Source organism: Coregonus clupeaformis, unplaced genomic scaffold, assembly GCF_020615455.1.
Source record: "Coregonus clupeaformis isolate EN_2021a unplaced genomic scaffold, ASM2061545v1 scaf0063, whole genome shotgun sequence".
NCBI classification, from domain to species: Eukaryota; Metazoa; Chordata; class Actinopteri; order Salmoniformes; family Salmonidae; genus Coregonus; species Coregonus clupeaformis.
This window is the reverse complement of record NW_025533518.1, coordinates 308072-379617: the sequence shown is the minus strand read 5'-3', so window position 1 is coordinate 379617 and position 71546 is coordinate 308072. Positions and strand designations below refer to the sequence as shown.

Sequence of the window (71546 nt, the reverse complement as noted above, 5' to 3'; positions counted from 1 at the left end):
ATCATCTGACATCAATGCTAATGTAATCGAAAACCTAATCAAACACTTCATGAGAGCCCATGAGCTCATGTTGTGCAACATTTCTATAGGCTATGCAATTGCGTGAGAAAACAGAGTGATGGCCTCTATTAAAAAGAGGAGGATCCCATCAGCTTTCTATAGACTAGGCCTACTATATTTATTTATCAACTTTCCTAATATTAAGCACATTGTTTCTCTTTACAACAGGAGTATAGCCTACCTGGCTGGCATGAAAATAAACCATGTGAAAAGCATCCTCCATTCTCTATTTAAGTGTTCTGCAGGGATACGCCATCCCATCTGGTTTGCGCTTAGTGGGACTATCATTTGTTTTTCAACAGGACAATGACCCAACACACCTCGAGGCTGTGTAAGGGCTATTTGACCCAAGAAGGAGAGTGATGGAGTGCTGCATCAGATGACCTGGCCTCCACAATCCCCCGACCTCAACCTAATTGAGATGGTTTGGGATGAGTCGGACCGCAGAGTGAAGGAAAAGCAGCCAACAAGTGCTCAGCATATGTGGGAACTCCTTCAAGACTGTTGGAAAAGCATTCCAGGTGAAGCTGGTTGAGAGAATGCCAAGAGTGTGCAAAGCTGTCATCAAGGCAAAGGGTGGCTGCTTTGAAGAATCTCAAATATAAAATATATTTTGATTTGTTTAACACTTTTTTGGCTACTACATGATTCCATATGTGTTATTTCATAGTTTTGATGTCTTCACTATTATTCTACAATGTAGAAAATAGTAAAAATAAAGAAAAACCCTTGAATGAGTAGGTGTTCTAAAACTTTTGACTGGTACTGTATATGTGTAGGTCTTTGTTTTTCTGTGTGTTCATGTATATGTGTTTCTGTGTGTTTCCAAACCTTTCCCTTGGTAATAAAATAATACATAAGGTGTGAAAGAAATTGTGTTGGGAGAGAGTTGAGTTATTGACTAGACTGGTGGGGGTCGGGGAGAGAGTTGAGTTATTGACTAGACTGGTGGGGGTCGGGGAGAGAGTTGAGTTATTGACTAGACTGGTGGGGGTCGGGGAGAGAGTTGAGTTATTGACTAGACTGGTGGGGGGTCGGGGAGAGAGTTGAGGTATTGACTAGTTATTGACTAGACTGGTGGGGGTCGGGGAGAGAGTTTAGTTATTGACTAGACTGGTGGGGGTCGGGGAGAGAGTTGAGGTATTGACTAGACTGGTGGGGGTCGGGGAGAGAGTTGAGGTATTGACTAGACTGGTGGGGGGTCGGGGAGATAGTTGAGGTATTGACTAGACTGGTGGGGGTCGGGGAGAGAGTTGAGGTATTGACTAGACTGGTGGGGGTCGGGGAGAGAGTTGAGGTATTGACTAGACTGGTGGGGGTCGGGGAGAGAGTTGAGTTATTGACTAGACTGGTGGGGGTCGGGGAGAGAGTTGAGTTATTGACTAGACTGGTGGGGGTCGGGGAGAGAGTTGAGTTATTGACTAGACTGGTGGGGGTCGGGGAGAGAGTTGAGTTATTGACTAGACTGGTGGGGGTCGGGGAGAGAGTTGAGTTATTGACTAGACTGGTGGGGGTCGGGGGAGAGAGTTGAGTTATTGACTAGACTGGTGGGGGTCGGGGGAGAGAGTTGAGTTATTGACTAGACTGGTGGGGGTCGGGGAGAGAGTTGAGTTATTGACTAGACTGGTGGGGGGTTGGGGAGAGAGTTGAGGTATTGACTAGACTGGTGGGGGTCGGGGGAGAGAGTTGAGTTATTGACTAGACTGGTGGGGGTCGGGGAGAGAGTTGAGGTATTGACTAGACTGGTGGGGGTCGGGGAGAGAGTTGAGTTATTGACTAGACTGGTGGGGGTCGGGGAGAGAGTTGAGTTATTGACTAGACTGGTGGGGGTTCGGGGAGAGAGTTGAGGTATTGACTAGACTGGTGGGGGTCGGGGAGAGAGTTGAGGTATTGACTAGACTGGTGGGGGTTGGGGAGAGAGTTGAGGTATTGACTAGACTGGTGGGGGTCGGGGAGAGAGTTGAGATATTGACTAGACTGGTGGGGGTCGGGGAGAGAGTTGAGATATTGACTAGACTGGTGGGGGTCGGGGAGAGAGTTGAGTTATTGACTAGACTGGTGGGGGGTCGGGAGATAGTTGAGTTATTGACTAGACTGGTGGGGGTCGGGGGAGAGAGTTGAGGTATTGACTAGTTATTGACTAGACTGGTGGGGGTCGGGAGAGAGTTGAGATATTGACTAGACTGGTGGGGGTCGGGGAGAGAGTTGAGTTATTGACTAGACTGGTGGGGGGTCGGGGGAGAGAGTTGAGGTATTGACTAGTTATTGACTAGACTGGTGGGGGTCGGGGAGAGAGTTTAGTTATTGACTAGACTGGTGGGGGTCGGGGAGAGAGTTGAGTTATTGACTAGACTGGTGGGGGTCGGGGAGATAGTTGAGTTATTGACTAGACTGGTGGGGGTCAGGGAGAGAGTTGAGGTATTGACTAGACTGGTGGGGGTCGGGGAGAGAGTTGAGGTATTGACTAGACTGGTGGGGGTCGGGGAGAGAGTTGAGGTATTGACTAGACTGGTGGGGGTTGGGGAGAGAGTTGAGGTATTGACTAGACTGGTGGGGGTCGGGGGAGAGAGTTGAGATATTGACTAGACTGGTGGGGGTCGGGGAGAGAGTTGAGTTATTGACTAGACTGGTGGGGGTCGGGGAGAGAGTTGAGTTATTGACTAGACTGGTGGGGGTCGGGGAGAGAGTTGAGTTATTGACTAGACTGGTGGGGGTCGGGGAGATAGTTGAGGTATTGACTAGACTGGTGGGGGTCGGGGAGAGAGTTGAGGTATTGACTAGACTGGTGGGGGTCAGGGAGAGAGTTGAGGTATTGACTAGACTGGTGGGGGTCGGGGAGAGAGTTGAGGTATTGACTAGACTGGTGGGGGTCGGGGAGAGAGTTGAGTTATTGACTAGACTGGTGGGGGTCGGGTGTGCAGGTGGCTCAGGCTGGCTGAAATTTGATAGAGGATGTCTTAATAAAGACATAAAAACAAAAAAATATTTGTACATTTTTTAAATAGTTGTTCATATGTTAGGCTATTGGTTAAAGGTGCAACACAATATTGATTATTAATTACCTTTGATCTAGTTCAGTCTTATCAATCACTTAAACATATTTAATAATGAGCTCTTCCTAGCTGGATGATTGTGGCCATTTTTGCTTACTTTTTGTTGTTCTAAATAGAGACGGCTACAAGATCCACGGGTCATATTGGATTGGATTGAAATGCAGGAAATGTGCTTTAGATACCAAATAAATTATGGGGGAGGACCCCAAAACCCCTGCCTGGTTATGTCCCCCCCCCCCCCTACTTCTAAAACCAAAGTTGCCCTTATTACTGTCTGTAGAGTCAATCACATACACAAACACAATCACATTATTACACATCAATGTGATTTCAATCCTTGCTGGGTACTAACTCATTCTTTCGTTTTTTGACATCAAATTCAAATCCTGTCCTGCCCTCAGTGGAACAGTTGGGCTCTTCTCCAACACCATCCATCCATCCATGATGAGCCTGTCCTGCTCTGAAGCCTGTGAACACCTCGTACCCTCCCAACACTGTGTGTAGCCCGCTCTTGTTTGGATAAATACCATAGTAGTGTGTTACCTACCTGTCTGGAGTGTGATCGGGGATCCGGCTGTCTGAAGAAGGAGTCTGGTAGTTTCCTCATCCTCATTGGCAGAGAGGAGGGAGGCAGGGCGGAGGTTTTAGGGTTCATCACGGAGTTAAACAGCGCCTCCAGATCCGTCTGGGAGTCCCCGCGGACGTGCACGATCTGCTGCCCCACCGGGGGCGCGCACTGACCCTGACGCCCGTCCATGTTGCCTTCCAGAGATGATGCGTCCAATTAAAACAACTGAACAGTTTATTATGAATGATAACGAATGATTCCAAAACGAGAAATGGTCCAGGGTCAAATGGAAGACGACCCCCTAAACTGACTACAAAGATCGGATATACTTTGGAGTTTAATTAATTTGTTTTTATAGATTTGAATTAGGAAAGTTCTTATAGTGTTTTGTGTAGTTCGTTATTTGATAAACTGGCAAAACTTTGTTATCCTGCACCATCAAATGAAATAGTTATGTTAGTTTCCTGAATTTCCAAACTCCTCGGCGCTGAAAACACGCATCCAGCCAGCCAGACGGCCCGTCCCACAAAACTCAGACAGACTTTTTTCCCCTACAGAAACTTCGTCTGATGATCGCTTTTCTTCAACCGCTGGACTCGAAAACCGTTCCAGCTACTCCCAAATGTCATTTCTGCATACTGTCCGACATTCAGTCCTCTACATAGTTTCATTTGCTGAAAAATAAGTGTTTACGTGGTAATAAATCTCAGTTTTCCAAAGTTCTTCCAAACTGTCGATAGGACAGGCTGCAGCCTCGGAGTCTCATGTGACCAGTGAGGGGCGGGGTTAAAGGGGGTTATTTTTTACAGTCTATGGTTAAAGGCTCCCACCAGAGGGCAATGCCTCCCCAATTTCTTCTTCTTCTTCTTCTTCTTCTTCTTCTTCTTCTTCTTCTTCTTCTTCTTCTTCTTCTTCTTCTTCTTCTTCTTCTTCTTCTTCTTCTTCTGCTTCTTCTTCTTCTTCTTCTTCTTCATCGACTGGAGTGTAAATCGTTACACTGTGATACAAAAGGGAAAAGGAAAACAATTCCCCTGCCAACTAACCCTTTACTTATAAACAAAAACAAAAAACACCACCCCATTCCACCACTTTGACCCTTTCTGATCCTACACCACCAAGCCAACAGCCTGGGAGGACGGACACTACCGTTCAACTCTGCAGTAAAATCTCGTAAACCCAAGTACTTCTCTGCAGCTGCCACCACAAAACTATTTTCTGTGATTTATGTTCCATTTCTGTGGTACAGCTGATAACCACGGCAACGAATGCAAAAGGTCTACTATTCACTGGCAGCCTCTCAGGATCCCTCACCTTTGACCCTCACCTTTGACCCTTCTTCCTCTCCTTTCTTCACTGCCTCAGCATGCGAAACCTGCACTACTCTGACTCTAGCCACCTCAACCTGCCTCTCTCGCACCGGACACTTCCGATCCCCAGCAACATGGGCATCCCTACAGTTAACACATTCCGCTTCTTTTGCCGAAACTACACATTCCTTTGTCTCATGCCCTCCTGCACACTTCTCACGTCTTGGAATGTCCCTCCTACACACTGCTGCAGCATCACCATAAGCCTGGCACCTGAAACATCGCAGTGGGTTTGGAACAAAAGCTCTTAAGCGAAAACATTAGCCTCGTTATTGTTATTTTATTGTGTTACTTTTTATTTTATTTTTTACTTTAGTTTATTTAGTAAATATTTTCTTAACTCTATTTCTTGAACTGCATTGTTGGTTAAGGGCTTGTAAGTATCCTCCATTTCAGATCATGAAACATGGGACCAATACCCCACATGTTGCGCTTCTATTTTTGTTCAGTATAACTTTTAAAAGTGAGATTTTCACTGGGCAGTTACTTTAAAAGACCCCAAATAGAAACAGCAAAGTAGAAGAAAAAATACCTGTTGTATTCGGCGCATGTGACAAATAACATTTTATTTTATTTAATTGTATTACTTTGTCAGTTAAAGACAAAACTCAAATGGACAGACAGTGACTCTTCTGCTCGCCACCGGGCCTGCGTGGTGAAACAGATAAAAGCGTAAATGGCATATTATTATATTATCACAAACACCGAGAATCTTCAACTTTAGTTGATCCACCTCCACCCTTACCGCCACACCAGTAATCACTCCTTTCAATGGCACACTGTTCCTGGGAGCAAAGCAAGTAACAGGTCTTCTCCTCAGTCGCATAGCGCCCACTCCCTCTGGGCAGAAGAAACGCAAAAAATAATCACTAGTTCACTTCGGGTTACTTTCATTGATCGGACGGTACCCAACTCCTTCTTCACCGAACCTGAAACCACATATGGGTCAGCCAACTCCTTCTTCACTGAACCTGAAACCACATATGGGTCAGCCAAAAGGCAGGGGTCCACTTTGTCTCCAATAATGTCACTCCTACTGGACCAGAATAATTTTTATCTTGACCATCGGTGTGAGGCTCGAGCTCCGAGATTATTCACCACACCTGCCACCTCAGGGACTTCATCAGAGATCTTCACCACACCTGCCACCTCAGGGACTTCATCAGAGATCTTCACCACACCTGCCACCTCAGGGACTTCATCAGAGATCTTCACCACACCTGCCACCTCAGGGACTTCATCAGAGATCTTCACCAAACCTGCCACCTCAGGGACTTCATCAGAGATCTTCACCACACCTGCCACCTCAGGGACTTCATCAGAGATCTTCACAACACCTGCCACCTCAGGGACTTCATCAGAGATCTTCACCACACCTGCCACCTCAGGGACTTCATCAGAGATCCTCACAACACCTGCCACCTCAGGGACTTCATCAGAGATCTTCACCACACCTGCCACCTCAGGGACTTCATCAGAGATCTTCACCACACCTGCCACCTCAGGGACTTCATCCTCATTCTCGCCCCAATTTACCTCCAGAGCTATTGGATTATAGCTTATTCTGTTTGTGCTTGACGCCCCGTCTCCGTCTTTACTGCTAGCTTCATCGGAACACGTAACCTACTTCCAACCATCTCTTCATCGACCCCAAAGCTGGAATTAAGCTTTCATCATAAGAACTTTCCTAACCCTAACCCTAACCCTTTCATCAGAACCACGTTTCCATCCAACCTTTTTATGGAAGTAAAACATGTCCCGACGTGATGGAAACAGCAGGGTCAGCCAGGGAAGACATGTTCAGCCAGGGAAGACATGTTCAGCCAGGGAAGACATGTTCAGCCAGGGAAGACATGTTCAGCCAGGGAAGGCATGTTCAGCCAGGGAAGACATGTTCAGCCAGGGAAGACATGTTCAGCCAGGGAAGACATGTTCAGCCAGGGAAGACATGTTCAGCCAGGGAAGACATGTTCAGCCAGGGAAGACATGTTCAGCCAGGGAAGACATGTTCAGCCAGGGAAGACATGTTGGGGAGGCCCGATGGAAACAAAACAAAATACTCAGCAGGGTCAGCCAGGGAAGACATGTTGGGGTCTTTCTGTGTCTGTAAAATTAATTATGCGAGAAATTAACTTTTATGCGCAAATATTTATATAATATTGATCATATTGAAGTAACCTTGGAGTCACGAGATGACATGGTGTGTGATCCTCCCACTATGACTCGGGAAACCATGCAGTTTATTAGGCCACAGATGAAATAAGTTATGATGAACTTCACAGGGTGGTGAAAGTGCACGGTGAGGAGCTTGATGCTCCTTTCCAATAAATATCGAGGTCTTATTCTGATGACATGATCATCAATGTTTGGCTGGCGTTTGACAAATAAAAATAATCTGGCTCTTTTGACTGCTATTAGCCAATACAAACACATTGAATAACAGATAGTCCTTACTGCTATTAGCCAATAGAAACACATGGAACAACATATTCACTACATTAAACAACAGATAGTCCCCCACAAAAAAATCTAAAGGAAGTTTGTTCTGAAGTGTATGTCCTATATCTGAGAAGTTTAAGCAAGATCAGGAATTATTTTATTTTGTTATATGTATTTAACCCCTTATTTAAGGCACTAAACTATCTCCATATATACTTCCATAGATTTTTTTTTTACTGTTACTCGGGACCTTCAGACCAGTCTTGTGAGCCCAAACGAGTCTTGTGAGCCCAAACCGTTAGGATGCTACAGACAGAAGAGGCTGTACTGTACCGCCATCATATTCGTGAGAGTCTCATCTTTCAATAGCGTGGTCAAAATGCTATGTAGGCCAAACCGTACCGACGCTACAGACGTTTTTGTGAGAAGACCGATTTTCGGGATGTCTCATGGTCTGACAAACACCGCTCTAGCTATGCCACCTTTCACCACAGACGCGGAAGGGCGACATCGGAGAATGCGATGGATTGTAATCCAGGAAAAAAAAACATATCTCTAGTTTAAACAGACTGATTTTTATGGGGATTTTTGCATTATGTTAATTCGATTTCGGCAACGGAAATTGTAGGCACTTGATGTGCTATGTAAAACTTAATCCACAGTTATTAACACCTTCCTAATATTGAGCTGCACCCCTTTTGCCCTCAGAACAGCCTCTATTTGTCGGGGCATGGGTTTACCAGTGTGTTGCTTTTGACAATAAGGCACTGAACTACCATGTAAACTGAACAAAAATATAAACGCAACATGCAACAATTTCGAAGATTTTACTGAGTTACAGTTCATATAAGGAAATCAGACAATTGAAATAAATAAATTAGGCCTTAATCTATAGATTTCACGACTGCCTCATGCTGCGTGACACATCTCCTTCGCATAGACTTGATGAGGCTGTTGATTGTGGCCTGTGATTGGCGAGAACTGAAACATGCTGTCGTACACGTCGATCCAGAGCATCCCAAACATGCCCAATGGGTGACACGTCTGGTGAGAATGCAGGCCATGGAAGAACTGGGACATCTTCAGCTTCCAGGAATTGTGTCCACTCCAGCGACTCTTGGCATTGCGCATGGTGATCTTTTGCTTGTGTGTGGCTGCTCGGCCATTGGAACCCATTTCATGAAGCTCCGACGAACAGTTATTGTGCTGGCGTTGCTTCCAGAGCCAGTTTGGAACTCGGTAGTGAGCATTGCAACCGAGGACAGACAATTTTACGAGTTACGGGCTTCAGCACTCGGTAGTCTCGTTCTAAAAAAAGTATTTAGTCAGCCACTAATTGTGCAAGTTCTCCCACTTAAAAAGATGAGAGAGGCCTGTAATTTTCATCATAGGTACACGTCAACTATGACAGACAAATTGAGAGAGAGAAAATCCAGAAAATCACATTGTAGGATTTTTTATGAATTTATTTGCAAATTATGGTGGAAAATAAGTATTTGGTCACCTACAAACAAGCAAGATTTCTGGCTCTCACAGACCTGTAACTTCTTCTTTAAGAGGCTCCTCTGTCCTCCACTCATTACCTGTATTAATGGCACCTGTTTGAACTTGTTATCAGTATAAAAGACACCTGTCCACAACCTCAAACAGTCATACTCCAAACTCCACTATGGCCAAGACCAAAGAGCTGTCAAAGGACACCAGAAACAAAATTGTAGACCTGCACCAGGCTGGGAAGTCTGAATCTGCAATAGGTAAGCAGCTTGGTTTGAAGAAATCAACTGTGGGAGCAATTATTAGGAAATGGAAGACATACAAGACCACTGATAATCTCCCTCGATCTGGGGCTCCACGCAAGATCTCACCCTGTGGGGTCAAAATGATCACAAGAACGGTGAGCAAAAATCCCAGAACCACACGGGGGGACCTAGTGAATGACCTGCAGAGAGCTGGGACCAAAGTAACAAAGCCTACCATCAGTAACACACTACGCCGCCAGGGACTCAAATCCTGCAGTGCCAGACGTGTCCCCCTGCTTAAGCCAGTACATGTCCAGGCCCGTCTGAAGTTTGCTAGAGTGCATTTGGATGATCCAGAAGAGGATTGGGAGAATGTCACATGGTCAGATGAAACCAAAATATAACTTTTTGGTAAAAACTCAACTCGTCGTGTTTGGAGGACAAAGAATGCTGAGTTGCATCCAAAGAACACCATACCTACTGTGAAGCATGGGGGTGGAAACATCATGCTTTGGGGCTGTTTTTCTGCAAAGGGACCAGGACGACTGATCCGTGTAAAGGAAAGAATGAATGGGGCCATGTATCGTGAGATTTTTAGTGAAAACCTCCTTCCATCAGCAAGGGCATTGAAGATGAAACGTGGCTGGGTCTTTCAGCATGACAATAATCCCAAACACACCGCCCGGGCAACGAAGGAGTGGCTTCGTAAGAAGCATTTCAAGGTCCTGGAGTGGCGAGCCAGTCTCCAGATCTCAACCCCATAGAAAATCTTTGGAGGGAGTTGAAAGTCCGTGTTGCCCAGCGACAGCCCCAAAACATCACTGCTCTAGAGGAGATCTGCATGGAGGAATGGGCCAAAATACCAGCAACAGTGTGTGAAAACCTTGTGAAGACTTACAGAAATAGTTTGACCTGTGTCATTGCCAACAAAGGGTATATAACAAAGTATTGAGAAACTTTTGTTATTGACCAAATACTTATTTTCCACCATAATTTGCAAATAAATTCATTAAAAATCCTACAATGTGATTTTCTGGATTTTTTGTTCTCATTTTGTCTGTCATAGTTGACGTGTACCTATGATGAAAATTACAGGCCTCTCTCATCTTTTTAAGTAGGAGAACTTGCACAATTGGTGGCTGACTAAATACTTTTTTCCCCCACTGTATAGTGTTTCTCTATTAGAATCCACTAATATGAAGGGGTGTCCACATACTGCTGTAAATATAGTGTATCTCTATTAGAATCCACTAATATGAAGGGGTGTCCACATACTGCTGTATATATAGTGTACCTCTATTAGAATCCACTAATATGAAGGGGTGTCCACATACTGCTGTATATATAGTGTATCTCTATTAGAATCCACTAATATGAAGGGGTGTCCACATACTGCTGTAAATATAGTGTATCTCTATTAGAATCCACTAATATGAAGGGGTGTCCACATACTGCTGTATATATAGTGTATCTCTATTAGAATCCACTAATATGAAGGGGTGTCCACATACTGCTGTATATATATAGTGTATCTCTATTAGAATCCACTAATATGAAGGGGTGTCCACATACTGCTGTATATATAGTGTATCTCTATTAGAATCCACTAATATGAAGGGGTGTCCACATACTGCTGTATATATAGTGTATCTCTATTAGAATCCACTAATATGAAGGGGTGTCCACATACTGCTGTATATATAGTGTATCTCTATTAGAATCCACTAATATGAAGGGGTGTCCACATACTGCTGTATATATAGTGTATCTCTATTAGAATCCACTAATATGAAGGGGTGTCCACATACTGCTGTATATATCGTGTAGCTAGCTTGGCTACAACTGATAAGTAAAGTTGGCTAGCTAGGGTTAGGGTTAGCTAGGGTTAGGGTTAGCTAGGGTTAGGGCTAGCTAGGGTTAGGGTTAGCTAGGGTTAGGGCTAGCTAGGGTTAGGGCTAGCTAGGGTTAGGGTTAGCTAGGGTTAGGGCTAGCTAGGGTTAGGGCTAGCTAGGGTTAGGGTTAGCTAGGGTTAGGGCTAGCTAGGGTTAGGGTTAGCTAGGGTTAGGGTTAGCTAGGGTTAGGGCTAGCTAGGGTTAGGGTTAGCTAGGGTTAGGGTTAGCTAGGGTTAGGGTTACCTAGGGTTAGGGCTAGCTAGGGTTAGGGTTAGCTAGGGTTAGGGTTAGCTAGGGTTAGGGCTAGCTAGGGTTAGGGTTAGCTAGGGTTAGGGCTAGCTAGGGTTAGGGCTAGCTAGGGTTAGGGTTAGCTAGGCAGGGTTAGGGGTTAGGGTTAGCTAGGGTTAGGGCTAGCTAGGGTTAGGGCTAGCTAGGGTTAGGGTTAGCTAGGGTTAGGGTTAGCTAGGGTTAGGGCTAGCTAGGGTTAGGGTTAGGGTTAGGGTTAGCTAGGGTTAGGGTTAGCTAGGGTTAGGGTTAGGGCTAGCTAGGGTTAGGGTTAGCTAGGGTTAGGGCTAGCTAGGGTTAGGGCTAGCTAGGGTTAGGGTTAGCTAGGGTTAGGGCTAGCTAGGGTTAGGGCTAGCTAGGGTTAGGGCTAGCTAGGGTTAGGGTTAGCTAGGGTTAGGGTTAGCTAGGGTTAGGGCTAGCTAGGGTTAGGGTTAGCTAGGGTTAGGGTTAGCTAGGGTTAGGGCTAGCTAGGGTTAGGGTTAGCTAGGGTTAGGGTTAGCTAGGGTTAGGGTTACCTAGGGTTAGGGCTAGCTAGGGTTAGGGTTAGCTAGGGTTAGGGTTAGCTAGGGTTAGGGCTAGCTAGGGTTAGGGTTAGCTAGGGTTAGGGCTAGCTAGGTTAGGCTAGCTAGGGTTAGGCTAGGGTTAGGGTTAGGCTAGGGTTAGGCTAGGGTTAGGGCTAGCTAGGGTTAGGGCTAGCTAGGGTTAGGGTTAGCTAGGGTTAGGGCTAGCTAGGGTTAGGGTTAGGGTTAGGGTTAGCTAGGGTTAGGGTTAGCTAGGGTTAGGGTTAGGGCTAGCTAGGGTTAGGGTTAGCTAGGGTTAGGGCTAGCTAGGGTTAGGGCTAGCTAGGGTTAGGGTTAGCTAGGGTTAGGGCTAGCTAGGGTTAGGGCTAGCTAGGGTTAGGGCTAGCTAGGGTTAGGGTTAGCTAGGGTTAGGGCTAGCTAGGGTTAGGGTTAGCTAGGGTTAGGGCTAGCTAGGGTTAGGGCTAGCTAGGGTTAGGGTTAGGGTTAGGGTTAGCTAGGGTTAGGGTTAGGGTTAGCTAGGGTTAGGGCTAGCTAGGGTTAGGGCTAGCTAGGGTTAGGGTTAGCTAGGGTTAGGGTTAGCTAGGGTTAGGGCTAGCTAGGGTTAGGGTTAGGGTTAGGGTTAGCTAGGGTTAGGGTTAGCTAGGGTTAGGGTTAGGGCTAGCTAGGGTTAGGGTTAGCTAGGGTTAGGGCTAGCTAGGGTTAGGGCTAGCTAGGGTTAGGGTTAGCTAGGGTTAGGGCTAGCTAGGGTTAGGGCTAGCTAGGGTTAGGGCTAGCTAGGGTTAGGGCTAGCTAGGGTTAGGGTTAGCTAGGGTTAGGGCTAGCTAGGGTTAGGGCTAGCTAGGGTTAGGGCTAGCTAGGGTTAGGGTTAGCTAGGGTTAGGGTTAGCTAGGGTTAGGGCTAGCTAGGGTTAGGGCTAGCTAGGGTTAGGGTTAGCTAGCTGCGTTTTACAGCCAGACTCTCAGTGTTACACTTAGCTAGCTAGATAATGATCTAAACTGCAATTATCATAAACCATTATTATCTAGCTAGCTACAGTAGCTAAATATCTGTCAGATGTAAAGCAAGGAGGACCTTGGCATGTGTCAGAAGCAATGGATGTTGGCTAGCTCACATTAGCTAGATCAACTATTAATCAATAGAGTGGATAGTTAATTAATAAGTTTGTCATTGAGCTAGCTAGCTAGCTAGCTACCTAGGCTAATTCTCAACATCATCCATCTTTGAAGCAGTTTGGTTGCAAAATTAGGTCTCAACAATTACAGGCATCCAAGCTAGCAGCTAGCTAACTCCAGTCAAATAAGGGGGAGCATGTTGTCATGATGGAATAAGTCACCCACTGTATGTGAAGCTAGCCACAATACGGATTAGCCACAATAGTGGAATTTCCTTTTTGCCTTAGCAATTGTTGGTGAGATGAGACGTAGTGCCATAATATAAATAATATCTTAGCTAGTTATAAATTCACATGTATGCAATATAATTTGTCGTAGCTGTTATCTCTGCAGGTTTGTCATCTGATTTTTTGGAGCCTGGTGGAGATAGATGCCACCATTCTACAAGGCAGGACATTTCTCTGACCCAGGAACATGGAGCACTCCGTATCAGTAAATCATTATATTATTGTTTTGCTTTACATTGCATGATACTAGCCAGGAGGCCCTGGGCCAGTGGGAGGTATACTAGCCAGGAGGCCCTGGGCCAGTGGGAGGTATACTAGCCAGGAGGCCCTGGGCCAGTGGGAGGTATACTAGCCAGGAGGCCCTGGGCCAGTGGGAGGTATACTAGCCAGGAGGCCCTGGGCCAGTGGGAGGTATACTAGCCAGGAGGCCCTGGGCCAGTGGGAGGTATACTAGCCAGGAGGCCCTGGGCCAGTGGGAGGTATACTAGCCAGGAGGCCCTGGGCCAGTGGGAGGTATACTAGCCAGGAGGCCCTGGGCCAGTGGGAGGTATACTAGCCAGGAGGCCCTGGGCCAGTGGGAGGTATACTAGCCAGGAGGCCCTGGGCCAGTGGGAGGTATACTAGCCAGGAGGCCCTGGGCCAGTGGGAGGTATACTAGCCAGGAAGCCCTGGGCCAGTGGGAGGTATACTAGCCAGGAGGCCCTGGGCCAGTGGGAGGTATACTAGCCAGGAGGCCCTGGGCCAGTGGGAGGTCAGGTCTCTCTCTCTTTCTAGCACTCACTACCTCTATCCGTCTCTCTCCAGGTGCTACAGAGACATCTGACCAACTAGCTGCGATCTCTCCAAAACACAGAGATGTAAGCTCCACTCATAACAGTATACTCTGTAAACCTCCTCCACTGTGGCAGTCAAATCAAATCAAATCAAATCAAATTTTATTGGTCACATGCGCCGAATACAACAGGTGCAGACATTACAGTGAAATGCTTACTTACAGCCCTTAACCAACAGTGCATTTATTTTTAACAAAAAAAGTAAGAATAAAACAACAACAAAAAAGTGTTGAGAAAAAAAGAGCAGAAGTAAAAATAAAGTGACAGTAGGGAGGCTATATATACAGTAAAATAAAGTGACAGTAGGGAGGCTATATATACAGTAAAATAAAGTGACAGTAGGGAGGCTATATATACAGGGGGGTACCGTTGCAGAGTCAATGTGCGGGGGCACCGGCTAGTTGAGGTAGTTGAGGTAATATGTACATGTGGGTAGAGTTAAAGTGACTATGCATAAATACTTAACAGAGTAGCAGCAGCGTAAAAAGGATGGGGTGGGGGGGCAGTGCAAATAGTCCGGGTAGCCATGATTAGCTGTTCAGGAGTCTTATGGCTTGGGGGTAGAAGCTGTTGAGAAGTCTTTTGGACCTAGACTTGGCACTCCGGTACCGCTTGCCGTGCGGTAGCAGAGAGAACAGTCTATGACTAGGGTGGCTGGAGTCTTTGACAATTTTGAGGGCCTTCCTTTGACACCGCCTGGTATAGAGGTCCTGGATGGCAGGGAGCTTGGCCCCAGTGATGTACTGGGCCGTACGCACTACCCTCTGTAGTGCCTTGCGGTCAGAGGCCAAGCAGTTGCCATACCAGGCGGTGATGCAACCAGTCAGGATGCTCTCGATGGTGCAGCTGTAGAATTTTTTGAGGATCTGAGGACCCATGCCAAATCTTTTTAGTCTCCTGAGGGGGAATAGGCTTTGTCGTGCCCTCTTCACGACTGTCTTGGTGTGTTTGGACCATGATAGTTCGTTGGTGATGTGGACACCAAGGAACTTGAAGCTCTCAACCTGTTCCACTACAGCCCCGTCGATGAGAATGGGGGCGTGCTCAGTCCTCTTTTTTTTCCTGTAGTCCACAATCATCTCCTTTGTCTTGGTCACGTTGAGGGAGAGGTTGTTGTCCTGGCACCACACGGCCAGATCTCTGACCTCCTCCCTATAGGCTGTCTCATCGTTGTCGGTGATCAGGCCTACCACTGTTGTGTCGTCGGCAAACTTAATGATGGTGTTGGAGTCGTGCCTGGCCATGCAGTCATGGGTGAACAGAGAGTACAGGAGGGGGACTGAGCACGCACCCCCTGAGGGGCCCCCGTGTTGAGGATCAGTGTGGCAGATGTGTTGTTACCTACCCTTACCACCTGGGGGCGGCCCGTCAGGAAGTCCAGGATCCAGTTGCAGAGGGAGGTGTTTAGTCCCAGGATCCTTAGCTTAGTGATGAGCTTAGAGGGCACTATGGTGTTGAATGCTGAGCTGTAGTCAATGAATAGCATTCTCACGTAGGTGTTCCTCTTGTCCAGGTGGGAAAGGGCAGTGTGGAGTGCGATAGAGATTGCATCATCTGTGGATCTGTTGGGGCGGTATGCAAATTGGAGTGGGTCTAGGGTTTCTGGGATTATGCTGTTGATGTGAGCCATGACCAGTCTTTCAAAGCACTTCATGGCTACAGACGTCAGTGCTACGGGTCGGTAGTCATTTAGGCAGGTTATCTTAGAGTTCTTGGGCACGGGGACTATGGTGGTCTGCTTGAAACATGTTGGTATTACAGACTCAGTCAGGGACATGTTGAAAATGTCAGTGAAGACACTTGCCAGTTGGTCAGCACATGCTCGGAGTACACGTCCTGGTAATCCGTCTGGCCCTGCGGCCTTGTGAATGTTGACCTGCTTAAAAGTCTTACTCACATCGGCTACGGAGAGCGTGATCACATAGTCGTCCGGAACAGCTGGTGCTCTCATGCATGCTTCAGTGTTGCTTGCCTCGAAGCGAGCATAGAAGTGGTTTAGCTCGTCTGGTAGGCTTGTGTCACTGGGCAGCTCGCGGCTGTGCTTCCCTTTGTAGTCTGTAATAGTTTTCAAGCCCTGCCACATCCGACGAGCGCCAGAGCCAGTGTAGTATGATTCAATCTTAGACCTGTATTGACTCTTTGCCTGTTTGATGGTTCGTCGGAGGTCATAGCGGGATTTCTTATAAGCGTCCGGGTTAGAGTCCCGTTCCTTGAAAGCGGCAGCTCTACCCTTTAGCTCAGTGCGGATGTTTCCTGTAATCCATGGCTTCTGGTTGGGGTATGTACGTACGGTCACTGTGGGGGACGACATCATCGATGCACTTATTGATGAAGCCAGTGACTGATGTGGTGTACTCCTCAATGCTGTCTGAAGAATCCCGGAACATGTTCCAGTCTGTGCTAGCAAAACAGTCCTGTAGCTTAGCATCTGCGTCATCTGACCACTTTTTTATTAGCCGAATCACTGGTGCTTCCTGCTTCAGTTTTTGCTTATAAGCAGGAATCAGGAGGATAGAGTTATGGTCAGATTTGCCAAATGGAGGGCGAGGGAGAGCTTTGTATGCGTCTCTGTGTGTGGAGTAAAGGTGGTCTAGAGTTTTTTCCCCTCTGGTTGCACATTTAACATGCTGGTAGAAATGAGGTAGAACGGATTTAAGTTTCCCTGCATTAAAGTCCCCGGCTACTAGGAGCGCTGCATCTGGATGAGCGTTTTCCTGTTGATTAATGGCCTTGTACAACTCATTCAGTGCAATCTTAATGCCAGCATTGGTTTGTGGTGGTAAATAGACAGCTATGAAAAATATAGATGAAAACTCTCTTGGTAAGTCTGCTTGTGTGATGCTAGCATATTATCAAGGGCTGGATTGGAGTTACTGTACTCCCTCCAACTCATGCTCTCTCCTCCCTGTAAAAGTCTCCCAGACGTATCAAAACGTGTCCATCCTCCTGTTCCCAGGTGAGTCTGCTGGGCTATGGAACTCTAGAGAAGCACATCAAAACACCTTCCATCCTGTTGTCAGCAGGCCGTTACCTGAGGAAGGATGCAACTATCAAGGCTTTCAAAGGCAACATTTTGGGGATGACCAACTGCAATAAAGTTTTGTATAAACAATTCATTTTCATTTTTTTTATTGTTAGATTACAAAACAATAACTTCTTCATAGCACGTTGGTCTTCAAACGGACTTCTGTGGTAGCAGACATCCAGACAACACTTACAGCTGATGATTCTAAAGTCTCATGCCCAGGTGAATACATATTTAATAATGTATATCAGAAACATCACACAGGTGTGTCAACTAACATATATACATGTATCCCAGATTGAAGAATGGGACAAGTAGACAAAGTGAATATAAGTCAGTGATTGCATCCGTAGCGGTTGGTGTGAATTTGAGTGGTTACATACAATACATGTTGACAGAATGGCTGTGAGACAGAGAGAGTGTTGCTGTACTCCCAGGTAAGGCCCTGGGCCAGTAGGAGGTCAGGTCTCTCTACCTCTATCCGACAGAATGGCTGTGAGACAGAGAGAGTGTTGCTGTACTCCCAGGTAAGGCCCTGGGCCAGTAGGAGGTCAGGTCTCTCTACCTCTCTCTGACAGAATGGCTGTGAGACAGAGAGAGTGTTGCTGTACTCCCAGGTAAGGCCCTGGGCCAGTGGAAGGTCAGGTCTCTCTACCTCTATCCGACAGAATGGCTGTGAGACAGAGAGAGTGTTGCTGTACTCCCAGGTAAGGCCCTTGCTTCTGGAAGGTCCCAGTATTCAGACAGGCAGCTTGAAGAAGATGATGTCACCATCCAAGTCCATGTAACAGCATGCAGTGACCTGATAGGGAGATGACAATAAAGACATGATGTATCTTTCACCACCAAAGACGTTAGCATTTACTGCACATGTTGATCAACAATTCAACCCTTTTGTCAGTGTCATTGATATATGGTAATTCACATACAATATTCAGTTCATAAGCATTGACTAATACCTCTAGGACAGCGGTAGGTAACCCTGGTCCTGGAGTGCCACAGCCACTTCATGTTTTGGATTCAACCGACCTGGAAGACCAGGTATGTTGAATTTAGGCAATCACTGAACTGATCAATTAGCTCAGTTGGTCAGGGCTCAGTTGGTCAGAGCTCAGTTGGTCAGGGCTCAGTTGGTCAGGGCTCAGTTGGTCAGGGCTCAGTTGGTCAGGGCTCAGTTGGACAGGGCTCAGTTGGTCAGAGCTCAGTTGGTCAGGGCTCAGTTGGTCAGGGCTCAGTTGGTCAGGGCTCAGTTGGTCAGGGCTCAGTTGGTCAGGGCTCAGTTGGTCAGAGCTCAGTTGGTCAGGGCTCAGTTGGACAGGGCTCAGTTTGACAGGGCTCAGTTGGTCAGGGCTCAGTTGGTCAGGGCTCAGTTGGACAGGGCTCAGTTTGACAGGGCTCAGTTTGTCAGGGCTCAGTTGGTCAGGGCTTCGATCAGTACATAAAAACTTAATAGAACATTCAATTGAAAGGAAGCGGTGCTGTACTGAACGACCAGTTGAAAAACGGGGAAGGGTTGGGTTGTGTGTTCAAAATGCACCGCTGCCTTTTAAATATGTCACTTCATGCTTCAAGCCACACCCTGGCACGCCCACTGAATGGAGCAAACGTATCTCAAAGTCTGTTCAAGAACATACAAGGACGTTTTGGGAAAACGTTCAGTAAAAACCGTTCCGCAACGTAGCAAACGTTCAAGCGAACTGAATGCACCCCTGGTTATGGGCCTTGTTGGAAAAGAGCGCAGAGCGGCATTTTTAAAAGGACGGAGCGTCGCCCTATGTCCCGCTCCAATTTCGCTCGCTCACACCACGAGTCTGAAGCATGCTCAAGCCTGACCCAGAATCCATCTGTTTAATTTAATTTGTGTCGTCCATGAATTTGTATTTTATAGAGCGAGAGGAGCAGCAGCAGCAACAAGAGAAAAGGGTTGAGGAATTCAAAAGTTTCTTCACGCAAAGGCCCAACCATAACAAGGGAGAGAAAAAGAGAGCTGGATGTAGCATTTTAAAAAATGATTTACATGGACTATGAACCGCTGAGTAAAGGAGAACGCGAAGGGATGCAACACTTCGCCAGCGCAGCTCAACCGCAGATTTTTTTCCTTTTTTGGAGCGAGCGGGGGGCGATTTGAGTGGAGCGCGATGCAAACTGCGTTGAGCGCTGAGCGATAATGAGCGGACTGGCCTGATGTGGCTTTGAGCCGGGGGAGCGGAGGGGTGAACAGCTCCGTGAGCGCTGAGCGATAATGAGCGGACTGGCCTGATGTGGCTTTGAGCCGGGGGAGCGGAGGGGTGAACAGCTCCGTGAGCGAGGAGCTGAGATTCTGCGACACTCCAGCAACAGGGTTGCCTACCCCTGCTCTAGGGTCCTGTGGTGAAACGACTGCTGTGCTAGGTATTGGGCAACAGCTTTCTTCCATGGCCCATATTCACAAAGCTTCCCAGAGGGGATAGTGATCTAGGATAACATCCCCCTTGTAGGGACAGTGATCTGGGATAACATCCCCCTTGTAGGGATAGTGATCTAGGATAACATCCCCCTTGTAGGGATAGTGATCTAGGATAACATCCCCCTTGTAGGGATAGTGATCTAGGATAACATCCCCCTTGTAGGGATAGTGATCTAGGATAACATCCCCCTTGTAGGGATAGTGATCTAGGATAACATCCCCCTTGTAGGGATAGTGATCTAGGATAACATCCCCCTTGTAGGGATAGTGATCTGGGATAACATCCCCCTTGTAGGGATAGTGATCTAGGATAACATCCCCCTTGTAGGGATAGTGATCTAGGATAACATCCCCCTTGTAGGGATAGTGATCTAGGATAACATCCCCCTTGTAGGGATAGTGATCTAGGATAACATCCCCCTTGTAGGGATAGTGATCTAGGATAACATCCCCCTTGTAGGGATAGTGATCTAGGATAACATCCCCCTTGTAGGGATAGTGATCTAGGATAACATCCCCCTTGTAGGGATAGTGATCTAGGATAACATCCCCCCTTGTAGGGATAGTGATCTAGGATAACATCCCCCTTGTAGGGATAGTGATCTAGGATAACATCCCCCTTGTAGGGATAGTGATCTAGGATAACATCCCCCTTGTAGGGATAGTGATCTAGGATAACATCCCCCTTGTAGGGATAGTGATCTAGGATAACATCCCCCTTGTAGGGATAGTGATCTAGGATAACATCCCCCTTGTAGGGATAGTGATCTAGGATAACATCCCCCTTGTAGGGATAGTGATCTAGGATAACATCCCCCTTGTAGGGATAGTGATCTAGGATAACATCCCCCTTGTAGGGATAGTGATCTAGGATAACATCCCCCTTGTAGGGATAGTGATCTAGGATAACATCCCCCTTGTAGGGATAGTGATCTAGGATAACATCCCCCTTGTAGGGATAGTGATCTAGGATAACATCCCCCTTGTAGGGATAGTGATCTAGGATAACATCCCCCTTGTAGGGATAGTGATCTAGGATAACATCCCCCTTGTAGGGATAGTGATCTAGGATAACATCCCCCTTGTAGGGATAGTGATCTAGGATAACATCCCCCTTGTAGGGATAGTGATCTAGGATAACATCCCCCTTGTAGGGATAGTGATCTAGGATAACATCCCCCTTGTAGGGATAGTGATCTAGGATAACATCCCCCTTGTAGGGATAGTGATCTAGGATAACATCCCCCTTGTAGGGATAGTGATCTAGGATAACATCCCCCTTGTAGGGATAGTGATCTAGGATAACATCCCCCTTGTAGGGATAGTGATCTAGGATAACATCCCCCTTGTAGGGATAGTGATCTAGGATAACATCCCCCTTGTAGGGATAGTGATCTAGGATAACATCCCCCTTGTCAATGTACTTGGCCTCAGTGTGACGCAAAACTGATCCTAGATCAGTCCTCCTACTCTGAGAGTCTTTGTGAATATAGGCCCTGCCCTGTCAGCATGCTGGCCTGTAAGTCATCCACCTGAAATTAATAAGAATGAGCTTAGTCAGTAATTTAGCTAACTAGCTAATGAAACACTGATGTGTATATTTGTATATTTGTTCACTGTATGTGCAGGGCCGGATTAAGACATCTTAGGCACTGGGGCATTGTTTCTTTAGGCCCCCCCCTTTTTTGGATACAATGCAGCACAGTAAAGCAGAACATTTATATGTTTGTGTTTCATAATCATCACAGTTAAAACCGGAGAGCAACATCTTTTGGATACCAAAAAATGTCTGCAGCATTGAAGGTCCCCAAGAACACAGTGGCCTCCATCATTCTTTAATGGAAGAAGTTTGGAACCACCAAGACTCTTCCTAGAGCGGGCCTCCCAGCCAAACTGAGCCATCGGAGGAGAAGGGCTTTGGTCAGGGAGGTGACCAAGAACCCGATGGTTAGCCCAAATAAATGCTTCACAGAGTTCAAGTAGGTGGCTTAGTGGGTAAAAGCGTTGTGCCAGTTAACCGAAAAGTCGCTGGTTCTAATCCCCGAGCCGACTAGGTAGAAAAAATCTGTCGATGTGCCCTTAAGCAAGGCACTTAACCCTAATTGCTCATGTAAGTCGCTCTGGATAAGAACGTCTGCTAAATGACAAAAAAATAAAAAAATAAAAATTACAGACACATCTCAACATCAACTGTTCAGAGGAGACTGTGTGAATCAGGCCTTCATGGTCGAATTGCTGCAAAGAAACCACTACTAAAGGACACCAATAAAGAAGAAGAGACTTGCTTGGGCCAAGAAACACGAGCAATGGACATTAGACTGGTGGAAATTTGTCCTTTGGTCTGGAGTCAAAATTTGAGATTTTTGGTTCCAACTCCGTGTCTTTGTGAGACGCGGCGTGGGTGAACGGATGATCTCCGCATGTGTAGTTCCCACCGTGAATCATGGAGGAGGAGGTGTTATGGTGTGGGGGTGCTTTGCTGGTGACACTGTCGGTTATTTATTTAGAATTCAAGGCACACTTAACCAGCATGGCTACCACAGCATTCTGCAGCGATACGCCATCCCATCTGGTTTGGGCTTAGTGGGACTATCATTTGTTTTTCAACAGGACAATGACCCAAAACACACCTCCAGGCTGTGTAAGGGCTATTTTACCAAGAAGGAGAGTGATGGAGTGCTGCATCAGATGACCTGGCCTCCACAATCCCCCGACCTCAACCAAATTGAGATGTTTTGGGATTAGTCGGACCGCAGTGAAGGAAAAGCAGCCAACAAATGCTCAGCATATGTGGGAACTCCTTCAAGACTTTTGGGAAAGCATTCCAGGTGAAGCTGGTTGAGAGAATGCCAAGAGTGTGCAAAGCTGTCATCAAGGCAAAGGGTGGCTATTTGAAGAATCTCAAATATTAAATATATTTTGATTTGTTTAACACTTTTTTGGTTATTTCTATTCATTTTTTGCCTCTTGGGCCCCCCACGGGCCTGGGCCCAGGGGCTTCATTAATCCTGCCCTGCCTATGTGTCCCTTGTAGCAGCTAGCTGACTAAGTTTTCAATGAATGCCTCGTCCACACGGAAAATCAGGAGATTCTCGTTTTTATGTGTAGCCACAATTTGTTCGCATTCAAAATAAAAGTCCTGCATTGAAACTGATGCAAACAGATACAAATAGTTGGTTTTATGCCATATTTGGACCAGATAATGCTTAACAGGTTTAGAATGTTGTTATATAAATTCAATAATGAGTTAATTTGGTCCTCCATAATAAAGATAACTGTCTACATGTACTGTCCTTGTATGGTCAGGTGAAGGGCAGATCAGTGGAGTTGATTTATTCCTAATTATAAGGAGAAATCTCTGTTTAGGATACGGATGTTACTGGTGTAACACAATACATATTACTGGTGCATTGCTGTAAAAAATATGTATAGTATTGTTGTACGACCATAATACAAACAAATGGCTAATTTATTAGTGTAATACAATACATATTACTGGTATATCAATACAATCCAAAGTGACATCCTAACTAGCTGGTCAGTGGAGAGCAGAGACATAGATATATAAATACTATTATAGACATTATATACAAATAAAATCATTGAGAGAAATAACCTTTTCCAAACAATATTTATTGATAAACACAAAAAGGACAAAGACCATCATTAGTGTGTGGAGTTGTAGTACATCTGGAGTGTTGTATTTATAGTTGTATTACATCTGGAGTGTTGTATTTATAGTTGTAGTACATCTGGAGTGTTGTATTTATAGTTGTATTACATCTGGAGTGTTGTATTTATAGTTGTAGTACATCTGGAGTGTTGTATTTATAGTTGTATTACATCTGGGGTGTTGTATTTATAGTTGTAGTAGATCTGGAGTGTTGTATTTATAGTTGTATTACATCTGGAGTGTTGTATTTATAGTTGTAGTACATCTGGAGTGTTGTATTTATAGTTGTATTACATCTGGGGTGTTGTATTTATAGTTGTAGTAGATCTGGAGTGTTGTATTTATAGTTGTATTACATCTGGAGTGTTGTATTTATAGTTGTAGTACATCTGGAGTGTTGTATTTATAGTTGTAGTACATCTGGAGTGTTGTATTTATAGTTGTAGTACATCTGGAGTGTTGTATTTATAGTTGTAGTACATCTGGAGTGTTAGATTTATAGTTGTATTACATCTGGAGTGTTGTATTTATAGTTGTAGTACATCTGGAGTGTTGTATTTATAGTTGTAGTACATCTGGAGTGTTGTATTTATAGTTGTATTACATCTGGAGTGTTGTATTTATAGTTGTAGTACATCTGGAGTGTTGTATTTATAGTTGTATTACATCTGGGGTGTTGTATTTATAGTTGTAGTAGATCTGGAGTGTTGTATTTATAGTTGTATTACATCTGGAGTGTTGTATTTATAGTTGTAGTACATCTGGAGTGTTGTATTTATAGTTGTAGTACATCTGGAGTGTTGTATTTATAGTTGTAGTACATCTGGAGTGTTGTATTTATAGTTGTAGTACATCTGGAGTGTTGTATTTATAGTTGTAGTACATCTGGAGTGTTGTATTTATAGTTGTAGTACATCTGGAGTGTTGTATTTATAGTTGTATTACATCTGGAGTGTTGTATTTATAGTTGTATTACATCTGGAGTGTTGTATTTATAGTTGTAGTACATCTGGAGTGTTGTATTTATAGTTGTATTACATCTGGGGTGTTGTATTTATAGTTGTAGTAGATCTGGAGTGTTGTATTTATAGTTGTATTACATCTGGAGTGTTGTATTTATAGTTGTAGTACATCTGGAGTGTTGTATTTATAGTTGTAGTACATCTGGAGTGTTGTATGTATAGTTGTAGTACATCTGGAGTGTTGTATTTATAGTTGTAGTACATCTGGAGTGTTGTATTTATAGTTGTATTACATCTGGAGTGTTGTATTTATAGTTGTAGTATATCTGGAGTGTTGTATTTATAGTTGTAGTACATCTGGAGTGTTGTAGTTATAGTTGTAGTACATCTGGAGTGTTGTATTTATAGTTGTAGTACATCTGGAGTGTTGTATTTATAGTTGTATTACATCTGGAGTGTTGTATTTATAGTTGTAGTACATCTGGAGTGTTGTATTTATAGTTGTAGTACATCTGGAGTGTTGTATTTATAGTTGTATTACATCTGGAGTGTTGTATTTATAGTTGTAGTACATCTGGAGTGTTGTATTTATAGTTGTATTACATCTGGGGTGTTGTATTTATAGTTGTAGTAGATCTGGAGTGTTGTATTTATAGTTGTATTACATCTGGAGTGTTGTATTTATAGTTGTAGTACATCTGGAGTGTTGTATTTATAGTTGTAGTACATCTGGAGTGTTGTATTTATAGTTGTAGTACATCTGGAGTGTTGTATTTATAGTTGTAGTACATCTGGAGTGTTGTATTTATAGTTGTAGTACATCTGGAGTGTTGTATTTATAGTTGTAGTACATCTGGAGTGTTGTATTTATAGTTGTATTACATCTGGAGTGTTGTATTTATAGTTGCAGTACATCTGGAGTGTTGTATTTATAGTTGTATTACATCTGAAGTGTTGTATTTATAGTTGTATTACATCTGGAGTGTTGTATTTATAGTTGTAGTACATCTGGAGTGTTGTATTTATAGTTGTAGTACATCTGGAGTGTTGTATTTATAGTTGTGGTACATCTGGAGTGTTGTATTTATAGTTGTAGTACATCTGGAGTGTTGTATTTATAGTTGTAGTACATCTGGAGTGTTGCATTTATAGTTGTATTACATCTGGGGTGTTGTATTTATAGTTGTAGTACATCTGGAGTGTTGTATTTATAGTTGTAGTACATCTGGAGTGTTGTATTTATAGTTGTAGTACATCTGGAGTGTTGTATTTATAGTTGTAGTACATCTGGAGTGTTGTATTTATAGTTGTAGTACATCTGGAGTGTTGTATTTATAGTTGTAGTACATCTGGAGTGTTGTATTTATAGTTGTAGTACATCTGGAGTGTTGTATTTATAGTTGTAGTAAATAATAATAATAATAATAATAATATGCCATTTAGCAGACGCTTTTATCCAAAGCGACTTACAGTCATGCGTGCATAATATTTTTTTTTTTGTGTATGGGTGGTCCCGGGGATCGAACCCACTACCTTGGCGTTACAAGCGCCGTGATCTACCAGCTGAGCTACAGAGGACCACCCATACACAAAGTGTTGTATTTATAGTTGTAGTACATCTGGAGTGTTGTATTTATAGTTGTAGTACATCTGGAGTGTTGTATTTATAGTTGTATTACATCTGGAGTGTTGTATTTATAGTTGTAGTACATCTGGAGTGTTGTATTTATAGTTGTAGTACATCTGGAGTGTTGTATTTATAGTTGTATTACATCTGGAGTGTTGTATTTATAGTTGTAGTACATCTGGAGTGTTGGAACTAGTTCTATAGTAGTAGACAGAACAGTTCTATAGTGGTAGACAGAACAGTTCTATAGGAGTAGACAGAACAGTTCTATAGTAGTAGACAGAACAGTTCTATAGGAGTAGACAGAACAGTTCTATAGTAGTAGACAGAACAGTTCTATAGGAGTAGACAGAACAGTTCTATAGTTGTAGACATAACAGTTCTATAGGAGTAGACAGAACAGTTCTATAGGAGTAGACAGAACAGTTCTATAGTGGTAGACAGAACAGTTCTATAGTTGTAGACAGAACCGTTCTATAGTAGTAGACAGAACAGTTCTATAGTGGTACACAGAACAGTTCTATAGTAGTAGACAGAACAGTTATATAGGAGTAGACAGAACAGTTCTATAGGAGTAGACAGAACAGTTCAACTGTTTTCAACTCTTAATGATCGGCTATGAAAAGCCAACTGAGAGACCTGAGCCCTAGGACCATACGTCGGGACTACCGGCCGTGGTGACTCCTTGCTGTCCCCAGTCCGCCTGGCCTTGCTGCTATTCCAGTTTCAACTGTTCTGCCTGCGGTTATGGAACCCCTACCTGTCCCAGACCTGCTGTTTTCAACTCTTAATGATCGGCTATGAAAAGCCAACTGAGATTTATTCCTGATTATTATTTGACCATGCTTGTCACTTATGAACATTTTTGAACATCTTGGCATGGTTCTGTTATAATCTCCACCCGGCACAGCCAGAAGAGGACTGGCCACCCCTCATAGCCTGGTTCCTCTCTAGGTTTCTTCCTAGGTTTTGGCCTTTCTAGGGAGTTTTTCCTAGCCACCGTGCTTCTACACCTGCATTACTAGCTGTTTGGGGTTTTAGGCTGGGTTTCTGTACAGCACTTCGAGATATTAGCTGATGTAAGAAGGGCTATATAAAATAAAATTGATTGATATAGTAGTAGACAGAACATTTCTATAGTAGTAGACAGAACAGTTCTATAGGAGTAGACAGAACAGTTCTATAGGAGTAGACAGAACAGTTCTATAGTGGTAGACAGAACAGTTCTATAGTGGTAGACAGAACAGTTCTATAGTAGTAGACAGAACAGTTCTATAGTAGTAGACAGAACAGTTCTATAGTGGTAGACAGAACAGTTCTATAGTAGTAGACAGAACAGTTCTATAGTAGTAGACAGAACAGTTCTATAGTAGTAGACAGAACAGTTCTATAGTTGTAGACAGAACAGTTCTATAGTCGTAGACATAACAGTTCTATAGTAGTAGACAGAACAGTTCTATAGTGGTAGACAGAACAGTTCTATAGTTGTAGACAGAACAGTTATATAGTAGTAGACAGAACAGTTCTATAGTAGTAGACAGAACAGTTCTATAGTGGTAGACAGAACAGTTCTATAGGAGTAGACAGAACAGTTCTATAGGAGTAGACAGAACAGTTCTATAGTGGTAGACAGAACAGTTCTATAGGAGTAGACAGAACAGTTCTATAGTAGTAGACAGAACAGTTCTATAGTCGTAGACAGAACAGTTCTATAGTAGTAGACAGATCAGTTCTATAGGAGTAGACAGAACAGTTCTATAGTGGTAGACAGATCAGTTCTATAGTGGTAGACAGATCAGTTCTATAGTGGTAGACAGAACAGTTCTATAGTGGTAGACAGAACAGTTCTATAGTTGTAGACAGAACAGTTCTATAGTAGTAGACAGAACAGTTCTATAGTAGTAGACAGAACAGTTCTATAGTAGTAGACATAACAGTTCTATAGGAGTAGACAGAACAGTTCTATAGTAGTAGACAGAACAGTTCTATAGTTGTAGACAGAACAGTTCTATAGTAGTAGACAGAACAGTTCTATAGTCGTAGACAGAACAGTTCTATAGTAGTAGACAGATCAGTTCTATAGTGGTAGACAGAACAGTTCTATAGTAGTAGACAGAACAGTTCTATAGTAGTAGACAGAACAGTTCTATAGGAGTAGACAGAACAGTTCTATAGTAGTAGACAGAACAGTTCTATAGGAGTAGACAGAACAGTTCTATAGTAGTAGACAGAACAGTTCTATAGTGGTAGACAGAACAGTTCTATAGTAGTAGACAGAACAGTTCTATAGTAGTAGACAGAACAGTTCTATAGTGGTAGACAGAACAGTTCTATAGTAGTAGACAGAACAGTTCTATAGGAGTAGACAGAACAGTTCTATAGGAGTAGACAGAACAGTTCTATAGTGGTAGACAGAACAGTTCTATAGGAGTAGACAGAACAGTTCTATAGGAGTAGACAGAACAGTTCTATAGTGGTAGACAGAACAGTTCTATAGGAGTAGACAGAACAGTTCTATAGTAGTAGACAGAACAGTTCTATAGGAGTAGACAGAACAGTCAGTCCTAGCAGGCCAGCTACTGAGGCAATAGACCAACTCAGTTTCTCCTTTTTCACCCTGAAGTAGGAACTCATTCACTCCCCCTACCGGATTGTCCAAAACATTGGATTGGTGCGTCTGTGTGTTACAGTGTGAAGAAGCCTACTCCATAACAGTGGATTGGTGTGTCTGTGTGTGTAACAGTGTGAAGGAGCCTACTCCATAACAGTGGATTGGTGTGTCTGTGTGTGTAACAGTGTGAAGAAGCCTACTCCATAACAGTGGATTGGTGTGTCTGTGTGTAACAGTGTGAAGGAGCCTACTCCATAACAGTGGATTGGTGTGTCTGTGTGTGTAACAGTGTGAAGGAGCCTACTCCATAACAGTGGATTGGTGTGTCTGTGTGTGTTACAGTGTGAAGGAGCCTACTCCATAACAGTGGATTGGTGTGTCTGTGTGTGTTACAGTGTGAAGGAGCCTACTCCATAACAGTGGATTGGTGTGTCTGTGTGTTACAGTGTGAAGGAGCCTACTCCATAACAGTGGATTGGTGTGTCTGTGTGTTACAGTGTGAAGAAGCCTACTCCATAACAGTGGATTGGTGTGTCTGTGTGTAACAGTGTGAAGGAGCCTACTCCATAACAGTGGATTGGTGTGTCTGTGTGTAACAGTGTGAAGGAGCCTACTCCATAACAGTGGATTGGTGTGTCTGTGTGTGTAACAGTGTGAAGGAGCCTACTCCATAACAGTGGATTGGTGTGTCTGTGTGTGTTACAGTGTGAAGGAGCCTACTCCATAACAGTGGATTGGTGTGTCTGTGTGTGTTACAGTGTGAAGGAGCCTACTCCATAACAGTGGATTGGTGTGTCTGTGTGTTACAGTGTGAAGGAGCCTACTCCATAACAGTGGATTGGTGTGTCTGTGTGTGTAACAGTGTGAAGGAGCCTACTCCATAACAGTGGATTGGTGTGTCTGTGTGTGTAACAGTGTGAAGAAGCCTACTCCATAACAGTGGATTGGTGTGTCTGTGTGTTACAGTGTGAAGGAGCCTACTCCATAACAGTGGATTGGTGTGTCTGTGTGTTACAGTGTGAAGGAGCCTACTCCATAACAGTGGATTGGTGTGTCTGTGTGTGTTACAGTGTGAAGGAGCCTACTCCATAACAGTGGATTGGTGTGTCTGTGTGTTACAGTGTGAAGGAGCCTACTCCATAACAGTGGATTGGTGTGTCTGTGTGTTACAGTGTGAAGAAGCCTACTCCATAACAGTGGATTGGTGTGTCTGTGTGTAACAGTGTGAAGGAGCCTACTCCATAACAGTGGATTGGTGTGTCTGTGTGTAACAGTGTGAAGGAGCCTACTCCATAACAGTGGATTGGTGTGTCTGTGTGTGTAACAGTGTGAAGGAGCCTACTCCATAACAGTGGATTGGTGTGTCTGTGTGTGTTACAGTGTGAAGGAGCCTACTCCATAACAGTGGATTGGTGTGTCTGTGTGTGTTACAGTGTGAAGGAGCCTACTCCATAACAGTGGATTGGTGTGTCTGTGTGTTACAGTGTGAAGGAGCCTACTCCATAACAGTGGATTGGTGTGTCTGTGTGTGTAACAGTGTGAAGGAGCCTACTCCATAACAGTGGATTGGTGTGTCTGTGTGTAACAGTGTGAAGGAGCCTACTCCATAACAGTGGATTGGTGTGTCTGTGTGTGTAACAGTGTGAAGGAGCCTACTCCATAACAGTGGATTGGTGTGTCTGTGTGTTACAGTGTGAAGGAGCCTACTCCATAACAGTGGATTGGTGTGTCTGTGTGTAACAGTGTGAAGGAGCCTACTCCATAACAGTGGATTGGTGTGTCTGTGTGTTACAGTGTGAAGGAGCCTACTCCATAACAGTGGATTGGTGTGTCTGTGTGTAACAGTGTGAAGGAGCCTACTCCATAACAGTGGATTGGTGTGTCTGTGTGTAACAGTGTGAAGGAGCCTACTCCATAACAGTGGATTGGTGTGTCTGTGTGTAACAGTGTGAAGGAGCCTACTCCATAACAGTGGATTGGTGTGTCTGTGTGTTACAGTGTGAAGGAGCCTACTCCATAACAGTGGATTGGTGTGTCTGTGTGTAACAGTGTGAAGGAGCCTACTCCATAACAGTGGATTGGTGTGTCTGTGTGTAACAGTGTGAAGGAGCCTACTCCAAAACAGTGGATTGGTGTGTCTGTGTGTAACAGTGTGAAGGAGCCTACTCCATAACAGTGGATTGGTGTGTCTGTGTGTAACAGTGTGAAGGAGCCTACTCCATAACAGTGGATTGGTGTGTCTGTGTGTTACAGTGTGAAGAAGCCTACTCCATAACAGTGGATTGGTGTGTCTGTGTGTAACAGTGTGAAGGAGCCTACTCCATAACAGTGGATTGGTGTGTCTGTGTGTAACAGTGTGAAGGAGCCTACTCCATAACAGTGGATTGGTGTGTCTGTGTGTTACAGTGTGAAGGAGCCTACTCCATAACAGTGGATTGGTGTGTCTGTGTGTTACAGTGTGAAGGAGCCTACTCCATAACAGTGGATTGGTGTGTCTGTGTGTAACAGTGTGAAGGAGCCTACTCCATAACAGTGGATTGGTGTGTCTGTGTGTAACAGTGTGAAGGAGCCTACTCCATAACAGTGGATTGGTGTGTCTGTGTGTAACAGTGTGAAGGAGCCTACTCCATAACAGTGGATTGGTGTGTCTGTGTGTAACAGTGTGAAGGAGCCTACTCCATAACAGTGGATTGGTGTGTCTGTGTGTAACAGTGTGAAGGAGCCTACTCCATAACAGTGGATTGGTGTGTCTGTGTGTAACAGTGTGAAGGAGCCTACTCCATAACAGTGGATTGGTGTGTCTGTGTGTAACAGTGTGAAGGAGCCTACTCCATAACAGTGGATTGGTGCGTCTGTGTGTGTAACAGTGTGAAGGAGCCTACTCCATAACAGTGGATTGGTGTGTCTGTGTGTAACAGTGTGAAGGAGCCTACTCCATAACAGTGGATTGGTGTGTCTGTGTGTAACAGTGTGAAGGAGCCTACTCCATAACAGTGGATTGGTGTGTCTGTGTGTTACAGTGTGAAGGAGCCTACTCCATAACAGTGGATTGGTGTGTCTGTGTGTTACAGTGTGAAGGAGCCTACTCCATAACAGTGGATTGGTGTGTCTGTGTGTAACAGTGTGAAGGAGCCTACTCCATAACAGTGGATTGGTGTGTCTGTGTGTAACAGTGTGAAGGAGCCTACTCCATAACAGTGGATTGGTGTGTCTGTGTGTGTAACAGTGTGAAGGAGCCTACTCCATAACAGTGGATTGGTGTGTCTGTGTGTAACAGTGTGAAGGAGCCTACTCCATAACAGTGGATTGGTGTGTCTGTGTGTGTAACAGTGTGAAGGAGCCTACTCCATAACAGTGGATTGGTGTGTCTGTGTGTAACAGTGTGAAGGAGCCTACTCCATAACAGTGGATTGGTGTGTCTGTGTGTAACAGTGTGAAGGAGCCTACTCCATAACAGTGGATTGGTGTGTCTGTGTGTAACAGTGTGAAGAAGCCTACTCCATAACAGTGGATTGGTGTGTCTGTGTGTGTAACAGTGTGAAGGAGCCTACTCCATAACAGTGGATTGGTGTGTCTGTGTGTAACAGTGTGAAGGAGCCTACTCCATAACAGTGGATTGGTGTGTCTGTGTGTAACAGTGTGAAGGAGCCTACTCCATAACAGTGGATTGGTGTGTCTGTGTGTGTTACAGTGTGAAGGAGCCTACTCCATAACAGTGGATTGGTGTGTCTGTGTGTTACAGTGTGAAGGAGCCTACTCCATAACAGTGGATTGGTGTGTCTGTGTGTGTAACAGTGTGAAGGAGCCTACTCCATAACAGTGGATTGGTGTGTCTGTGTGTGTAACAGTGTGAAGGAGCCTACTCCATAACAGTGGATTGGTGTGTCTGTGTGTTACAGTGTGAAGGAGCCTACTCCAAAACAGTGGTTTGGTGTGTCTGTGTGTAACAGTGTGAAGGAGCCTACTCCATAACAGTGGATTGGTGTGTCTGTGTGTTACAGTGTGAAGGAGCCTACTCCATAACAGTGGATTGGTGTGTCTGTGTGTAACAGTGTGAAGGAGCCTACTCCATAACAGTGGATTGGTGTGTCTGTGTGTGTAACAGTGTGAAGGAGCCTACTCCATAACAGTGGATTGGTGTGTCTGTGTGTAACAGTGTGAAGGAGCCTACTCCATAACAGTGGATTGGTGTGTCTGTGTGTAACAGTGTGAAGGAGCCTACTCCATAACAGTGGATTGGTGTGTCTGTGTGTAACAGTGTGAAGGAGCCTACTCCATAACAGTGGATTGGTGTGTCTGTGTGTAACAGTGTGAAGGAGCCTACTCCATAACAGTGGATTGGTGTGTCTGTGTGTAACAGTGTGAAGGAGCCTACTCCATAACAGTGGATTGGTGTGTCTGTGTGTGTTACAGTGTGAAGGAGCCTACTCCATAACAGTGGATTGGTGTGTCTGTGTGTGTAACAGTGTGAAGGAGCCTACTCCATAACAGTGGATTGGTGTGTCTGTGTGTGTAACAGTGTGAAGGAGCCTACTCCATAACAGTGGATTGGTGTGTCTGTGTGTTATAGTGTGAAGGAGCCTACTCCATAACAGTGGATTGGTGTGTCTGTGTGTGTTACAGTGTGAAGAAGCCTACTCCATAACAGTGGATTGGTGTGTCTGTGTGTGTAACAGTGTGAAGGAGCCTACTCCATAACAGTGGATTGGTGTGTCTGTGTGTTACAGTGTGAAGGAGCCTACTCCATAACAGTGGATTGGTGTGTCTGTGTGTAACAGTGTGAAGGAGCCTACTCCATAACAGTGGATTGGTGTGTCTGTGTGTTACAGTGTGAAGGAGCCTACTCCATAACAGTGGATTGGTGTGTCTGTGTGTAACAGTGTGAAGGAGCCTACTCCATAACAGTGGATTGGTGTGTCTGTGTGTGTTACAGTGTGAAGAAGCCTACTCCATAACAGTGGATTGGTGTGTCTGTGTGTTACAGTGTGAAGGAGCCTACTCCATAACAGTGGATTGGTGTGTCTGTGTGTTACAGTGTGAAGGAGCCTACTCCATAACAGTGGATTGGTGTGTCTGTGTGTGTAACAGTGTGAAGGAGCCTACTCCATAACAGTGGATTGGTGTGTCTGTGTGTAACAGTGTGAAGGAGCCTACTCCATAACAGTGGATTGGTGTGTCTGTGTGTGTTACAGTGTGAAGAAGCCTACTCCATAACAGTGGATTGGTGTGTCTGTGTGTAACAGTGTGAAGGAGCCTACTCCATAACAGTGGATTGGTGTGTCTGTGTGTTACAGTGTGAAGGAGCCTACTCCATAACAGTGGATTGGTGTGTCTGTGTGTGTTACAGTGTGAAGAAGCCTACTCCATAACAGTGGTAGAACACATAGACGTGTCTTCTGAAGGGGTCCACTATGAGGTAGGAGAACGACTGATCCTCTCTTTCTCTAGCTGGGTAACACACACCTGATGCATCCTGCAGAGAACACACACACACACACACACACACACACACACACACACACACACACACACACACACACACACACACACACACACACACACACACACACATAGGATAAGATAAGGCATAGTCTCTCTCTCTCTCTCTCTCTATATATATATAGCAGTATTGATAATATAATAATAATAATAGTCTGTTACCAGAGCAGAGACTTTGATGACAGTAGAAACCACACTGATCTCCTTGCTCTCTGGATTCTTCTGAACACTGGAACACACACCATCACACATACCATCTACTACTGTACTAGACCAGGGGGGTGTATGGTGTGGTGTATGGTGTATGGTGTGGTGTGGTGTATGGTGTATGGTGTATGGTGTATGGTGTGGTGTATGGTGTGGTGTGGTGTATGGTGTGGTGTATGGTGTGGTGTATGGTGTATGGTGTGGTGTTTGGTGTGGTGTATGGTGTATGGTGTGGTGTATGGTGTATGGTGTGGTGTATGGTGTGTGTATGGTGTATGGTGTGGTGTATGGTATGGTGTATGGTGTATGGTGTGGTGTATGGTGCATGGTGTGTGTATGGTGTGGTGTATGGTGTATGGTGTATGGTGTGGTGTATGGTATGGTGTATGGTGTGGTGTATGGTGTGTGTATGGTGTGGTGTATGGTGTGGTGTATGGTGTGGTGTGTGTATGGTGTGGTGTGGTGTATGGTGTATGGTGTGGTGTATGGTGTGGTGTATGGTGTGTGTATGGTGTGGTGTGTGTATGGTGTGGTGTATGGTGTGGTGTATGGTGTGTATATGGTGTGGTGTATGGTGTGGTGTGTGTATGGTGTGGTGTGTGTATGGTGTGGTGTGTGTATGGTGTGTGTATGGTGTGTGTATGGTGTGGTGTGTGTATGGTGTATGGTGTATGGTGTGGTGTATGGTGTGTTTAAGTGTATGGTGTGTTTGTGTGTATGGTGTGTTTAAATACATGGTGTGTGTGTACGGTGTGTACGGTGTGTGTGTGTGTGTATGGTGTGGTGTATGGTGTGTTTGTGTGTATGGTGTGTGTGTAGGGTGTGGTGTATGGTGTGTGTATGGTGTGTGTATGATGTGTGTGTGTGTGTATGGTGTGTGTGTACGGTGTGTGTATGGTGTGTGTGTGTGTGAGTATGGTGTGGTGTATGGTGTGTGTATGGTGTATGGTATGGTGTATGGTGTATGGTGTGGTGTATGGTGTGTGTATGGTGTGGTGTATGGTGTATGGTGTGGTGTATGGTATGGTGTATGGTGTGGTGTATGGTGTGTGTATGGTGTGGTGTATGGTGTGGTGTATGGTGTGGTGTGTGTATGGTGTGGTGTGGTGTATGGTGTGGTGTATGGTGTGGTGTATGGTGTGTGTATGGTGTGGTGTGTGTATAGTGTGGTGTATGGTGTGGTGTATGGTGTGTGTATGGTGTGGTGTGTGTATGGTGTGGTGTGGTGTATGGTGTGGTGTATGGTGTGGTGTATGGTGTGTGTATGGTGTGGTGTGTGTATAGTGTGGTGTATGGTGTGGTGTATGGTGTGTGTATGGTGTGGTGTATGGTGTGGTGTGTGTATGGTGTGGTGTGTGTATGGTGTGTGTATGGTGTGGTGTGTGTATGGTGTATGGTGTGGTATATGGTGTGTTTAAGTGTATGGTGTGTTTGTGTGTATGGTGTGTTTAAATACATGGTGTGTGTGTACGGTGTGTACGGTGTGTGTGTGTGTATGGTGTGGTGTATGGTGTGTTTGTGTGTATGGTGTGTGTGTAGGGTGTGGTGTATGGTGTGTGTATGGTGTGTGTATGATGTGTGTGTGTGTGTACGGTGTGTGTATGGTGTGTGTGTGTGTGAGTATGGTGTGGTGTATGGTGTGTGTATGGTGTGTGTGTATGGTGTGTGTATGGTGTGTTTTTGTATGGTGTGTGTGTGTACAGAGTGTGTGTAGGGTGTGTGTGTGTATGGTGTGTGTGTACGGTGTGTGTATGGTGTGTGTGTGTGTGAGTATGGTGTGGTGTATGGTGTGTGTATGGTGTGTGTGTATGGTGTGTGTTTGTATGGTGTGTGTGTGTACAGAGTGTGTGTATGGTGTGTGTTGTGTACCTGACCAGGTCCCTATAAATTGTTCTAGTGGTTTCTATGTAGGGGTTGATGGTATCTTCATACTGACACAGCTCTCCTCCCAGAGTCACGTGTTTAAACAGAAGGAACAGGAACTCTCTCCTCTCCATCACTCCATACTCCTCACTGTCATCCTCATGTAGCATCTACACAAGCACACACAGTGGTGTATGGTGCACAGTAACACAGTGACACAGTGACACAGTGACACAGTGACACAGTGACACAGTAACACAGTAACACAGTGGTGTATGGTGCACAGTAACACAGTGACACAGTAACACAGTAACACAGTGACACAGTGACACAGTGACACAGTAACACAGTAACACAGTGACACAGTGACACAGTGACACAGTGACACAGTGACACAGTAACACAGTAACACAGTGACACAGTAACACAGTGACACAGTGACACAGTGACACAGTAACACAGTGACACAGTGACACAGTAACACAGTAACACAGTGACACAGTGACACAGTGACACAGTAACACAGTAACACAGTAACACAGTGACACAGTAACACAGTCACACAGTAACACAGTGACACAGTAACACAGTCACACAGTAACACAGTGGTGTATGGTGCACAGTAACACAGTGACACAGTAACACAGTAACACAGTGACACAGTAACACAGTCACACAGTCACACAGTAACACAGTCACACAGTCACACAGTCACACAGTAACACAGTCACACAGTAACACAGTAACACAGTCACACAGTAACACAGTCACACAGTAACACAGTAACACAGTCACACAGTAACACAGTAACACAGTCACACAGTAACACAGTGACACAGTCACACAGTCACACAGTCACACAGTAACACAGTCACACAAAATGCATAAGACATTATGATAGCATAATAGGAGCATTATGACCTTTTTAAGTTGCAGAAATGGCATTAACGTGTGCGTGTTGTGTGTTTGTGAAGGTGTGTTTGTGATGGTGTGCATATGTTACCTGTCTCAGTAGGTCGTAGTCAGGGTGTGTGTCATGGAAACATTTGATGATGTGTCCAGAGCGTGTGACGATTCCACTGGAGTAGAGAGGGTCAAACATCTCCATGCTGACCGTACTGCACGGCACTATCTCTGCCTGCACACACACCACCTCACTCTCTGGAACACACACACACACCACCTCACTCTCTGGAACACACACACACACCACCTCACTCTCTGGAACACACACACACACCACCTCACTCTCTGGAACACACACACACACCACCTCACTCTCTGGAACACACACACACACTGTACTGTACTGATGGAAGATACCTGCCGTCTTACGGGCTCCTGAACAATTCTGATATTTTGTGTTTTTTACGCTGATCAGAACTTTATTTTTACATAACGTCTCCGTCATCATTTCCTATGACCGAAAACAGCTTCTGGACGTCAGAACAGCGATCACTAACCTCCATTTAGATGAAGATTTCTACTTCAACGAGTCGGCAGCTCTGGATGTTCTGCTTACCCCGGACCAGGCCCTGATCCCGGGACTCGAAAGAGGAAGCGGGCTTACCCCGTACCAGGCCCTGATCCCGGGACTCGAAAGAGGAAGCGGGCTTACCCCAGACCAGGTCCTGATCCCGGGACTCGAAAGAGGAAGCGGCAGCGAAAGAGGCAAGCAAGGCCGCGTCAAGACAAGACTACGTCGGCGAGCATCTAGACCACCATTGCCCTCTGTTTTGTTGAAAAAAAAAACTGGTTGAGCTCCGTTCCAGACTATCTTATCAACGGGACCTGAAAAACTGTAATCTCCTATGTTTCTTGGAGTCGTGCCTGAACGAGGACATGGATGTACAACATGCCAGTTTTTCTATGCATCGTCAAGATGGTGAAGACCAGACGGCAGACTCGGGTAAGGCTAGAGGGGGGGGGGGTTTCTCTTTGTTAACAACAGCTAATGTTAAGGAAGTCTTTACTTTTTTCCTCGCCTGAGTTAGAATACCTCATGATAAGCTGCAGACCATACTATTTACCAACATTTACATTTACATTTACGTCATTTAGCAGACGCTCTTATCCAGAGCGACTTACAAATTGGTGCATTCACCTTATAGCCAGTGGGATAACAACTTTACAATATTTTATTTTAGAAGGATTACTTTATCCTATCCCAGGTGTTCCTTAAAGAGGTGGGGTTTCAAGAGAGTTTTCAGATATATTTTTCGTAGCGGTCTATTTACCACCATAAACCGATGCTGGCACTAAGACCACACTCAACCAGCTGTATAGGGCCATAAGCAAACAAGAAAATGCACATTCAGAGGCGGCGCTTCTCGTGGCTGGTGATTTTAATGCAGGAAAACTGAAATCCGTTTGACCTCATTTTCCCCAGCATGTCACCTGTGCAACTAGAGGTGACAAAAGTCTAGATCAGCTTTACTCCACACACAGAAGCGCATACAAGGCCCTTCCTCGCCTTCCCTTTGGCAAATCAGACCATAACGCTATTCTCCTGATTCCTGCTTACAAGCAAAAACTCAAACAGATAGTACTGGAAGTGGTGCGACGACAGGACTGTTTTGCTAGCACAGACTGGAATATGTTTTTCAGGATTCATCCGATAATATTTACCACATCAGTCACCGGCTTCATTAATAAGTGCATCGACGACATTGTCTCCACAGTGACTGTACGTACAGTGGGGAGAACAAGTATTTGATACACTGCCGATTTTGCAGGTTTTCCTACTTACAAAGCATGTAGAGGTCTGTAATTTTTATCATAGGTACACTTCAACTGTGAGAGACGGAATCTAAAACCAAAATCCAGAAAATCACATTGTATGATTTTAAAGTAATTAATTAGCATTTTATTGCATGACATAAGTATTTGATCCCTACCAACCAGTAAGAATCCCGGCTCTCACAGACCTGTTAGTTTTTCTTTAAGTAGCCCTCCTGTTCTCCACTCATTACCTGTATTAACTGCACCTGTTTGAACTCGTTACCTGTATAAAAGACACCTGTCCACACACTCAATCAAACAGACTCCAACCTCTCCACAATGGCCAAGACAAGAGAGCTGTGTAAGGACATCAGGGATAAAATTGTAGACCTGCACAAGGCTGGGATGGGCTACAGGACAATAGGCAAGCAGCTGGTGAGAAGGCAACAACTGTTGGCGCAATTATTAGAAAATGGAAGAAGTTCAAGATGACAGTCAATCACCCTCGGTCTGGGGCTCCATGCAAGATCTCACCTCGTGGGGCATCAATGATCATGAGGAAGGTGAGGGATCAGCCCAGAACTACACGGCAGGACCTGGTCAATGACCTGAAGAGAGCTGGGACCACAGTCTCAAAGAAAACAATTAGTAACACACTACGCCGTCATGGATTAAAATCCTGCAGCGCACGCAAGGTCCCCCTGCTCAAGCCAGCGCATGTCCAGGCCCGTCTGAAGTTTGCCAATGACCATCTGGATAATCCAGAGGAGGAATGGGAGAAGGCCATGTGGTCTGATGAGACAAAAATAGAGCTTTTTGGTCTAAACTCCACTCGCCGTATTTGGAGGAGGAAGAAGGATGAGTACAACCCCAAGAACACCATCCCAACCGTGAAGCATGGAGGTGGAAACATCATTCTTTGGGGATGCTTTTCTGCAAAGGGGACAGGACGACTGCACCGTATTGAGGGGAGGATGGATGGGGCCATGTATCACGAGATCTTGGCCAACAACCTCCTTCCCTCAGTAAGAGCATTGAAGATGGGTCGTGGCTGGGTCTTCCAGCATGACAACGACCCGAAACACACAGCCAGGGCAACTAAGGAGTGGCTCCGTAAGAAGCATCTCAAGGTCCTGGAGTGGCCTAGCCAGTCTCCAGACCTGAACTCAATAGAAAATCTTTGGAGGGAGCTGAAAGTCCGTATTGCCCAGCGACAGCCCCTAAACCTGAAGGATCTGGTGAAGGTCTGTATGGAGGAGTGGGCCAAAATCCCTGCTGCAGTGTGTGCAAACCTGGTCAAGACCTACAGGAAACGTATGATCTCTGTAATTGCAAACAATGGTTTCTGTACCAAATATGAAGTTCTGCTTTTCTGATGTATCAAATACTTATGTCATGCAATAAAATGCAAATTAATTACTTAAAAATCATACAATGTGAAGTGTACCTATGATAAAAATTACAGACCTCTACATGCTTTGTAAGTAGGAAAACCTGAAAAATCGGCAGTGTATCAAATACTTGTTCTCCCCACTGTACATACCCCTACCAGAAGCCATGGATTGCAGGCAACAGCCACACTGAGCTAAAGGTTAGAGCTGCCGCTTTCAAGGAGCGGGACATTAATCCGGACGATTATAAGAAATTACACTACGACCTCCGACAAGCTTCAAACAGGCAAAGCATCAATACAGCACTAAGATCGAATCCTACTACGCCATTTCTGACGCTCGACAAACTATCACGGATTACAAAGGGAAACCCAGCAGTGAGCTGCCCAGCGACACGAGCCTACCAGATGAGTTAAATGCCGTCTATGCTTGTTTCGAGGCAAACAACACTGAACCATGCATGAGAGCACCAGCTGTTCCGGACGACTGTGTGATCTTGCTCTCCGTAGCCGATGTGAGTAAGACCTTTAAACTGGTTAACATTCACAAGGCCGTGGGATCAGACGGAATACCAGGACACGTACGCCGAGCATACGACGAACATCTTGCAAGTGTCTTCACAGATTACTTTTTCTCCCCAATTTCGATCTTGAGAGGCGAAGGTCGAGTCATGCGTCCTCTGAAACATGACTCGCCAAACCGCGCTTCTTAACACCAGCCCGCTTAACCCGGAAGCCAGCCGCTTTCACTGACATTTTCAACCTCTGAACCGTATGGCTACCCCTACCCTGGCCACCAGCTCTGCACCCTCCGCTGCAACTTGCCCATGCCCCATAGAGATAGATATGGTAGAGGACACCCCATAGAGATAGATATGGTAGAGGACACCCCATAGAGATAGATATGGTAGAGGACACCCCATATAGATAGATATGGTAGAGGACACCCCATAGAGATAGATATGGTAGAGGACACCCCATAGAGATATATATGGTAGAGAACACCCCATAGAGATAGATATGGTAGAGGACACCCCATAGAGATAGATATGGTAGAGGACACCCCATAGAGATAGATATGGTAGAGGACACCCCATAGAGATAGATATGGTAGAGGACACCCCATAGAGATAGATATGGTAGAGGACACCCCATAGAGATAGATATGGTAGAGGACACCCCATAGAGATAGATATGGTAGAGGACACCCCATAGAGATAGATATGGTAGAGGACACCCCATAGAGATAGATATGGTAGAGGACACCCCATATAGATAGATATGGTACAGTACACCCCATATAGATAGATATGGTAGAGGACACCCCATAGACCTGCAGCTGAGAGAGGTAGAACTAAAGGCAAAATGGGAACAACATAAATTTGAGCTTGACCACAAGGGAAAGAGAACATACAGCCAGACTACAACAACAACAATTTGCACATGCCATTCGACTGAAAGAGAGAGATCTGGAAGTACTCCGAATCAAGTCAGGCCGTTCTGAACCCTCAACAGTTTGATCTTGGTCGGAACAGCCGGCTTGTACCGCCTTTCAACAAAAAGATGGATGTATATTTTACTATGAGTGGATTGCCACATCCCTAAAATGGTCGCAAGATATTTGGTCACTGCTCATCCAAAGCGTTCTTGGGGGAAAAGTTCAGAAAGTGTACGCCGCTTTATCTCTTGACCAGAGTTCAGTTTATGACACTGTTAAAGCTGCTATCCTTCAGGCTTATGAGTTGGTCCCAGAGGCATACAGACAACAGTTCCGTAAATTACAAAGACAGAATCACAAAGCCATGTTGCGTTCGCAAGGGAACAAGCATGTCTTTTTGATCGGTGGTGTGGTTCTCAAGAGGTCAAGGACCTTGAGGATTTAAAGACACTCATACTTCTCGAGCAGTTAAAAAATTGCCTTCACAAGAGGGTTGCTACCTACATTTATGAGCACAAGGATCTCACTCCTGAGAAAGCTGCAATTCTTTGAGTTTGTGTTGACACGTAACTACCTTCACAAAGAAAGCACCCAGTAGTTATCCCTACGCAAAAAGTCATCTAGAGAAGTCACCTCCTACGGCGAGGTTTCAATCATTTTCTACTGTGCCCAAAGATAAAGATCGGCAGAAAACAACTGTTTTTTCGTATCCGCCAGTTTGTCATTACTGCCGTGAGAAAGGATACATTGTCTCTCAGTGTAATAAGTTGAAAGAGAAAAAGCAATTTCTTCCTGTGGGAGCACTCCAGCCCATTACGTCTCTGGTTGGGACTGGTGTATCTGCTCAACAAGATTTTGGATCAGATGTGCATGAACCCTTTGTTTCAGACGCGTTGGTGTCTCTGCAGAGTGGTGATGCTGTTAAGCAGCCGGTGAAGATACTGGGAGACACTGGGGCAGCGCTTCATGTTGGAGGGTGTTTTGCCTTTGCCTGACACTTCAGTAACTGGTTACAGTGTGTTAGTGCAAGGCGTGGAGATGGGTTGCATGGAAGTTCCTTTGTATAATGTAGAACTCTAGTCTGGTCTTATTTCTGGTTCCGTTGTCGTTGGAGTGAGGCTTAGCCTACCGGTGAAGGGGTCTCATTCATTTTGGGAAATTATTTGGCTGGAGGGAAGGTTGTGCCAAATCCTGTCGTTTGTAAGGAACCCAGAGAAGAGGAACCTGATGGGTTATCAGTAAAGTACCCTAGACTGTTCCCAGTGTGTGCCGTTACACGTGCTATGTCTAAGAAAGTCGCAGGGAGCAAGTCTAGTGTTGAGGATGTCAGAGTTCCCACCATAGCAAGTCTAGTGTTGAGGAGGATGTCAGCCATCCCACCATAGCAAGTCTAGTGTTGAGGAGGATGTCAGCCATTCCACCATAGCAAGTCTAGTGTTGAGGAGGATGTCAGCCATTCCACCATAGCAAGTCTAGTGTTGAGGAGGATGTCAGCCATCCCACCATAGCAAGTCTAGTGTTGAGGAGGATGTCAGCCATCCCACCATAGCAAGTCTAGTGTTGAGGAGGATGTCAGCCATCCCACCATAGCAAGTCTAGTGTTGAGGAGGATGTCAGCCATTCCACCATAGCAAGTCTAGTGTTGAGGAGGATGTCAGCCATTCCACCATAGCAAGTCTAGTGTTGAGGAGGATGTCAGCCATTCCACCATAGCAAGTCTAGTGTTGAGGAGGATGTCAGCCATTCCACCATAGCAAGTCTAGTGTTGAGGAGGATGTCAGCCATTCCACCATAGCAAGTCTAGTGTTGAGGAGGATGTCAGCCATTCCACCATAGCAAGTCTAGTGTTGAGGAGGATGTCAGCCATTCCACCATAGCAAGTCTAGTGTTGAGGAGGATGTCAGCCATTCCACCATAGCAAGTCTAGTGTTGAGGAGGATGTCAGCCATCCCACCATGGTCAATCTGTCAGATGTTTATGGGTGATCCTGATTTCGGTAAACCTCCTGAGTTGACCTCTCCTTTGAAAACCCCAAAGGTGAGTGAGTTTGTAGGACCGCTGAAGGAAGAGAGGGACCCTACAGTTGACACTTCCATGTCTAGGAAACAGCTGATTGCTGAACAGAGTACAGACGTTTCCCTCTCCCCTCTTTCTGCTGAGATGCGTCCAGAGGAGGAGTTTGATGAAGTTTGTGTGGGTTGAAAGTGACATGAGGAATACATTCGTGTGGGTTAAATCCAATTTAAATTCAGGCTAACAAAACAAAATGTGGAAAATGTGAAGTGGTGTGAATACTTTGTGAAGGCACTGTATGTAAGACTGCTGTTCGTTGACTACAGCTCAGCATTCAACACCATAGTCCCTCCAAGCTCACCATAGTCCCCTCCAAGCTCATGGACTTCCTGACGGGCCGCCCCCAGGTGTTAAGGGTAGGCAACAACACATCTGCCACACTGATCCTCAACACGGGGGCCCCTCAGGGGTGCGTGCTTAGTCCCCTCCTGTACTCCCCGTTCACCCAGGACTGAGTGGCCACACATGACTCCAACACCATCATCAAGTTTGCTGATGACACAACGGTGGTAGGACTGATCACAGACGACTTTGAATCTGCGTATTTCTCCAGATCTCAGCTGTCCTGAGTCTGCACAGAACTGCCAGGACCTAGGATCAATGGAGACACTCAAGTTTTTTTAATCCTGTATCCCCTTGACACATTCATGAAAATAGTAATGGCCTCTAAACCTTCAAGCTGCATACTGGACCCTATTCCAACTAAACTACTGAAAGAGCTACTTCCTATGCTTGGCCCTCCTATGTTGAACATAATAAATGGCTCCCTATCCACTGGATGTGAACCAAACTCACTAAAAGTGGCAGTAATAAAGCCTCTCTTGAAAAAGCCAAACCTTGACCCAGAAAATGTAAAAAACTATTGGCCTATATCGAATCTCCCATTCCTCTCAAACATTGTAGAAAAAGCTGTTGTGCAGCAACTCACTGCCTTCCTGAAGACAGAAAATGTATAAGAAACACTTCAGTCTGGTTTTAGACCCCATCATAGCACTGAGACTGCACTCGTGAATGTGGTAAATTACCTTTTAATGGCGTCAGACAAAGGCTCTGCATCTGTCCTCGTGCTCCTAGACCTTAGTGCTGCTTTACAAGCGCCGTGCTCTACCAGCTGAGCTACAGAGTACCTGTACACAGCCCATCTGTAATTAGCCCACCCAACTACCTCATCCCTATATTGACGAACATATTAGAATATTTCAAGGACAGCTTTTTTCCATCTTCGTAACATCGCAAAAAATGATGCAGAAAAGCTCATCCATGCTTTTGTCACTTCTAGATTAGACTACTGCAATGCTCTACTCTCCGGATACCCGAATAAAGCACTAAATAAACTAGAACCAAAAAATTTGATCATATTACTCCAGTGCTAGCCTCTTTCCACTGGCTTCCTGTTAAGGCTAGGGCTGATTTCAAGGTTTTACTGCTAACCTACAAAGCATTACATGGACATGCTCCTACCTATCTCTCCGATTTGGTCCTGCCGTACATACCCACCCGTACGCTACGGTCACAAGACGCAGGCCTCCTTATTGTCCCTAGAATTTCTAAGCAAACAGCTGGAGGCAGGGCTTTCTCCTATAGAGCTCCATTTTTATGGAATGGTCTGCCTATCCATGTGAGAGACGCAGACTCAGTCTCGACCTTTAAGTCTTTACTGAATTCAGTAGGTCCTATGATTGAGTGTAGTCTGGCCCAGGGGTGCGAAGGAGAACGGAAAGGCACTGGAGCGACAAACCGCCCTTGCTGTCTCTGCCTGGCCGGCTCCCCTCCCCTCTCTCCACTGGGATTCTCTGCCTCTGACCCTGTTACGGGGGCTGAGTCACTGGCTTACTGGTGCTCTTCCATGCCGTCCCTAGGAGGGTGCATCACTTGAGTGGGTTGAGCCACTGACGTGATCTTCCTGTCCGGTTTGTCGCCCCCTCGGGCTCGTGCAGTGGAGGAGATCTTCGTGGGCTATACTGAGCCTTGTCTCAGGGTAGTAGGTTGGTGGTCTGTTGATATCCCTCTGGTGGTGTGGGGGCTGTGCTTTGGCAAAGTGGGTGGGGTTATATCCTGCCTGGTTGGCCCTGTCCGGGGGTATCGTCACATTGTCTCCCGACCACCCCCGTCTCAGCCTCCAGTATCTATGCTGCAATAGTCTATGTGCCGGGGGGCTAGGGTCAGTCTGTTTATATCTGGTGTTATTCTCCTGTCTTATCCGGTGTCCTGTGTGAATTTAAGTATGCTCCCTCTAATTCTCTCTCTCTCCCTCTCTCCCTCCCCTTCCGGAGGACCTGAGCCCTAGGACCGTGCCTCAGGACTACCTGTCCTGATGACTCCTGGCTGTCCCCAGTCCACCTGGTCGTGCTGCTGCTCCAGTTTCCACTCTTCCTCCTGCGGCTATGGAACCCTGACCTGTTCACCGGACGTGCTACCTTGTCCCAGACCTGCTGTTTTCAACTCTCTCTCTCTACCGCACCTGCTATTTCAACCTCTAAATGCCCGGCTATGAAAAGCCAAGTGACATTTGCTCCTGATGTACTGACCTGTTGCAACCTCTACAACCACTGTGATTATTATTTGACCCTGCTGGTCATCTATGAACGTTTGAACATCTTGGAGAAAAATCTGGCCTTAATGTTATAATCTCCACCCGGCACAGCCAGAAGGGGACTGGCCACCCCTCAGAGCCTGGTTCCTCTCTACCCGGCACAGCCAGAAGGGGACTGGCCACCCCTCAGAGCCTGGTTCCTCTCTACCCAGTACAGCCAGAAGGGGACTGGCCACCCCTCAGAGCCTGGTTCCTCTCTACCCAGTACAGCCAGTAGAGGACTGGCCACCCCTCAGAGCCTGGTTCCTCTGGTCTACCCAGTACAGCCAGAAGAGGACTGGCCACACCTCAGAGCCTGGTTCCTCTCCACCCAGTACAGCCAGTAGAGGACTGGCCACCCCTCAGAGCCTGGTTCCTCTCCACCCAGTACAGCCAGAAGAGGACTGGCCACCCCTCAGAGCCTGGTTCCTCTCTACCCAGTACAGCCAGAAGGGGACTGGCCACCCCTCAGAGCCTGGTTCCTCTCTACCCAGTACAGCCAGAAGAGGACTGGCCACCCCTCAGAGCCTGGTTCCTCTCTACCCAGTACAGCCAGTAGAGGACTGGCCACCCCTCAGAGCCTGGTTCCTCTCTACCCAGTACAGCCAGAAGAGGACTGGCCACCCCTCAGAGCCTGGTTCCTCTGGTCTACCCAGTACAGCCAGAAGAGGACTGGCCACCCCTCAGAGCCTGGTTCCTCTCTACCCAGTACAGCCAGAAGAGGACTGGCCACCCCTCAGAGCCTGGTTCCTCTCTACCCAGTACAGCCAGAAGAGGACTGGCCACCCCTCAGAGCCTGGTTCCTCTCTACCCAGTACAGCCAGAAGGGGACTGGCCACCCCTCAGAGCCTGGTTCCTCTCTACCCAGTACAGCCAGTAGAGGACTGGCCACCCCTCAGAGCCTGGTTCCTCTGGTCTACCCAGTACAGCCAGAAGAGGACTGGCCACCCCTCAGAGCCTGGTTCCTCTCCACCCAGTACAGCCAGTAGAGGACTGGCCACCCCTCAGAGCCTGGTTCCTCTCCACCCAGTACAGCCAGAAGAGGACTGGCCACCCCTCAGAGCCTGGTTCCTCTCTACCCAGTACAGCCAGAAGGGGACTGGCCACCCCTCAGAGCCTGGTTCCTCTCTACCCAGTACAGCCAGAAGAGGACTGGCTACCCCTCAGAGCCTGGTTCCTCTCTACCCAGTACAGCCAGTAGAGGACTGGCCACCCCTCAGAGCCTGGTTCCTCTCTACCCAGTACAGCCAGTAGAGGACTGGCCACCCCTCAGAGCCGGGTTCCTCTCTACCCAGTACAGCCAGAAGAGGACTGGCCACCCCTCAGAGCCTGGTTCCTCTCTACCCAGTACAGCCAGAAGGGGACTGGCCACCCCTCAGAGCCTGGTTCCTCTCTACCCAGTACAGCCAGTAGAGGACTGGCCACCCCTCAGAGCCTGGTTCCTCTCTACCCAGTACAGCCAGTAGAGGACTGGTCACCCCTCAGAGCCTGGTTCCTGTCTAGGTTTCTTCCTAGGTTCCTGCCTTTCTAGGGAGTTTTTCCTAGCCACCGTGCTTCTACATCTGCATTGCTTGCTGTTTGGGGTCTTAGGCTGGGTTTCTGTATAGCACTTTGTGACATCGGCTGATGTAAAAGGGGCTTTATAAATAAAATATGATTGATTGATTGATAGATATTCACCACAGCACCATGTGGATGACCGCCCCAGCATCATATTCACCACAGCACCATGTGGATGACCGCCCCAGCATCATATTCACCACAGCACCATGTGGATGACAGCCCCAGCATCATATTCACCACAGCACCATGTGGATGACAGCCCCAGCATCATATTCATCACAGCACCATGTGGATGACAGCCCCAGCATCATATTCACCACAGCACCATGTGGATGACAGCCCCAGCATCATATTCACCACAGCACCATGTGGATGACAGCCCCAGCATCATATTCACCACAGCACCATGTGGCTGACAGCCCCAGCATCATATTCACCACAGCACCATGTGGATGACAGCTCCAGCATCATATTCACCACAGCACCATGTGGATGACAGCCCCAGCATCATATTCATCACAGCACCATGTGGATGACAGCCCCAGCATCATATTCACCACAGCACCATGTGGATGACAGCCCCAGCATCATATTCACCACAGCACCATGTGGATGACAGCCCCAGCATCATATTCACCACAGCACCATGTGGATGACAGCCCCAGCATCATATTCACCACAGCACCATGTGGATGACAGCCCCAGCATCATATTCACCACAGCACCATGTGGATGACAGCCCCAGCATCATATTCACCACAGCACCATGTGGATGACAGCCCCAGCATCATATTCATCACAGCACCATGTGGATGACAGCCCCAGCATCATATTCACCACAGCACCATGTGGATGACAGCCCCAGCATCATATTCACCACAGCACCATGTGGATGACAGCCCCAGCATCATATTCACCACAGCACCATGTGGATGACAGCCCCAGCATCATATTCACCACAGCACCATGTGGATGACAGCCCCAGCATCATATTCACCACAGCACCATGTGGATGACAGCCCCAGCATCATATTCACCACAGCACCATGTGGATGACAGTCATGGAGGTATGTAGTACATTCACTTAGCCCAGATGAGACTATGCTTATCTTTCCTGTTTTGCACAGAAGGAAGACAGAGACCTGAGGGAAGAAGTTAAGGTGCTAAAGAGTGGGCAAGCAGGTGAGGTTTCTAAAGGTCCGGGTGGTATCGGACGCTTGAGATGAATAACAAGATGAATACCTTGTTAGCCTATCAACAGGCCAATGGGTCGGTTGGAGATTTGTCCTTGCCTGATCTCAATCTCCCGATGGGGGACCGGCGAGGCCTGGAGCTGCTGGAGACCAGGCTGAGCCAGAACACCGAGCTCCAGGAGACCAGGCTGAGCCAGAACACCGAGCTGCTGGAGACCAGGCTGAGCCAGAACACCGAGCTGCTGGAGACCAGGCTGAGCCAGAACACCGAGCTGCTGGAGACCAGGCTGAGCCAGAACACCGAGCTCCAGGAGACCAGGCTGAGCCAGAACACCGAGCTCCAGGAGACCAGGCTGAGCCAGAACACCGAGCTCCAGGAGACCAGGCTGAGCCAGAACACCGAGCTGCTGGAGACCAGGCTGAGCCAGAACACCGAGCTCCAGGAGACCAGGCTGAGCCAGAACACCGAGCTGCTGGAGACCAGGCTGAGCCAGAACACCGAGCTCCAGGAGACCAGGCTGAGCCAGAACACCGAGCTGCTGGAGACCAGGCTGAGCCAGAACACCGAGCTCCAGGAGACCAGGCTGAGCCAGAACACCGAGCTCCAGGAGACCAGGCTGAGCCAGAACACCGAGCTGCTGGAGACCAGGCTGAGCCAGAACACCGAGCTGCTGGAGACCAGGCTGAGCCAGGACACCGAGCTCCAGGAGACCAGGCTGAGCCAGAACACCGAGCTCCAGGAGACCAGGCTGAGCCAGAACACCGAGCTCCAGGAGACCAGGCTGAGCCAGAACACCGAGCTGCTGGAGACCAGGCTGAGCCAGAACACCGAGCTCCAGGAGACCAGGCTGAGCCAGAACACCGAGCTGCTGGAGACCAGGCTGAGCCAGAACACCGAGCTCCAGGAGACCAGGCTGAGCCAGAACACCGAGCTGCTGGAGACCAGGCTGAGCCAGAACACCGAGCTCCAGGAGACCAGGCTGAGCCAGAACACCGAGCTCCAGGAGACCAGGCTGAGCCAGAACACCGAGCTGCTGGAGACCAGGCTGAGCCAGAACACCGAGCTCCAGGAGACCAGGCTGAGCCAGAACACCGAGCTGCTGGAGACCAGGCTGAGCCAGAACACCGAGCTCCAGGAGACCAGGCTGAGCCAGAACACCGAGCTCCAGGAGACCAGGCTGAGCCAGAACACCGAGCTCCAGGAGACCAGGCTGAGCCAGAACACCGAGCTCCAGGAGACCAGGCTGAGCCAGAACACCGAGCTGCTGGAGACCAGGCTGAGCCAGAACACCGAGCTCCAGGAGACCAGGCTGAGCCAGAACACCGAGCTGCTGGAGACCAGGCTGAGCCAGAACACCGAGCTCCAGGAGACCAGGCTGAGCCAGAACACCGAGCTGCTGGAGACCAGGCTGAGCCAGAACACCGAGCTCCAGGAGACCAGGCTGAGCCAGAACACCGAGCTGCTGGAGACCAGGCTGAGCCAGAACACCGAGCTGCTGGAGACCAGGCTGAGCCAGAACACCGAGCTGCTGGAGACCAGGCTGAGCCAGAACACCGAGCTGCTGGAGACCAGGCTGAGCCAGAACACCGAGCTGCTGGAGACCAGGCTGAGCCAGAACACCGAGCTCCAGGAGACCAGGCTGAGCCAGAACACCGAGCTGCTGGAGACCAGGCTGAGCCAGAACACCGAGCTGCTGGAGACCAGGCTGAGCCAGAACACCGAGCTCCAGGAGACCAGGCTGAGCCAGAACACCGAGCTCCAGGAGACCAGGCTGAGCCAGAACACCGAGCTGCTGGAGACCAGGCTGAGCCAGAACACCGAGCTCCTGGAGACCAGGCTGAGCCAGAACACCGAGCTCCAGGGAGACCAGGCTGAGCCAGAACACCGAGCTGCTGGAGACCAGGCTGAGCCAGAACACCGAGCTCCAGGAGACCAGGCTGAGCCAGAACACCGAGCTCCAGGAGACCAGGCTGAGCCAGAACACCGAGCTGCTGGAGACCAGGCTGAGCCAGAACACCGAGCTCCAGGAGACCAGGCTGAGCCAGAACACCGAGCTCCAGGAGACCAGGCTGAGCCAGAACACCGAGCTCCAGGAGACCAGGCTGAGCCAGAACACCGAGCTGCTGGAGACCAGGCTGAGCCAGAACACCGAGCTGCTGGAGACCAGGCTGAGCCAGAACACCGAGCTCCAGGAGACCAGGCTGAGCCAGAACACCGAGCTGCTGGAGACCAGGCTGAGCCAGAACACCGAGCTCCAGGAGACCAGGCTGAGCCAGAACACCGAGCTGCTGGAGACCAGGCTGAGCCAGAACACCGAGCTCCAGGAGACCAGGCTGAGCCAGAACACCGAGCTCCAGGAGACCAGGCTGAGCCAGAACACCGAGCTGCTGGAGACCAGGCTGAGCCAGAACACCGAGCTCCAGGAGACCAGGCTGAGCCAGAACACCGAGCTGCTGGAGACCAGGCTGAGCCAGAACACCGAGCTCCAGGAGACCAGGCTGAGCCAGAACACCGAGCTCCAGGAGACCAGGCTGAGCCAGAACACCGAGCTGCTGGAGACCAGGCTGAGCCAGAACACCGAGCTCCAGGAGACCAGGCTGAGCCAGAACACCGAGCTCCAGGAGACCAGGCTGAGCCAGAACACCGAGCTGCTGGAGACCAGGCTGAGCCAGAACACCGAGCTCCAGGAGACCAGGCTGAGCCAGAACACCGAGCTGCTGGAGACTCTTGGAAGTGTGCTCAGAATTTTATATAGTCATTGCTTTTCCGGGAAGGAGCAAGAGACATTCAACTTTGACCCTGTTGTTGTGACCGTTGTAACCTGACGTGACCGCAGCATGTTCTAAATTCCTCCCCTCAGAATATTAACATAAGGCATTACATGTAAATACTTATTGGAAATTTGACATCTGCCTTTACACTGTCACAAATGTATACTGAGCAAAAATATAAAACGCAACATGGAACAATTTCAACGATTTTACTAACTTACAGTTCATATAAGGAAATCAGTCAATATAAATAAATAAATTAGGCCCTAATCTATGAATTTCACATGACTGGGCAGGGGCGCAGCCTTCGGTGGGCCTGGGAGGGCATAGGCCCACCCACTGGGGAGCCAGGCTCAGCCAATCAGGCCCACCCACTGGGGAGCCAGGCCCAGCCAATCAGAATGAGTTTTTCTCCACAAAAAGGCTTTATTACAGACAGAAATACTCCTTAGTTTCATCAGCTGTCTGGGTGGCTGGTCTCAGATGATACCGCAGGTGAAGAAGAGGGATGTGGAGGTCCTGGGCTGGCATGGTTGCACGTGGTCTGCGGTTGTGAGGAGGTTGGACGTACTGCCAAATTCTCTAAAACTATGTTGGAGGCGGCTTATGGCAGAGAAATTAACATTCAATACTCTGTGGCATTGTGTTGTGTGACAAAACTGTACATTTTAGAGTGGCCTTTTATTGTCCCCAGCACAAGGTGCAGAGAATTGAATGTTCATTTATCTACAATAAACTGCCTCCAACGTCGTTTTAGAGAATTTGGCAGTACATCCAACCGGCCTCACAACCGCAGACCACGTGTAAACACGCCAGCCCAGGACCTCCACATCCGGCTTCATCACCTGTGGGAGCGTCAGAGAGGGGGAGGGTGCTGAGGAGTGTTCTGTCTGTAATAAAGCCCTTTTGTGGGGAAAAACTCATTCTGACTGGCTCGTTGTGGCTCCCAAGTGGGTGAACCTATGCCCTCTTAGGCCCACCGATGGCTGCGCCCCTGCCCAGTCATGTGAAATCCATAGATTAGGGCCTAATGAATTTATTTCAATTGACTGATTTCGTTATATGATCTGTAACTCAACAAAATTGTTGAAATTGTTGCATGTTGAGTTTATATTTTTGCTCAGTATAGATGCCTATAGGCTATTTTAGTTTTAACTTATTTTCTTTGATCTTTATGTTTCTGTACTTGATTTAATATAGTCTTATTTTGTATTTTTAGTAAATTTACAATGTCACTTTGATTCCTTTACTATGTCACTTTTGTTGCCATTTCACTGTGTGAGAAGCCTGTCATAAAAAAATCAATATTGATTGGACTATTTATTTTTTGTCACCTCTTGATCCAGGGAACCAGGACTGGACCTCATTATGTGATATTATGCACCCACACACGCATAATAACCTACAGTACTGGTAAATAATCACCAACCGTTTTTCAAATGGACATGGCATCAAATGTATGTTAAATAATAGAAATCGATCAAAACAAGTGGCGACAGGGAGTAGGCACGCCGCTGGCTTGACGCTGAAAACGCGTCTTGCCTCCAACTGGCAGCTGTAGTGTAGAAGGGAAGGGCTGGTGGGCTGCGTGAGGAAAACGGCACCTGAATGGCAGGAGCATGGCTGCCGCTTGACAAAGCGTCATATCGCCCAGTGAATGAGGCAACTGGCAAAAAACCTCTGGAGGGACGCAGGCCTCCCGATTGCTAACTGGGTAGAGGTGACAGATGTGACATGACATACCCAGAGTAACCCAGCTTCCAGCCTCCATCTTCCTGAGGTTGGTCAGCACACAGGGGTCTCTGAAGAAACTCTGACACACACACACACACACACGCACACACAAAGTTACTATTGGCCCTTTACAATGTGCAGTGCCTGGAAATGTGTGTGTGTGTGTGTGTACGTTAACTCACCAGTGTAAAGTCGTGGCTGTTGTATGGGTAGAAGGTCTGGTCAAAGCTGAAGGCCTGGGCTGAGATACGTCCTAGCATGGACCTGACACCCACACGAATCCATTAGCTAGTTTCACTAGAACTCTGACACACTGATATAGCTAGCTAGTTTGTCTGTCTACATAGCTGGTCGGCTAACGTTAGTAGCAGTAGCTAGCTATGGTGCTGTTGATAACTATAGCTATAAACATTGACAAATAAATGACACAAAACCATAACATCTATAACGTCACCATTTCATGAGGAGTTGTAGTGTGCTTCTGTCCTTAAGGAATGGGAATGTCTTGGTCGGGAGGAGGTTGAAGGAAAACTTCGTCTCAAACGGGCTACTCTTAGATGCCATGTCCACCGTCGGGTTGTTGATGTCTATTGGTCACCATGGCGACGGACCACTCGTCAAACTGTGGGTGCGTTCCTACATTCACTGCAGGGTGCGTTCCTACATTCACTCTGGAGCCACTCGTCAACCTGCAGGGTGCGTTCCTACATTCACTCTGGAGCCACTCGTCAACCTGCAGGGTGCGTTCCTACATTCACTCTGGAGCCACTCGTCAACCTGCAGGGTGCGTTCCTACATTCACTCTGGAGCCACAGGTCGCGCTGCGCAGTCATAAATTCAGAGCATCCGTTTGTAAATTCAGAGCATCCGTTTGTAAATTCAGAGCATCCGTTTGTAAATTCAGAGCATCCGTTTGTAAATTCAGAGCATCCGTTTGTAAATTCAGAGCATCCGTTTGTAAATTCAGAGCATCCGTTTGTAAATTCAGAGCATCCGTTTGTAAATTCAGAGCATCCGTTTGTAAATTCAGAGCATCCGTTTGTAAATTCAGAGCATCCGTTTGTAAATTCAGAGCATCCGTTTGTAAATTCAGAGCATCCGTTTGTAAATTCAGAGCATCCGTTTGTAAATTCAGAGCATCCGTTTGTAAATTCAGAGCATTTCGCTCTCAGCACACTGGATAGGGTTGATCCGAGCGTTCTGACCTCACGTCAGCAGTCAAGCGCCCAAGCTAATTGGCTAACGTTGGCTAGCTTGCTAGCTACTTTCAGACACAAATGAGAGAACACTTAACCCTGTAACTCTGAGATTAACGTGTAAATCTCTCTCGGACAAGGTGATTTATCAATATATTCGCCTGTATTTGCTTGTAATTGCGGCGCCCTCTACATTGATAAGCCTATTCTTTTCCATGTTAGAGCCCTATTGGACAGGTATTACTAGAGACGTTGGTTTTGTAATTATTATCCAAGCATGTGCATTATTCCAGAGGACGATTCACACAGGATTAGTTGTTCCAAACTGCCCCCTGTAATACTTAATTTTTTCTAATTTAATTGACTCTCATGACTCTTATGATGCAAGCCTGGAGGTTTTTACTGTAAATGTTTTACATTTTAGTCATTTAGCAGACGCTCTTATCCAGAGCGACTTACAGTTAGTGAGTGCATACATTTTTCATACTGTAGGCGTGAAGTATTTCAACATCATGTCTAGACCATAATAGGCTACCCTGATAACTCGTGATCGGCTGCCAAATGTATAGGTCTCCCCATAATATTTAAATTGATGAAGTGTGATCAAAATCATTATTTTAGCAATCCATCCATGGTAGACGTCGTTCCTAATAACAATGCCTCCTATACCTTTTTTTTTAAATTTTTTAAATTTTTATTTTATTTATTTTTTTATTTTTTTGGGGGGGAATGGATCAGCTTAATATTGCAGATAGATTGTATCTTCTATCAATGTAATTGTCTGCATCACTTCCAATCCCCCATGTTTTTTTTTTTTTTTTTTTGTGTTTTTTTAAAAATATATATACTCCCCTTTATTACTTTTCAACCCCACCATCCTTTCCCTACTTGGAGTAAATTAGTGAACAACAATGCCCAGGCCTCTACTTCCGGTCTATACTTACTATCTACACCTTATGGACAGAGTTAATTTTACAATAATTCTATTATATATATTTTTATTTATTTTATTTTTTATTGCTCCTGAACTTCTTCTACTCTCAACCTCTCCGATCATTTTCATGGTGTCCATCCGGTTTGCTTCTATATGCCATATCTTTCTAACTGTGCTCCTTCCCAAAAGCTCCCAACATACAACCTATGTACTTATTATGGACACAGTATGCTTACATTATTAGCTCTCTTTGTTATTATTTGTTGTTATTTGTTATTAGTCCCATCCTTCAACTCTATTCAATACCTCCCATCTATCTCTTAACACCATCCATATAGGATTTCTATTTGCCATATATATTTCAACCGTACTGTGATGTTTTACAAAAGTTCTGAACCTTTCTATTCTCATTGCTTCTACAGATTGTGAATTAAAAATAAACATTTTTGCTAAAAGTATTATTATATTATTGATTGATTGACTATGACTTTTCAGATCACCCAGTAATGCTATCTGCAAGGTTAGTTCCAGGTAAATATTGCAATCCTTTAGCCATTCCTGGACCTGTGTCCAAAAACAAGGACAGAACCAAACATGGACAGAACCAAAACAAATGATCTAATGATTCTGTCTCTTCACAGCAAAATCTGCAGAGCTGGGAAGATTGTATCCCCCATATAAATAACATTCTGAAAATGCCTCCTATACCTGCTGATTTGAGCTGCTGAACTGTATTTGCACTTAATTGGGTTTAGCAGGGATCAAATCAAATTTTATTGGTCACATACACATGTTTAGCAGATGTTATTGCAGCTGTAGCGAAATGCTTGTGTTCCTAGCTCCAACAGTGCAGTAGTATCTAACAATTCACAACAATACACACAAATCTAAAAGTAAAAGAATGGAATTAAGAAATATATAAATATAAATGTGGAGCTATATACAGGGAGTACCAGTACCAGATCAATGTGGAGCTATATACAGGGAGTACCAGTACCAGATCAATGTGGAGCTATATACAGGGAGTACCAGTACCAGATCAATGTTCAGAGGTACGAAGTATTTGAGGTAGATGTGTACATGAAGGCAGGGTAAAGTGACTAGGCATCAGGATAGATAATAATAAGGTATTTGAGGTAGATATGTACATGAAGGCAGGGTAAAGTGACTAGGCATCAGGATAGATAATAATAAGGTATTTGAGGTAGATATGTACATGAAGGCAGGGTAAAGTGACTAGGCATCAGGATAGATAATAATAAGGTATTTGAGGTAGATATGTACATGAAGGCAGGGTAAAGTGACTAGGCATCAGGATAGATAATAATAAGGTATTTGAGGTAGATATGTACATGAAGGCAGGGTAAAGTGACCAGGCATCAGGATAGATAATAATAAGGTATTTGAGGTAGATATGTACATGAAGGCAGGGTAAAGTGACTAGGCATCAGGATAGATAATAATAAGGTATTTGAGGTAGATATGTACATGAAGGCAGGGTAAAGTGACCAGGCATCAGGATAGATAATAATAAGGTATTTGAGGTAGATGTGTACATGAAGGCAGGGTAAAGTGACTAGGCATCAGGATAGATAATAATAAGGTATTTGAGGTAGATATGTACATGAAGGCAGGGTAAAGTGACTAGGCATCAGGATAGATAATAATAAGGTATTTGAGGTAGATATGTACATGAAGGCAGGGTAAAGTGACTAGGCATCAGGATATATAATAATAAGGTATTTGAGGTAGATATGTACATGAAGGCAGGGGTAAAGTGACTAGGCATCAGGATAGATCATAATAAGGTATTTGAGGTAGATATGTACATGAAGGCAGGGTAAAGTGACTAGGCATCAGGATAGATAATAATAAGGTATTTGAGGTAGATATGTACATGAAGGCAGGGTAAAGTGACTAGGCATCAGGATAGATCATAATAAGGTATTTGAGGTAGATATGTACATGAAGGCAGGGTAAAGTGACTAGGCATCAGGATAGATAATAATAAGGTATTTGAGGTAGATATGTACATGAAGGCAGGGTAAAGTGACTAGGCATCAGGATAGATAATAATAAGGTATTTGAGGTAGATATGTACATGAAGGCAGGGTAAAGTGACTAGGCATCAGGATAGATCATAATAAGGTATTTGAGGTAGATATGTACATGAAGGCAGGGTAAAGTGACTAGGCATCAGGATAGATAATAATAAGGTATTTGAGGTAGATATGTACATGAAGGCAGGGTAAAGTGACTAGGCATCAGGATAGATAATAATAAGGTATTTGAGGTAGATATGTACATGAAGGCAGGGGTAAAGTGACTAGGCATCAGGATAGATAATAATAAGGTATTTGAGGTAGATATGTACATGAAGGCAGGGTAAAGTGACTAGGCATCAGGATAGATAATAATAAGGTATTTGAGGTAGATATGTACATGAAGGCAGGGTAAAGTGACTAGGCATCAGGATAGATAATAATAAGGTATTTGAGGTAGATATGTACATGAAGGCAGGGTAAAGTGACTAGGCATCAGGATAGATCATAATAAGGTATTTGAGGTAGATATGTACATGAAGGCAGGGGTAAAGTGACTAGGCATCAGGATAGATAATAATAAGGTATTTGAGGTAGATATGTACATGAAGGCAGGGTAAAGTGACTAGGCATCAGGATAGATAATAATAAGGTATTTGAGGTAGATATGTACATGAAGGCAGGGTAAAGTGACTAGGCATCAGGATAGATAATAATAAGGTATTTGAGGTAGATATGTACATGAAGGCAGGGTAAAGTGACTAGGCATCAGGATAGATCATAATAAGGTATTTGAGGTAGATATGTACATGAAGGCAGGGTAAAGTGACTAGGCATCAGGATAGATAATAATAAGGTATTTGAGGTAGATATGTACATGAAGGCAGGGTAAAGTGACTAGGCATCAGGATAGATAATAATAAGGTATTTGAGGTAGATATGTACATGAAGGCAGGGTAAAGTGACTAGGCATCAGGATAGATAATAATAAGGTATTTGAGGTAGATATGTACATGAAGGCAGGGTAAAGTGACTAGGCATCAGGATATATAATAATAAGGTATTTGAGGTAGATATGTACATGAAGGCAGGGTAAAGTGACTCGGCATCAGGATAGATAATAATAAGGTATTTGAGGTAGATATGTACATGAAGGCAGGGTAAAGTGACTAGGCATCAGGATAGATAATAATAAGAGTAAAATAAAGAACAGAGTAGCAGCAGGAAATGATGTGTGTAAAAGTGTGTGTGTCTTCAGAAAGTATTCTTGCCCTTGACTTATTCCACGTTTTGTTGTTACAGCCTGAATTCAAAATGGATTACAGAAATACAGAAATGTCTCATTTATATAAATATTCACACCCCTGAGTCAATACTTTGTAGAAGCACCTTTGGCAGTAATTACAGCTGTGAGTCTTTCTGGGTAAGTCTCTAAGAGCTTTCCACACCTGGATTGTGCAACATTTGCCCATTATTCTTTTCAAAATTCTTTAAGCTCTGTCAAATATGTTGTTGATCATTGTTAAACAACCATTTTCAGGCCTTGCCATAGATTTTCAAGTAGATTTAAGTCAAAACTGTAACTCGACCACTCAGAAACATTCACTGTCTTCTTGGTAAGCAACTCCTGTGTAGATTTGGTGTTTTAGGTTATTGTCCTGCTGAAAGGTGAATTCATCTCCCAGTGTCTGGTGAAAAGCAGACTGAACCAGGTTTTCCTCTAGGATTTTGCCTGTGCTTAGCTCCATTCCATTCATTTTTTTATCCTGAAAAACACCCCAGTCCTTAACGACATCAAGCATACCCATAACATGATGCAGCCACCACTATGCTTAAAAATATAAAGAGTGGTACTCTCACACATACAATTTATCTGTGTTCCGTCTGGCCCGGCGACCTTGGGAGTGTTGACCTGTTTAAAGTTTCACTCACAGCGGCCACGGAGAGAGAGATCACACAGTCATCCGGAACAACGTGCTTTCACGCAAGACTCAGTTCATTTATGTGGTTTGGGAGTTCTGCGTCATGGCTGGGTTTCCCTGGGTAATCCGTCATCTTCTGCAAGCCCTGCCACATACGACGAGCGTCGTAGCCGGTGTAATAGGATTCCACCTTCCTCCTATATGTTCCTTTTAGCATGTTTGATATCTTGTTGGAGGTCGTAGCCGGCTTTCTTGTCTGCGTCTGTGTCTGTTCATTGCAAGCGGTAGCTCGAACCTTTAGACCAGGGCAGATATTGCCAGTAATCCATGGTTTTTGGGTTGGATACGTTCGTCACTGTGAGGACAAACGTCGACTAAGGCCCGTGACTGATGTGGCAAACATGACAGTTCTATAGAGAGCCAGTGTGTGTGTTTGTATCTCTCTCACACGGAGCATGCAGATTTTATATTTCAGAGGGAGCCGTGTGTAACAGAATCCAGATGTTGGAGCCTCCGGGCGCCAGGACTTAAACATTCCTCTGACTGACCAGAGCCATAAACATCATGATAAATCCATAGGTGCTCATGCTAACAGATGGTAACAATAGGGTGCCATTTGAGTCTGAAGCCTGGATCCAGCTGGGTCCTTACTGGAATGGGTCTGAAGCCTGGATCCAGCTGGGTCCTTACTGGAATGGGTCTGAAGCCTGGATCCAGCTGGGTCCTTACTGGAATGGGTCTGAAGCCTGGATCCAGCTGGGTCCTTACTGGAATGGGTCTGAAGCCTGGATCCAGCTGGGTCCTTACTGGAATGGGTCTGAAGCCTGGATCCAGCTGGGTCCTTACTGGAATGGGTCTGAAGCCTGGATCCAGCTGGGTCCTTACTGGAATGGGTCTGAAGCCTGGATCCAGCTGGGTCCTTACTGGAATGGGTCTGAAGCCTGGATCCAGCTGGGTCCTTACTGGAATGGGTCTGAAGCCTGGATCCAGCTGGGTCCTTACTGGAATGGGTCTGAAGCCTGGATCCAGCTGGGTCCTTACTGGAATGGGTCTGAAGCCTGGATCCAGCTGGGTCCCTACTGGAATGGGTCTGAAGCCTGGATCCAGCTGGGTCCTTACTGGAATGGGTCTGAAGCCTGGATCCAGCTGGGTCCTTACTGGAATGGGTCTGAAGCCTGGATCCAGCTGGGTCCTTACTGGAATGGGTCTGAAGCCTGGATCCAGCTGGGTCCTTACTGGAATGGGTCTGAAGCCTGGATCCAGCTGGGTCCTTACTGGAATGGGTCTGAAGCCTGGATCCAGCTGGGTCCTTACTGGAATGGGTCTGAAGCCTGGATCCAGCTGGGTCCTTACTGGAATGGGTCTGAAGCCTGGATCCAGCTGGGTCCTTACTGGAATGGGTCTGAAGCCTGGATCCAGCTGGGTCCTTACTGGAATGGGTCTGAAGCCTGGATCCAGCTGGGTCCTTACTGGAATGGGTCTGAAGCCTGGATCCAGCTGGGTCCTTACTGGAATGGGTCTGAAGCCTGGATCCAGCTGGGTCCTTACTGGAATGGGTCTGAAGCCTGGATCCAGCTGGGTCCTTACTGGAATGGGTCTGAAGCCTGGATCCAGCTGGGTCCTTACTGGAATGGGTCTGAAGCCTGGATCCAGCTGGGTCCTTACTGGAATGGGTCTGAAGCCTGGATCCAGCTGGGTCCTTACTGGAATGGGTCTGAAGCCTGGATCCAGCTGGGTCCTTACTGGAATGGGTCTGAAGCCTGGATCCAGCTGGGTCCTTACTGGAATGGGTCTGAAGCCTGGATCCAGCTGGGTCCTTACTGGAATGGGTCTGAAGCCTGGATCCAGCTGGGTCCTTACTGGAATGGGTCTGAAGCCTGGATCCAGCTGGGTCCTTACTGGAATGGGTCTGAAGCCTGGATCCAGCTGGGTCCTTACTGGAATGGGTCTGAAGCCTGGATCCAGCTGGGTCCTTACTGGAATGGGTCTGAAGCCTGGATCCAGCTGGGTCCTTACTGGAATGGGTCTGAAGCCTGGATCCAGCTGGGTCCTTACTGGAATGGGTCTGAAGCCTGGATCCAGCTGGGTCCTTACTGGAATGGGTCTGAAGCCTGGATCCAGCTGGGTCCTTACTGGAATGGGTCTGAAGCCTGGATCCAGCTGGGTCCTTACTGGAATGGGTCTGAAGCCTGGATCCAGCTGGGTCCTTACTGGAATGGGTCTGAAGCCTGGATCCAGCTGGGTCCTTACTGGAATGGGTCTGAAGCCTGGATCCAGCTGGGTCCTTACTGGAATGGGTCTGAAGCCTGGATCCAGCTGGGTCCTTACTGGAATGGGTCTGAAGCCTGGATCCAGCTGGGTCCTTACTGGAATGGGTCTGAAGCCTGGATCCAGCTGGGTCCTTACTGGAATGGGTCTGAAGCCTGGATCCAGCTGGGTCCTTACTGGAATGGGTCTGAAGCCTGGATCCAGCTGGGTCCTTACTGGAATGGGTCTGAAGCCTGGATCCAGCTGGGTCCTTACTGGAATGGGTCTGAAGCCTGGATCCAGCTGGGTCCTTACTGGAATGGGTCTGAAGCCTGGATCCAGCTGGGTCCTTACTGGAATGGGTCTGAAGCCTGGATCCAGCTGGGTCCTTACTGGAATGGGTCTGAAGCCTGGATCCAGCTGGGTCCTTACTGGAATGGGTCTGAAGCCTGGATCCAGCTGGGTCCTTACTGGAATGGGTCTGAAGCCTGGATCCAGCTGGGTCCTTACTGGAATGGGTCTGAAGCCTGGATCCAGCTGGGTCCTTACTGGAATGGGTCTGAAGCCTGGATCCAGCTGGGTCCTTACTGGAATGGGTCTGAAGCCTGGATCCAGCTGGGTCCTTACTGGAATGGGTCTGAAGCCTGGATCCAGCTGGGTCCTTACTGGAATGGGTCTGAAGCCTGGATCCAGCTGGGTCCTTACTGGAATGGGTCTGAAGCCTGGATCCAGCTGGGTCCTTACTGGAATGGGTCTGAAGCCTGGATCCAGCTGGGTCCTTACTGGAATGGGTCTGAAGCCTGGATCCAGCTGGGTCCTTACTGGAATGGGTCTGAAGCCTGGATCCAGCTGGGTCCTTACTGGAATGGGTCTGAAGCCTGGATCCAGCTGGGTCCTTACTGGAATGGGTCTGAAGCCTGGATCCAGCTGGGTCCTTACTGGAATGGGTCTGAAGCCTGGATCCAGCTGGGTCCTTACTGGAATGGGTCTGAAGCCTGGATCCAGCTGGGTCCTTACTGGAATGGGTCTGAAGCCTGGATCCAGCTGGGTCCTTACTGGAATGGGTCTGAAGCCTGGATCCAGCTGGGTCCCTTACTGGAATGGGTCTGAAGCCTGGATCCAGCTGGGTCCTTACTGGAATGGGTCTGAAGCCTGGATCCAGCTGGGTCCTTACTGGAATGGGTCTGAAGCCTGGATCCAGCTGGGTCCTTACTGGAATGGGTCTGAAGCCTGGATCCAGCTGGGTCCTTACTGGAATGGGTCTGAAGCCTGGATCCAGCTGGGTCCTTACTGGAATGGGTCTGAAGCCTGGATCCAGCTGGGTCCTTACTGGAATGGGTCTGAAGCCTGGATCCAGCTGGGTCCTTACTGGAATGGGTCTGAAGCCTGGATCCAGCTGGGTCCTTACTGGAATGGGTCTGAAGCCTGGATCCAGCTGGGTCCTTACTGGAATGGGTCTGAAGCCTGGATCCAGCTGGGTCCTTACTGGAATGGGTCTGAAGCCTGGATCCAGCTGGGTCCTTACTGGAATGGGTCTGAAGCCTGGATCCAGCTGGGTCCTTACTGGAATGGGTCTGAAGCCTGGATCCAGCTGGGTCCTTACTGGAATGGGTCTGAAGCCTGGATCCAGCTGGGTCCTTACTGGAATGGGTCTGAAGCCTGGATCCAGCTGGGTCCTTACTGGAATGGGTCTGAAGCCTGGATCCAGCTGGGTCCTTACTGGAATGGGTCTGAAGCCTGGATCCAGCTGGGTCCTTACTGGAATGGGTCTGAAGCCTGGATCCAGCTGGGTCCTTACTGGAATGGGTCTGAAGCCTGGATCCAGCTGGGTCCTTTCTGGAATGGGTCTGAAGCCTGGATCCAGCTGGGTCCTTACTGGAATGGGTCTGAAGCCTGGATCCAGCTGGGTCCTTACTGGAATGGGTCTGAAGCCTGGATCCAGCTGGGTCCTTACTGAAATGGGTCTGCTCTGACAGAACTACACACACACAGAGCCCATCGTTATTCTACAGGGAGAGAAGTGCAGTCTCATTTCCTTTAGATGGAACTGTCTTATTAACCGAGTAATGAGACTGGTTGTTAAACACACTGCCCATAGAGGTCTGCTCAGAGCAGAGACTGATTTAACTGTCTTATTAACCCAGTAATGAGACTGGTTGCTAAACACACTGGCCATAGAGGGCTGCTCAGTGCAGAGACTGATTTAACTGTCTTATTAACCCAGTGTCCCTCTACCCTCATACACACAGGGATGTATACAAGCTTACACACACACGCACACACTCCCTCTATTCTGTTTCCTACCTCAGTATGAAGTGTCCCATTTCCCCGAGACATCTGGTTCTGATGTGGAGAGCAGTACACTGCCTCACAGCTGCTAAACCACACCACACAATATATATATAGAGAGAAAGAGAGAGACACATAGAGAGAGAGAGAGAGAGAGAGAGAGAGAGAGAGAGGCGAGAGAGAGGGAGAGAGAGAGAGAGAGAGAGAGCTAGAGAGAGAGTTCTGTGTTCACAAACAGACCAGCCCCAGGCCAGCAACACAATTATGAGAAAGCAAAAAGATAACTTTTTGAAACACTGGAATGAATCAACCGAATTAGAATGCCCTTAACAGAGAGAGAGAGAGAGAGAGGGGGGAGGAGAGAGGGTGATGTTAAATTGTGAGAGGTGGTTCAGCTGTTCAGTAGATCAGTTCCTGGTTCGACTCTACACACACACAGAGACAGAGGGACGGACCGAAACACACCCATGCACGGATTGACACACCGACACACAGGCTGACGGAACAAAACACACTCCCACAGGCTGAGGGAGGAACAGACTATCCAGCAGACATGATGTGGCTGGTAGCAGCTCTGGTCTTTCTGGCCCCTCACCTCCCTGAATCATTCAACATCTCAGCGGTAAGTACAATAGGGACATTGTCCCTAAACAAGTTTGTTTCAAACCTGATGTCATTATGTACTGGTGTTTCTAAATCTGTTTGTTTCAAACCTGATGTCATTATGTACTGGTGTTTCTAAATCTGTTTGTTTCAAACCTGATGTCATTATGTACTGGTGTTTCTACATCTGTTTGTTTCAAACCTGATGTCATCATGTACTGCAGTGTTTCTAAACATGTTTGTTTCAAACCTGATGTCATCATGTACTGCAGTGTTTCTAAACCTGTTTGTTTCAAACCTGATGTCATCATGTACTGCAGTGTTTCTAAATCTGTTTGTTTCTAACCTGATGTCATTATGTACTGCAGTGTTTCTAAATCTGTTTGTTTCAAACCTGATGTCATTATGTACTGCAGTGTTTCTAAACCTGTTTGTTTCAAACCTGATGTCATCATGTACTGCAGTGTTTCTAAACCTGTTTGTTTCAAACCTGATGTCATCATGTACTGCAGTGTTTCTACATCTGTTTGTTTCTAACCTGATGTCATTATGTACTGCAGTGTTTCTAAACCTGTTTGTTTCAAACCTGATGTCATCATGTACTGCAGTGTTTCTAAACCTGTTTGTTTCAAACCTGATGTCATCATGTACTGCAGTGTTTCTAAATATGTTTGTTTCTAACTTGGTGTCATTATGTACTGCAGTGTTTCTAAATCTGTTTGTTTCAAACCTGATGTCATCATGTACTGCAGTATTTCTAAATCTGTGTGCTTCTAACCTGATGTCATCATGTACTGCAGTGTTCCTAAACCTGTTTGTTTAAAACCTGATGTCATTATGTACAGCAGTGTTTCTGAACCTGTTTGTTTTAAACTTGACGTCATCATGTACTGCAGTGTTTCTAAACATGTTTGTTTCAAACCTGATGTCATTATGTACTGCAGTGTTTCTAAACCTGTTGTTTCAAACCTGATGTCATCATGTACTGCATTGTTTCTAAACCTGTTTGTTTCAAACCTGATGTCATTATGTACAGCAGTGTTTCTAAACTGGTTTGTTTCAAACCTGACATCATTATGTACTGCAGTGTTTCTAAACCTGTTTGTTTCAAAGCTGATGTCATCATGTACTGCAGTGTTCCTAAACCTGTTTGTTTAAAACCTGATGTAATGATGTACTGCAGTGTTTCTGAACCTGTTTGTTTCAAACCTGATGTCATTATGTACTGCAGTGTTTCTAAACCTGTTGTTTCAAACCTGACGTCATCATGTGCTGCAGTGTTTCTAAACCTGTTTGTATCAAACCTGATGCCATCATGTACTGCAGTTTCTCTCTGGTCTCTGATCTCTCTGGTCTCTCCTCTCTGGTCTCTCTCTGGTCTCTGATCTCTGGTCTCTGGTCTCTGGTCTCTCTGGTCTCTCTCTGGTCTCTGGTCTCTAAGGACTCTCTCAGGTCTATAATAATAATAATAATAATAATAATATGCCATTTAGCAGACGCTTTTATCCAAAGCGACTTACAGTCATGCGTGCATACATTTTTACTTATGGGTGGTCCCGGGGATCGAACCCACTACCGTTACAAGCGCCGTGTTCTACCAGCTGAGCTACAGAGGACTCGCTGGTCTATTTGGTCTCTGGTCCCCCTGGTCTCTCTGGTCTCTCTGGTCTCTCTGGTCTATGGTCTCTGATCTCTCTTTTCTCTGGTCTCTCTAGTCTCTGTTCTGTTTCTCTGGTCTCCGTTCTATCTGGTCTCTGTAGTCTCTGGTTTCTCTGGTCTCCGGTCTCTCTGGTATGGTCTTTCTGGAATCTGGTCTCTGGTCTCTCTGGTCTCTCTGGTCTCTGGTCTCTCTGGTTGCTGGTCTCTCTGGTCTTTGGTCTATCTCATTTCTGATCTCTCTGGTCTCCCTGGTCACTCTGGTTTCTGGTCTTTCTAGAATCTGTTATCTGGTCTCTCTGGTCTCTGGTCTCTCATGGTCTCTGGTCTCAATGGTGTCTATTTTCTCTGGTCTCTCTGGTCTCTGGTCTCTCTGGTCTATGGTCTCTGATCTCTCTTTTCTCTGGTCTCTCTAGTCTCTGTTCTCTCTGGTCTCTCTTGTCTCTGGTTTCTCTGGTCTCCGGTCTCTCTGGTCTCTGTAGTCTCTGGACTCTCTGGTCTCCGGTCTCTCTGGTATGGTCTTTCTGGAATCTGGTCTCTGGTCTCTCTGGTCTCTCTGGTCTTTGGTCTATCTCGTTTATGATCTCTCTGGTATCTGATCTCTGGTCTCTCTGGTCTCCCTGGTCACTCTGGTTTCTGGTCTTTCTAGAATCTGGTATCTGGTCTCTCTGGTCTCTTATCTCTCCTCTCTCTGGACTCTGGTCTCTGGTCTCTCTGGTCTCTTATCTCTACTCTCTCTGGACTCTGGTCTCTGGTCTCTCTGGTCATTCTGGTGTCTCTGGTCTCTGGTCTCTTTGGTCTCCCTGATATCTTTGGTCTCTCTGGAATCTGGTGTCTGGTCTCTCTTATCTCTGGTCTGTAGTATTTGGTCTCTTTGGTCTCTCTGTTATCGCTGGTCTCTGGTTTCTCTGGTCTCTGGTCTCTCTCATCTCTGGTCTCAATGGTGTCTCTCTGGTCTCTTATATCTCCTCTCCCTCTCTGATCTCTCTGGTCTCTGGTCTCTCTGGTGTCTCTTTCCTCTGGCCTCTCTGGTCTCCCTGGTCTCTTTGGTCTCTCTGGAATCTGGTGTCTGGTCTTTCTTCTCTCTGGTCTCTCTGCTCTCTCTGCTCTCTGTTATCTGGTCTCTTTGGTCTCTCTGATCTCTCTGGTCTTTCTGATCTCTGTTCTCTGTACTCTCTGGTCTCTGGTCTCTCTTGTCTCTGGTCTCTGGTCTCTCTGGTCTCACTGGTCTCTGGTCTTTCTGGTCTCTCTGGTCTATGGTCTCTGATCTCTCTTTTCTCTGGTCTTTCTAGTCTCTGTTCTCTCTGTTCACTCTGGTCTCTCTGGTCTCTTGCATCTGATCTCTCTGATCACTCTGGTCTTTCGTCTCTATAGTCGTTGTGGTCTCTGGTCTCTGGTCCCTCTTGTCTCTCTGGCCTCTCTGGTCTTTTGACTCTCTGGTCTCTGGACTCTCTGGTTTGTGGTCTCTCTGGAATCTGGTCTCTGGTCTCTCTGGAATCTGGTCTCTGGTCTCTCTGGTTTCTGGTCTCTGGTCTCTCTGGTCTCTCTGGTCTCTGGACTCTCTGGTTTTTGGTCTCTCTGGTCTCTGGTCACTGGTCTGTGTTCTCTCTGGTCTCTGGTCTCTGGATTCTCTGGAATCTTGTCTCTAGTCTCTCTGGTCTCTGGTCTCTCTCATCTCTCTGGACTCTGGTATCTTGTCTCTTTTATTTCTGATCTATCTGGTCTCTCCTCACTGGTCTCTCTGGTCTCTGGTCTCTCTGGTCTCTGGTGTATGCTCTTTCCTCTCTCTGGTCTCTTTGGTCTCTGATCTCTCTGATGTCTCTGGTTTCTGGTCTCTCTGGTCACCCTGGCTTCTTTGGTCTCTCTGGTCTCCCTGATATATTTGGTCTCTCTGGAATCTGGTGTCTGGTCTTTCTTGTCTCTGGTCTCTGGTCTCTGGTCTCTCTGGTCTCTCCGTTCGCTCTGGTCTCTCAGATCTCTGGTCTCTCTGGTCTCTCTGGTCTCTGTGGTCTCTGTTCTCTCTGGTCTCCGCTCTCTATTGTATCTGGTCTCTCTAATCTCCCTGGTCTTTTTCGTCTCTCTGAAAACATGTGTCTGATATCTCTTGTCTCTCTGGTCTCTCTGGTCTCTGGTATCTTGTCTCTTTGGTCTCTCTGGTTTCTGGTCTCTCTTGTCTCTCTGGTTTCTCTGTTCTCTGGTCGCTTTTGTCTCTTTTCTCTCTGGTCTCTCTTGTCTCTCTGGTCTCTGGTCTTTCTGGTCTCTCTGGTCTCTCTGGTCTCCGGTATCTCTGGTCTCTGTGGTCTCTCTGGTTACAGGTCTCTCTGGTCTCTGGTCTCTGGTCTCTGGTCTCTGGTCTCTCTTGTCTTTCTGGTCTCTGGTCTCCAGTATCTCTGGTCTCTGTAGTCTCTCTGGTTACAGGTCTCTCTGGTCTCTGGTCTCTCTTGTCTTTCTGGTCTCTGGTCTCCAGTATCTCTGGTCTCTGTAGTCTCTCTGGTTTCTGGTCTGTCTGGTCTCTGATCTCTCTGGTCTCTCTGGTCTCTGATTTGTCTGGTCTCTGGTCTCTCTGGTCCCTTGTCTCTCTGATCTCTGGATTCTCTGGTCTTTGGTCTGTCTGGAATCTGGTCTCTCTGGTCTCTGGTGTATGCTCTTTCCTCTCTCTGGTCTCTTTGGTCTCTGATCTCTCTGATGTCTCTGGTTTCTGGTCTCTCTGGTCACCCTGGTCTCTTTGGTCTCTCTGGTCTCCCTGATATATTTGGTCTCTCTGGAATCTGGTGTCTGGTCTTTCTTGTCTCTGGTCTCTGGTCTCTCTGGTCTCTCCGTTCGCTCTGGTCTCTCAGATCTCTGGTCTCTCTGGTCTCTGTGGTCTCTGTTCTCTCTGGTCTCCGCTCTCTATTGTATCTGGTCTCTCTAATCTCCCTGGTCTTTTTCGTCTCTCTGAAAACATGTGTCTGATATCTCTTGTCTCTCTGGTCTCTCTGGTCTCTGGTATCTTGTCTCTTTGGTCACTCTGGTTTCTGGTCTCTCTTGTCTCTCTGGTTTCTCTGTTCTCTGGACGCTTTTGTCTCTTTTCTCTCTGGTCTCACTTCTCTCTCTGGCCTCTCTGGCCTCTCTGGAATCTGGTCTCTGGTCTCTCTCTCTAGAATCTGGTCTCTGATCTCTCTGGGCTCTGGTCTCTCTGGTCTCTCAATGGTCTCTGGTATCTATAGTTTCTCTCTGGTCTCTGGTCTCTGGTCTCGCTGGTCGCTCTGGCCTCTATGGTCTCGCTGGTGTCTGTTATCTCTAGTCTCCCTAGTCTCTTTGGTCTCTCTGGAATCTGGTGACTTGATTCTCTGTTATCTGTTCTACATGGTCTCTCTAGTCTCTGGTATCTGGTCTCTATGGTATTGCTGATCTCTCTGGTCTCTCTGGTCTCTCTGGTATCTGCTCTGTATGTTCTTTGTGGTATCTGGTCTCTCTGTTCTCTAGACTCTCTTCTCTCTGGTCTCTGGTCTTTCTGGTCTCTCTGGACTCTCTGGTTACTGGTCTCTCTGGTCTCGAGACTCTCTTCACTCTGGTCTCTTGTCTTTCTGGTCTCTCTGGTCTCTCTTGTTACTGGTCTCTCTGGTATCTGGTCTCTCTGGTCTCTAGACTCTCTTCTCTCTGGTCTCTGGTCTTTCTGGTCTCTCTGGACTCTCTGGTTACTGGTCTCTCTGGTCTCGAGACTCTCTTCACTCTGGTCTCTTGTCTTTCTGGTCTCTCTGGTCTCTCTTGTTACTGGTCTCTCTGGTATCTGATCTGTATGTTCTCTGTGGTATCTGGTCTCTCTGGTCTCTAGACTCTCTTCTCTCTGGTTACTGGTCTCTCTGGTCTCTGGTCTCTCTTGTCTCTCTGGTCTCTGGTCTTTCTGGTCTTTATGGTCTCTCTGGTCTCTCTGGTCTCTGGTATCTCTGGTCTCTGTGGTCTCTCTGGTTACTGGTCTCTCTGGTCTCTGGTCTCTCTTGTCTTTCTGGTCTCTGGTCTCCAGTATCTCTGGTCTCTGTAGTCTCTCTGGTTTCTGGTCTGTCTCTGATCTCTCTGGGCTCTGGTCTCTCTGGTCTCTCAATGGTCTCTGGTATCTATAGTTTCTCTCTGGTCTCTGGTCACTGGTCTCGCTGGTCGCTCTGGCCTCTATGGTCTCGCTGGTGTCTGTTATCTCTAGTCTCCCTAGTCTCTTTGGTCTCTCTGGAATCTGGTGACTTGATTCTCTGTTATCTGTTCTACATGGTCTCTCTAGTCTCTGGTATCTGGTCTCTATGGTATTGCTGATCTCTCTGGTCTCTCTGGTCTCTCTGGTATCTGGTCTGTATGTTCTTTGTGGTATCTGGTCTCTCTGTTATCTAGACTCTCTTCTCTCTGGTCTCTGGTCTTTCTGGTCTCTCTGGACTCTCTGGTTACTAGTCTCTCTGGTCTCTAGACTCTCTTCACTCTGGTCTCTTGTCTTTCTGGTCTCTCTGGTCTCTCTTGTTACTGGTCTCTCTGGTATCTGGTCTGTATGTTCTCTGTGGTATCTGGTCTCTCTGGTCTCTAGACTATCTTCTCTCTGGTTACTGGTCTCTCTGGTCTCTGGTCTTTCTGGTCTTTCTGGTCTCTCTGGTCTCTCTGGTCTCCGGTATCTCTGGTCTCTGTGGTCTCTCTGGTTACTGGTCTCTCTGGTCTCTGGTCTCTCTTGTCTTTCTGGTCTCTGGTCTCCAGTATCTCTGGTCTCTGTAGTCTCTCTGGTTTCTGGTCTGTCTGGTCTCTGATCTCTCTGGTCTCTCTGGTCTCTGATTTGTCTGGTCTCTGGTCTCTCTGGTCCCTTGTCTCTCTGATCTCTGGATTATCTGGTCTTTGGTCTGTCTGGAATCTGGTCTCTCTGGTCTCTCTGGTCTATCTGGTTTCAGGTTTCTGGTCTCTCTGGTCTCTGGTGACTCTGGTCTCTGTTATTTCTGTTCTCTCTGGTCTCTCTGGTCTCTGTTCTCTCTTATCTCTCTGGTCTCTGGTCTCTCTGGTCTCCTGTCTCTGGTCTTCCTGGATTCTGGTGTGTCTGGTCTCTGGACTCTGGAATCAGTTCTCTCTGGTTTCTCTGGACTCTGGTCTCTGGTCTCGTTGTTCTCTGATCTATCTGGTCTCTCAAC

The 71546-nt window shown here is 46.5% G+C and overlaps 3 protein-coding genes across 3 annotated transcripts in view; 1 reads left to right on the top strand and 2 right to left on the bottom strand.

Moving 5' to 3' along the window:
* LOC121559720 (transcriptional coactivator YAP1) overlaps positions 1-4548 on the bottom strand; it is a 75424-nt gene extending 70876 nt beyond the window's left edge. Inside the window, exon 1 of the mRNA XM_041872828.2 lies at positions 3661-4548. Within this exon, the coding sequence (XP_041728762.1) occupies positions 3661-3870 (210 nt within the window). The 5' untranslated portion in view covers positions 3871-4548. The remainder of the gene's footprint in view (positions 1-3660) is intronic.
* A 29227-nt stretch (positions 4549-33775) lies between these two features.
* Positions 33776-54095, bottom strand: cfap300 (cilia and flagella associated protein 300). Its single transcript, XM_041872608.1, has 7 exons — positions 53980-54095; positions 53708-53789; positions 53535-53604; positions 37073-37230; positions 36076-36239; positions 34162-34228; positions 33776-33973 (listed from the first exon to the last, which is right to left on the bottom strand). The coding sequence occupies exons 1-7, from the start codon at positions 54087-54089 to the stop codon at positions 33842-33844; spliced, it is 783 nt and encodes a 260-aa protein (XP_041728542.1). The 5' UTR covers positions 54090-54095; the 3' UTR covers positions 33776-33841.
* A 10490-nt stretch (positions 54096-64585) lies between these two features.
* Positions 64586-71546, top strand: part of angptl5 (angiopoietin-like 5) — a 66511-nt gene continuing 59550 nt past the window's right edge. The window contains exon 1 of the mRNA XM_041872609.1: positions 64586-64777. Within this exon, the coding sequence (XP_041728543.1) occupies positions 64709-64777 (69 nt within the window). The 5' untranslated portion in view covers positions 64586-64708. The remainder of the gene's footprint in view (positions 64778-71546) is intronic.

Bases quoted from the DNA above. Each gene is read 5' to 3' on its own strand.
- cfap300 (XM_041872608.1), bottom strand. From the start codon at position 54,089: ATGGCATCTAAGAGTAGCCCGTTTGAGACGAAGTTTTCCTTCAACCTC. The intron at 53,605-53,707 runs GTGAGTTAACGT...TGTGTGTGTCAG, and splicing joins ACAGCCACGACTTTACACTG to AGTTTCTTCAGAGACCCCTG. The intron at 37,231-53,534 runs GTATGTCATGTC...TGTGTGTTCCAG, and splicing joins TGGAAGCTGGGTTACTCTGG to AGAGTGAGGTGGTGTGTGTG.